The sequence below is a fragment of the Leptonychotes weddellii genome, chromosome 13 (assembly GCF_054177405.1).
Source record: "Leptonychotes weddellii isolate Sample4059 chromosome 13, ASM5417740v2, whole genome shotgun sequence".
In the NCBI taxonomy this organism is placed as follows: domain Eukaryota; kingdom Metazoa; phylum Chordata; class Mammalia; order Carnivora; family Phocidae; genus Leptonychotes; species Leptonychotes weddellii.
Genome location: NC_138381.1, coordinates 16,221,021 through 16,288,729, shown reverse-complemented (window position 1 = coordinate 16,288,729; position 67,709 = coordinate 16,221,021). Strand labels below are relative to the sequence as shown.

The following is a 67,709-nucleotide window of genomic DNA, read 5'->3' as shown; positions in this document are numbered from 1 at the left end:
GGGGGTGCTTTCTGGGACAGGCAAGAAGGGGGTGTGAAGGGGGTTGAATGGTGTCCCCTGGAAAGACATGTCCGTGTCCTAACCCCTGAAGCCTGCGATGTGACCTATGTTGGGAAAAGAGTCTTTGCAGATATAATTAAGGATCTCAAGGTGAGATCATCCTGGATTATCTGGGGTGGGCCCCAAATCCAGTGACAAGTGATTCTTATGAAAGACAGAAGACCTGGGAGAAGGCCACGTGAAGACGAGGCAGACACTGAAGTGATGCTGGTACAAACCAAGGAACACGTTTGGAGCCACCAGAAGCTGGAAAGGTTCTCCCCAGAGCCTCTGGTGGGAGCGCAGCCCTGCCAACACCTTGATTTTGGATTTCTGGCCTTCAGAACTGTGAGAGAATACATTTCTGGATTTTTTTTTTTAAGTCACGCAGTTGGTGACTTTGTACTTTGTTACAGCAACCCCAGGAAATGGAGACAGCATTTCCTGTCAGAAGGGTTGTGTCCTCAGAGCTCCTCTCGTGAAGCCAGAGTAGTTACTTAGGCTTCTGAGGTCGTCAGTTCTGTCAACGTGAAATCTCCTTCCTTCTAGGAAACGTGAGAGCTAGATGGGCCATCTGGTGAGTGAGCGCCAACCCCAGCCCAGGCCCCAACCTGCTGTCCTCAGGCTCTTGACCATCCTAAAGCTGCCAGGAGTGGCTTTGGGGACTATTATCCCATGCACTTTTTGCTTAATGGCACCCAGTTCCTTTCTCTTAGTGAGACTTGGCAAGCGTACCCAGACACGTGCTAGCCTGAGTCAAAAACCCAGATTTACAAATTAGCCATCGTGGGCATGTGTTAGAGGAAGGTTCTTTACTCCATGGAAGCTTTCCTTTAGATTCCAATCCCTCCCCAGTATCTGAGAAAGGTCGCTAGATTCACAAAACTGCCCTTCCCGTGCAAATGTTTAGGATCAGGCCTCTTAGGAAAAGCATGGTCCACGGTGTGGACTGCCCGTTTGTTCATGCTGAATATTCAGGTTCTGGGGTGAAAGGCGGAGGGCCTGTGACCGAGGGCAGGCACCACAGGTCAGTCCCACTGCTGGACGGGGCCATCCTTCCCTGTGCCTGTGCTTCTCACCTGTAAACCAGAAGGACCAACTACCCCAAGCGAGGGCAGGTGAGAAGAAATGGCACAGCTTACCCCTCCCACTGGGCGCTGCCGACACAGAGGCTCATTTGATCGTCGCCCCGCGGACGGTCTTCCAGTGATTCCCAACCTTTTTCGTGTAGGACGCAGGCCACATCCTGCTTTGCTGGTGCGGTTCTGGGCGGCCAAACGTGACCAGCCCAGAGGTCAGGCCACCGCAGGCCACACCTGGCCACGCCAAGGGCTAGGGGACCAATAACCAGAACACCGAGACACCTGCCCGAGCACAAGAGTCACGAGGCTCTGCCTTATAAAGCTTATTTTCTGCATGTATTTAATATTTAATAAACCCAATTTTTTTTTAAAAAAGTGATAGAGTTCCAATCCTCAGAAGCAAATCTTAAGATATGTGGAAATATTTAAAGATGCCTCCCAAGCAAATAAAAAGAGAGTGAAGGTTTTTTAAAAATAGAAGCTTATGCCAAGGGTTTTGATAAAATGAGATCACCGTAATAAAAAATTCTCTGGGACTCTGCTCCTACCTGTGAATCACGCCGACAATGAACCACTTTGCCTTGGACGCTGGAAAGATCCTTGTGGACGTGTAGTTTGGGGAACATATAAAAGCCCCACTTTCCTTCACTTTCAGGACGAAGACCCCTCTCCTCCCCCGCTCCAACCCTCTCAACCCTCTCAACCTTCAGGTGCGCACACATGCACTCGCGCGCACGCAGACGCACCCACGCGCCCCCAACGCGCGCGCTCCCACACCCCGCCCCCACAATGAACCAAGAAAGGAAGGGGAAGAGATCAGTAATCAGAGAGCCCACTAATGGATTGGCTTAAGTATAGAACAACATCCCATCACTGTTCTAGAAAATAATCAATCAAGCACTTAATTTTAAACATAAAAGTAAGCTGCCAGGAGACTGTTAATAGATAACCAAATAAATTAACAGTTGTAGGTGGGATTTGAAACCAGGTCAGATTTCCCTCTCCCCCACGCTCCGAGCCCATGCATATAAAGGGTTTCCGCAGCTTGGCACTTGATCTCACACTGTTTCAAAGCGAAATCTCCTTTTAGCCGATATCCCCTCTCAGCGGGCTCGTCACTTCAGGGAATTGTCCTTTGTGCATCTTCCATATATTTTATAACACCGCTACTTTAAAATATTGATGGGCAACTTGGCCTTGGCCCAGACCCGCAGTGGGTTAGTGTGGACGTGAAAACCTTCAGGAGCATAGAAGCAGGAAGAAACACATCCCCTGCTGACCTTTCTTAAAGGGACAATTGTGTAAGTGCGGTGGTTACCTGAGCTGGAGGCCTGCCCGGCTTTGATGGCGGTTCTGCCCTCTGGGAGCCCGTCTCAGAGCCACGCAGGGACAGGAGGGTGTGCAGGACACACACAGGCAATGCTCAGGTACCTGCAGACCCATAAAGGGTAAGTGAAATCCACACATAAGCCCCCAAGTTGTTTTAACCCCAGACTCAACTTTCTCTCAACATTCAAACTCTTTGCAAAGTTATTGACGAATAAGGATTGACAGCTTTATAGTCGGTCTCTTCTCCCTCTACCCGTGACCTTCTCAGGGCAAGTGACCAAAAGTAAATGCAACAAGGAACATCAAAGGCAAGACTAGCGAATTGATCCCTGATTCCTGGAGGCCCTGTGAGTGCTCTGAACTTCAGGGATGACATCCATTCCACCATCATGCACTCTTCATAATGCCCCCCCGAACAACAACACAGTAAAATTCCACCTCCTAGAATAGTCACCACTGAGAGCAATATGGCAATAGTCTGCTAATCAAATGAATAAGAAAGTGATAGCTGTCATTTATGGGCCCTTTCACACACACACACACACACACACACACCCTGAGCACCACACTGTATTAAATACATTATGCATGTGATTTCATTGAATCCTTTTTATTTAAATCTGCAAAAATATCCTTTGATTCAGAATATCCATTTCTAGGAATTCTTCCCATGGAAGTAATTGAGAATACATCCAAAGATTTTGTTTATAAGGATGTTTATCAAATTTAAGCAAAAAATGAAAATAAGAAAAAGTTCCAATAATGGAGAGGTGGTAGAAGAATTACAATATATCCGTTCAATATAATATTGTGTAGCCATTTAACACTATGCTGTGAAAGAATGTGTATTGACCCATAAAATATGTCTAGGAGATAGTATTCGGTAAGCAGAAGAAGAGTAGGAACAATAGGAATATTTTTAAGAAATTACAGTATGTAATACATATATGCATAAAGTATGTGATGAAATGCATCAAAGTGTCATCAGATTACGGGTGATTTTTTCTTCATTTTATTTCTCTTACTTTCTAATCTTTTATAATTTCTAATAAAAGTATTTTTTAAAATTATGATCTAGGTACTATGTCCAAATATTCATAGCTCTGCATTAGCTTAAGAAGAGCCCATTCTACACACAAAGCCCTCTCTGGTCTATAATGTGGTTTTGCCACGTTGTCTCAGCTGACCCTCCCAGCAACACTTTCAGGTAGACAGAGATGTTTGGAAATTGCAGAGATTCTCAAACACACACACACACAAATGAAAGAGAATGGTAAGAAGATGCCAGAGGCCCCCCTCGCCCCCACAGGCAGGTAGCGCGCAAGTCTGCGTGGAGCAGGGCTGCCGCTGGCCGTGGCCATCAGGCCGTCCGCTCCAAGCCCTCCACGTCCACTAGGGGAGCGCGGCTCCATCGGCTGCATCTCGGGCTCTCCAAGCAATCTGCCTCGTTCCTCCTTTGGCTTCGCTGACCCCTCCCTGCCAGGGCTCAGGTTCTCCAAGATTCTGCTCAGTTCGGAGCAAGAAGAGCGGGACAACATTCCCGAATACCTGGGAAGCAGAATCTGTGACCAGGATGAGAGTCAGCAGGGAGCTGCCTCTGACCCCCCCGAGGAAAGCCAATTATTGGCATCTCTTCCCAAGCCTGCCATCGGTGACATCACATAGGGAGCTTGCAGTCGGCCATGGTGGGAGCATTTACACCATGGAAAGTGGCAGACACTAGAAATCAGGGCTTCTTTCTCCCCCAGAGAGCCGAGAGTTAAAGTTACCAGCCCCCCACTGGAGAGCGTCAGAACTAGAAATCCATATATTACAGTGAAGGTCCCCCTCCGCACACCCCCGCTTTCAAAGGGATTACACCTGCGTAGACTAACGCGGGATGTGACCGCTCTTTCAACATGATGACACGTTGTTCAGAAAACTCCTCATATTTACAAAACCTTGCCAGTCTGCCTCCTCTCCATCTTCCTTGCGGCCACTTAAGTTTGCTTCCTTTTGCTGTGTTCTCTTCAGAGTCAAAGGCCATCTAGCGCCCTTTTCTTTTTTTTTTAAAGATTTTATTTATTTATTTATTTGACAGAGACACAGTGAGAGAGGGAACACAAGCAGGGGGAGTGGGAAAGAGAGAAGCAGGCTTCCTGCCGAGCAGGGAGCCCGATGTGGGGCTCGATCCCAGGACCCTGGGATCATGACCTGAGCCGAAGGCAGATGCTTAACGACTGAGCCACCCAGGTGCACGCCCCCTTGTTTTATTTCTAAATTTGACGATGGGAATGAGCAGAGTGGCCTGCTCCCCAGTAGGTGCCGGCCATCAAACGTGTGAGCTGCTCCCCGAGAGATGCCCAGCTCCCAGCAACGTAAGGCCAGCCTAACCCCTTCGGCCCAACCGAAGCCCAACCACGGCTCAGCGGCAGACTTGGCCTTCGGGGGCTATGGGAAGGATCAGGCATGAAACCCTGTAGATAGCCCTGGTTCCTGAGGATCAAGGGATTGCAGCAAAGGATCACACAGGGCTGGCAACAAAAGAAAGCCTCTCAGAAGCCCAGGAGGGTAAAGTGGCTGCCACGAGAGAGGCCTCGGCTCTCTTCTGGTCCAGTTCTGAGGCATAGAAGAGGTTGGAATTCACTGCTTGACTCGGTTTTATCTTTTCTGTCGCAGATTTGACATAAGAAAGACACATAAGAAAGAAAGAAAATGCTTGTCTGCAGAGCCCAGCCCTGAGTAAAGACCACTTGGCTTCAGGAAAAATAGGAACCGTGGAACCAGACGCACTCAGATGGGATGAGTCTGCAGTGAGGGGGCAGCTCGGGACTCTGGCTGTCACGGACGTCATGAGGTCCTTCCCGAGGAATGGACGTGAAACAGGAGCACGCACTCACAGAGCCCCTGTTGCTCTTGAGAGAGCGATTCAGGGTTCCTGAGCAAGTCCCGGCTGCCGCATGTGGCCCTCACTCGTGACAGCTCCGTGGGCCGCGGGACAGGAGCGGCAGAACAAAGCCCCCTCTGCGGACCACATCCAGCCCCCTGGCTGCAACCGATGGGGAGAGGCGCACACTCACTTTTCAGGGTTTCTGTTACGACAGCAGGCTCGTGGAATTTTGTTGGAGACCATTGGAATCTTACCAAAAAGATTAAAATTCCTACTCACCATGGGGCAGCCCCCACTCGGAAGAGACAGTGAGGAGAGAGTTGTCTCTACGCGTCGTGCATCCAAGGGGCAAGTATGCAGTCCACATGTATCACTCCCATCACCCCAGAGAAGTTCCCTTTCAGGCACTAGTGTTTTGGTAAATACTCACCAGCCAGCTCTCTGAAAAGATAACCTATGCATTTGTGAGTGTTTATTTATTGTAAACTTTAGCAGGATAAAAGATATAACACACTTTATACAAATTATAAAGTACATGCGACTCTTTACTGTAAATTCCATATAGTCAGCAGATCCTCAAAGAAAGCCTTTTGTTGATTTTTACCAAGTTCCTGCATCTGTAGGCAGCCTCCGGTTGCAATGGGTCAAAAAGTAAAGTTCTGACATGAATATGGATTTTTTTTTTTAAATGAGTAATACAAATGTCAAACAACTTCTTTTTTTTTTTTTTAAAGATTTTTTATTTATTTATTTGAGAGAGAGAGAATGAGAGAGAGAGCACATGAGAGGGGGGAGGGTCAGAGGGAGAAGCAGGTTCCTTGCTGAGCAGGGAGCCCGATGCGGGACTCGATCCAGGGACTCCAGGATCATGACCTGAGCCGAAGGCAGTCGCTTAACCAACTGAGCCACCCAGGCGCCCCACAAACAACTTCTTTGAATGTTGAAAACTTCACTTGGATCAATTGGATAATAGTTTTCAAATAATGGAAGAGTTGTTGCGCTATTCAAATAATGTTCAAGTTACTGCGCTATTCACCATGTAATGGCTACAGATGACAACTTTTCATCTGCATTACTAATATTTTTCCATCATTTTCTTAAGCCTAGATAATCAACAAGTCCTAATTTATAGTATTTGCTGATTTCCACAGTGTAAATAGCCCCCATCACAACCCATTGCAAGCTACCCCGATGTTACTGCACCAACTTGGAAAGAGAGGAACGGTAACTCAGCCTATATAGTATTTCCACCAGATAGCACAATGAACGTAAATGACTGCTACAACAACCATAATAAAATGGAGTAAAAGGATTGAAAAGTGATGAATTTTGAATATTTGTTACTTTTGGTTTTAATATAATTTAAGATAGAGAATTTTTAACAATTGCTCTTTAACAAACTGACATTTTAACTATCAGCCTGCATACCCCGGCTTGTATCCTGTAGATAGATAGGTATATAGATAGCTTGTATTCTGTAGATAATATATATATACACACATATATAGATAGATATTTTTCCACCCTAAGGAAAAGGTAAAAATACGGACTACTTCATGAATTCTCAGGGTAAAATCTATTGTTTCTTAACATGTCAGGCAAGTAAAGCTTTGACCCACAGGGGAGACTGCAAGCAGAAAAGGTGACCTGCGTGTTCCCACACCAGGAGCGGCGGGCTGAGTGTGTGCCCGGAACGTCGGAGTGACAGCTCTCAAGCAACCAGAAACAGGACCCGATCCCTGCCCAAGGGGCTTAGAACAAAGGCTCTAACCAGGCTTTTTTCCAAAAAAAAAAATTTTTTTTTAAGATTTTATTTATTTGAGAGACAGAGAGCATGAGAAGGGGTAGGGCCAGAGGAAGAAGCAGACTCCTTGCTGAGCAGGGAGCCCGATGCGGGACTTGATCCCGGGACTCTAGGATCATGACCTGAGCCGAAGGCAGTCACTTAACCAACTGAGCCACCCAGGCGCCCTTTCCAAAAAATGTTTTTAATTCCAACATCCATCTTAATGGCTTACTGTTGACTAATTTAGCGGGTAGTTTGTTCTACTAAAAATGGAAGCTAATGATTTCAGCTAACAACTAAGCCACAGTACTATCGAAGTATATCATAAGAAACTGATTATCACCGGCTGCGTTTGTTTTCCACATCCTTCTCCCTGTAGAAAGGCTTGCTAGGATTCCCACAGCAAGAGCAAAAGGCTTTCTTCCTCCCCTGGGACCCGAGGTTATGAATGTGTTCTCTAGGGGGCATCTACGCCCTCAGAGCTCTCTGAAGACTCAACTAGCGCGCAGGGAGCAATGCACCATGCACTCCTGCTGGTCATAGTAGGGCCACGCGGCAAGTATTAACGACATCACCTTATTTCTCTTGAGCACCCACCGGTCCTCACAACTCCGCTAGCTCGGCACACTTTATCCTTTCCAAAGTAAGTGGGTTTTGAAAATAGCACCACAGTTTAGGCAAAGATCAGATAGTAGTCATACCACACAATGGTCCAGCTGGAAGACATCTAGCAAAAAAAAAAAAACCCAAAAAACAAAAATCAAAAGTTTTCAGGCACCACCATTTGAATTTACCAGGAATTCTGGCACTCGGCACAATTACAGCATGATTAAATATTTTAATTGGCAACGATTCAAGCATAATGCAGGTTTCTTGATTCTGATTCAATCCATTTGATGTATGGACTCTGAAACCTTATGACACTCATTTCTATAAAGTAAAATGTGGCCCCAAAAGCCACACGTGGACTGGGAAGCTACTGAAGGCACTTGTTACAAAGGAATCTCAACTATTAGGCAATTAGAACAAAACTCCTGAGAATATTTACAAAGCCTTTCTGGGGCATGACCTTGATGACATGTTTTTAATTTTATAATTTTTAGAAACAACAAAAGGAATGGTTAGCTCTTACCTTCCTCTGAGGAGTCCCCATATTGCTATTGAGACCGAGAAACTGGATGATTTTAATTCAGGGCACTAGTTTCAGCGACAGCTAAGAATTTTCTTTTCCGGCTTGTGACATCTCAACCAGTTTCCCATTTCCATTCAGTGTTGGGAAGCATGTTCCTGTGCCATCTTCAGGATTCTGGCAGAAGGAGTTTCTCAGGCTAGGTTAAGAGCTTAGAGACAAGGTACTAAAGATGGGTTCCGAGGCCCCCCACTTAATGCACCTGCATCCCCACATGAGCACACACAGACATGAGTTCTTGCTCTGGCGGCCAGCTTTAACTGCTGCCCTCTGGCTCTAGCTATACAAGCTGGCCCCTTCCCCCCATGCCCTCCCACCCCCAGGATGGAGGACTGAACACAGCAGAGTTCTAGGACTGTCGACCCATGTGGTTCCCTATTCCGGGACCTAAAATGACTTTAGGATTGTGGATCTAATGTCCCTTCTGACAGGCTTAATTTGGGCAACTTGGAGCGGAAAAATCCCCTTTCTCTTCCTATCTAGAGCCATCCCTGTCTCAATAATTTCAGTCATACAGAAATATTTAACGGAATCCTAGAGAAATGTAACGTTCTGTTCATGGGATTACTGAGCAAGGATGTGTCCTCTGAGGTACTATCGGGAAGGCATGAGGGCTCCCTATGTGGTCAGTACCAACGAGTCACTGAGAGACATTTATAGGGCCTTTAACAAGGAGTTTCACTGCTCCTCAAGTGGACTAAATCTTCTTCGAGTGCAAACACTTCTTTGAATTTAAAAAAGGTAAGTAGTTCCAGAATGCAGATTCTTTGGGAGCATTCCTTCCTTCTGTGCTGTCCATCCAGGGAGCTGGGCCTTCCAAGGACCCTGGGAGGCCGAACTGCCTCCTCGTCACAGCAAGTCTCCTGTCCGGGTTGATCCATCCGTTAAAGCCAGGTCTGTTCCTAAGCAGGCACTACCAGCAGCCCCCGGGCTAAGTCATTACCAGGGCAACCACATGGATTTCAAAGTTGACAAAGAGCATCACCATACTCAAAGACTATCAGCTCCGAGAACAGTCGTGGATTTTGTCCTACCACGTGCCCCCCTCGAGTGTGACCCTTATCCATCTTTGGTTAACAACAGTCCCAGGTAACCCTTCTCAGGACAACACATGCCATGAGCCGGGATCCCAGTAACACCCCCTTGGCCTCTCACTACAAGGGCTGGTCTGGTCCTGCTCACAATCAAGGATATTCTTCCAGACAGCCCAGTCACTGTTGATTCCAAGGTTTCCTTAGCAAATGAGGGGTTTCAGATATCCTAGCAAGACTCCTGAATTGGGGGCACGTGGGTGGCTGTCGTTAAGCATCTACCTTCGGCTCAGGTCATGATCCCGGGGTCCTGAGATCGAGCCCCACATCGGGCTCCCTGCTCAGTGGGAAGCCTGTTCTCCCTCTCCTGCTCCCCTCCCCTCTCCCTCTATCTGACAAATAAATAAAATCTTAAAAAAAAAAAAAAAAGCCTCATGAATCAGAGTTTTCTGTAACATGTGCATAATACAGTCGAAGTGAAGCAGGCCCTCAGCAGATGTGCCGTAGGGAGAAAGGCTGCAGGCCTATCCTGCCTTCCCGGGCCATCCCACTAACCCAGGGCATTCACTTCACTGTGGGACGGTCACCCCGTCTACCTTGAAGCTAATCCCCCCAAAGCTGATGGAAATAGCCAATTATCCATGCCTTGTACCCTTCTCTGGAAACACAATCTACTAACAGGAAAACTAATTTGGAAAAAAAAAATGCACAAATTACTCAAATTTCAGAGCTGTTATCAGTGTGGGAAAATTATTAACTAAAATGAACAGCACATTTCTTTTATTGTATTCCGAAGTAAATTCTTTCCTATAATAATTTTGATTATTAACTAACTTGCATTAGTTTTGATTTCACAGAGAGCATGAATCAAGTGGTTAAAACCTTAATGATGTGATAATATTTATTAATATAGTAAATCCCGAATATAGAAGATCTATGACTCCTCTAATACTTCCAGTTTATAAACTGGCTTCAAAAACATCAAAGACATGCTCTTTTGAAGAACAAAGTTTTAGAACTTGGAGGAAAGAGAAGGTAATCATTACAAATTCATTACGGATCCATCAGAGATTTTTTTTAATCCATTTAAATCCACGTATAGGAGATCGGATTCTGATCTTACATTATTTCTACATTTTTAGAACAACTTTTCACTCACATATTCAAGGTTACAATGGCATTAAAAATATCCACAGGAAAGGAATGGCATAAGATATAATAACATGATTAATAGCTGTTATGTTAGAGTTGTTATTTCTCTTTTCTCTATTTTTCAAATTTCCAATAGGAGGGTTATATAATTTTTATAATAAAAATTGTAAGTTAAGAAAGAATTCAAGATTACAAAACATAGTTGACTTTATAAAATAATGCTTCAAACAAATAGGCAGAAAGAAGACATTCAACCAAAATAAAGAAGATGCTCCACGGAAAGGTTCACCAGGTCCTGGGACGAGCTTTACAGATGAAGCCCATCGTTAGCACTTCCAGCCTCACTGGCCTTGGAGACAGGAAGCAGCGGGAGCCCCCTTTCTTGTGGCACCACAGATCCTCACCAAGGCATGAACGACAAATGCTGGATTTCTACATGTTTATTAGCCTTGTGTGCCTGGGGAATCGCAAAGCACTTTTGGAATCTGTACTTGATTTGGTTTTAGGGTGAAGAAAGTGAGGTTCACGCAGAAGTACCAAAGTGACCAACTAATGAAGACATCACAGGCCAAAGCAGCCGCTGTGGGCAAGCACACCGCCTCACTGGCATTCCGTGCCCCGTGGGCTTAGGGAAAGGTCAGGTAAGGGTTCCTTTTCAAATTATATTTCCTTTACTCAACTACGTTCCCTTAAAAAACAAGGACAACTAACTGCATGCACAAGACTGTAAACAGAGCTCATTCACACTGACAGCCCACAGAGGGGACTCTCGATATCCTTGCAGGGTTTTGGGGCAATAAAACCAAAATCTATATTTAAAATATGTGTGCATCTATTAAGATAAATTTTTAAAACTCATTTTTTAAATAGCCCAGTGGACCTTCCAAACTGGTAACTTTACCCACAAAGGGGGACTATAAATGCTTACTGTATTGGTATATAAAAATAGAAAACCCCAATGAGGATTTCAGAGTCTGTTCCTCAAGAAATCACACACTTTTTGCCCAAAGGCTGTACGGATACCAATGAAACTTTCTTCCTTGACCTCTAAATACATCTCCTCCACAACAGGGGCATCTGGGGGTTGGGCATTTGCCTAATCCCATGGGGTCCTCTGGCGGGGATCACAGCTGCTGGCTGATGAAGAAGGATTTGGTCTCCCTGCAGACAGGATTTACACAGAGCGGACAACTCAGAGTCAACTGCTTGGAGCACAGCTCGTTTGACTGGATGTGTGACAGCACCAGATCGGCCAGGGCCTGGAAGACGGGCGACAAGAAGCAGAGATTCCTCAGAAGCAAAACGTCTGCTCTCTCCCCGCGCATCTCCCCCTCCCATCTGCTCCGATAATCACTATGGCTGAGGGTTGCTTTTTTCGTCTGAATTATGACTGCTTTGAACTGGGTTCTCTGATACCTTCATTTCCTAAGGATCCTCGGCTTAGAGAAAAGTTAAAATAGAGATTTTAGAGGACATCCTCTTACCCCACCTGCTAAACCCTGCCTCTGGAAGGCAGGTCTTAAATTAGACACAGTTATAGGTGGGTAGAAATAAGAAAATTGGGGCTATCTAAAGGAAGAAGGAGCAAGAGTATAAGGAATTCGATTTTATTTTTGTAATTAATTGGAACTCAAAATGTTCTAATATGTGAGAAAACCAATATTCTGTAAGAGTTTCTCAGAGGATTTCTCTCCGATATGTTCTACTAAAATGGTTGTAACACTATAGATACCTTGGAGAACAATGGATTTCCATTAAGAGACTCTGCTCTTCTGATGTTTTCAACTCCACACTGAATCAAATGAGAAAAAGAAGGAAAAACACATACACGTTTTATTTTTCGTTTTTTTTTAAAGAAACCGCTACAAAAAAAATAAATAAATAACCGGACTTAGATACATACACAACTTAAAGTCTGACTTCCAAAGTGTTTCCAGATGGCTCAGAAATGCAAACAGTCCCGGGCCCAGACACAGATGTAGATTTTCACCTCTGTTATCATAAAACTGCTCTCAATTTCTATTCCTTTCCCCACCCTATTACCTTCCCCATAGGTGTTTAGTTTCCAAACCGTTTTTGAGGCTGTATTTGACAGACTTCTCAACTCAAATCTGCTTATTATTCTTTTTTTTTTTTAAGTTTTTATTTATTTATTTGACAGAGAGAGACACAGAGAGAGAAGGAACACAAGCAGCAGGGGTGGGAGAGGGAGAAGCAGGCTTCCCGCCAAGCAGGGAGCCCGATGCGGGGCTCGATCCCAGGACCCTGGGATCATGACCTGAGCCGAAGGCAGATGCTTAACGACTGAGCCACCCAGGCACCCCCTATTCTTTTTTTATTCTACCTTTCTAATGCACACTTTTACAGACTCTACCTAAGCAGAATGTTGCTTTAATTAAATAAATCTTTATGCCTGTTTTGATTCCAACTGCCAAAAGAGGTAGATTAATTTAATGTATATTGAACCTAGATTGGATCCAATGCAGAGTGGGGTTTTTAAATATATCCTTACATAGAAAAACCCAAAATAAAACCTGAGGACTGTTTTACTATCCTTGCTTCCCTCCCCCAAAATACCCAGTTGATTATCCCCCAAATAATTAAGAAACATCTAATTATTGTTCACTCAGGTAGTCAAGATCTTCTCTTTCCCTTTCCAAAATGCCAATGGCTTTCGGTTGCTTTATCTTTTAAGTTAACTTTAATCAGCATGGGAAAAACGGTGAGATTCAGCAAACACACAGTTCTCAACCTGAAAAGGAACTGTATTCAGAGTGTTTGGGTGACTTAGTTGGTTAAGCGCCCGACTCTTGATTTTGGCTCAGGTCACGATCTCAGGGTCGTGAGATCGAGCCCCGTATCAGGCTCCACGCTCAGCAGAGAGTTTGCTTGAGATTCTCTCTCTCCCTCTCCCACTGCCCCTCCCCCCTCACATGAACGCAAGCATGCTCGCAAGTGCTCTCTCTTAAATAAATAAATAAATCTTAAAAAAAAAAAGGGAAAAAAGAGACTATACTCTAAGACTCCATGTAGAAGTCAGTGACAGCAAGACAACCAATGTCAGCAGTGTTCTTGAAGACTACGGATGGGACAGTCCAAGGACATACCTCTGTAGGGCAATCCAGTAAAGCATCTACCAACATATAAATTCCATTTGTAGGAATTTTTCCTAAGAAATTAATTGGAGGGCGCCTGGGTGGCTCAGATGGTTAAGCGTCTGCCTTCGGCTCAGGTCATGATCTCAGGGTCCTGGGATCGAGTCCCACATCGGGCTCCCTGCTCAGCGGGAAGCCTGCTTCTCCCTCTGCCTGCCACTCCCCCTGCTTGTACTCTCCCTCTCTCTCCCTCTCTCTCTCCCTCTCTCTCTGGCAAATAAAAAAATAAAATCTTTAAAAAAAAAAAAGAAATTAATTAATTGGAAAATGGAAAAGAAAATTATGTTTATTACAGAGCAGTTTAGGAAAGTAAAATGTTGGAAACATCTTAAATATATACTGATCAAGGATTCATTTAAAATAATTATAAAGGGGCGCCTGGGTGGCTCAGTCATTAAGCGTCTGCCTTCCGCTCAGGTCATGACCCCAGGGTCCTGGGATGGAGCCCCGCATCGGGCTCCCTGCTGGGCGGGAAGCCTGCTTCTCCCTCTCCCACTCACCCTGCTTGTGTTCCCTCTCTCGCTGTGTCTCTCTCTGTCAAAAAAATAAAATCTTAAATAAATAAATAAAATAATTATATAGATGATTACATTTATTGATTTAGGTACATAATATATTTCTAAGGGGGGAAAAAAGGTTACTGTTTTGTATAAATATATATGTAAAATACCATGCAAAAATGGTATGTTATTCATAAACATGTAGGAGCATACAATTTTTCTTAAAGTACACATACATTTAGAGAAAAAAGGGGACTAATTTTTATCAAAATATTAACTTATCTCTTGGGGTAAGATTCTTTTTTTTAAAGAGACAGAGAGGAAAATGGCAGAGGGGGAGAGGGAGAATCCTAAGCAGGCTCCACGCTCAGCGCAGAGCCAGACTCGAGGCTCGATCTCACAACCCTGAGATCAGGACCTGAGCCAAAATCAAGAGTCAGACACCCAACCGACTGGGCCACCCAGGCACCCCTCTCAGGGGTACGATTCTTTTTTTTTTTTTTTTTTTTAAAGATTTTATTTATTTATTTGACAGAGAGAGAGACACAGCGAGAGAGGGAACACAAGCAGGGGGAGCAGGAGAAGGAGAAGCAGGCTCCCTGCAGAGCAGGGAGCCCGATGTGGGACTCGATCCCAGGACCCTGGGATCATGACCTGAGCCGAAGGCAGTCGCTCAACCGACTGAGCCACCCAGGCGCCCGTGGGGTTACGATTCTGAATGAGCTCTACTCTCTCTGTGATACTTCTCTGAACTGTCTGAGCTCTTTATTATTTGTATTATCAAAAAGCAATAATTTCATCTTAGGAAAAAATTCAAACTACTTTTTAAAGAAAGTCATTTTAAACACAGTATATTCTTCCATCAAAACAATGAAATCAACTGTAGCTGGATGGTTTTCTTAATTCTCTCTATGGGCTAATTTATTAGTCACTAATAATCCAGCTGATTACTGAGGAATAACCTCGGTTTGGTGATATTAATGAATGTGAATTATTGTTCAATACAAGCAAAAGCTTATTTTCTAAACACACTGGAATGAACTATATTTGCACGTAAAAGTCTTTTTAGTAAGCTCACAGTTAGCCAACGTCAGGGTGGGATATGGAAGGCACCATTACATGAAATCCACAGACAACCCTGCCACCTCACTTTAGCCAATTACAGCTTCGCCATAAATTCTGTATCAGAACTATTGACAAGTAATTTACGCACCCTCTAACTTCCTCAACATTTGATTGATGACCAGCATGCATAAACAAAAACCTGTGGGGCTGGGTGCTGGCTAAAGCTGTCCCCAACCCACTCTCACCCTGCCCTGCACCTGCCACCCAGTCCCAGAGAGGGTGAAGTATCCTTTGAGGCCAGGCCTCCATCAATCACGCCTGGGGAGGACCAGGATCAGCAGTTCTGGCAGAAGATGAGAGGAGGAAGGGTTTTGTGGGTCCCAGAGCTTCCACAGTTCCCACAGAAACAATGTTATAAATTGGATTCAGGTTTCAGGTCGGCCCTCTGAAGGCGTGAGATGGGTGAACAGTAAGTTTTTCTCCACTGTGAATGATAATTCACATCCATCTTACATCACAAGACACTATGGGTGGTATTTGTTCTTTCAATAATCAGACTGATCACAACACCGGCAAACAGCTAATTAAGTGAGTGTGTGAAAGAGGTCAAGGGAATTATAACGCACACTGCTTCGGTGTTCGTTCCACGGTCTTCTAAATGACAATGCTCTTCTATGCCTCAAAATCCACCAAGAACCAGTGTAAAAGCCCCACCAGGCCAAGGAAAGGAATGACAGCACAATACAATTCTTTTCCTCCCAATTGGTGAGAAGAACAATTTTTCTTAAGAAAACGTACTTTTACCACTTCCAGGTCGCACAGTAACTCCAACGAGACAAAACGACACTGCTCGTAGCCGCGCCTATGAACCTGGTCTCACAGAGGCACAGAAGTGCTTTCCCACGGCTGCTGTGGGTTACCCTGATGTGTTCAGACTAACTCAGGTTAGGTATTATTCAGAATCAGGAGGCCAGGGAACCTGCCCACAGACGCAGCGAACAATGTCACAAACATCCCAGCAAAGTTAAGGCACCGAGTTCTATTCGTTTCAGATAAACAATACAGTGATTCAACAGTTCTGCATGTTAGTGCTCATCAAGACAGGTTGTACTCTGAACTCCTCCACCTACTTCACTCGTCCCCTCCCACCACCCCTCTGCTAACCACTGAACAGTATTTTTGAAGGATACAATTATATCGTTGCAGAGAAAGTTTCCTTTGAAAACAGATCACAATTTGTGAATGGGATTAATAGTCACACTTACCTCATTAGCTAGGACTTGAGAGTACTCGATGTCCAGTTCATACAGCGTTTCAATGTGATCGCTGGTAAACGCTATTGGAACCAAAAGAATGTTCTTCCTCCCCCTCTCACAAAGCCCTTTGATAGTCTCATCTGTTTGAGGGCCCAGCCAGGGCATCGGACCAACCTGTGAGAAAGGAGGATGGAAGGCACACCACGGCCCACTGCCCCGGACACACACACACACCACCACTCCCAGGAAGAGTGAGGGCCACGCTTTACATCTGCGTTAGTGGGTTTTGATATTTCTATACTAGGCTTGAATCCTTCTTGAAGTTGGCATAATATAAATAAATCACAATTTCTGTCATTACAACTAAAAATAATACATTAAATCAATGAAATTCAGCTAGTCACTTGATTTCCCCTCCATTTCACCTGCTTGCAGAGTTCCTTCGGCTCATGGTGAGCCACCAGGTTATAGGACATTCTGTGTACATGAAAGAGCCAAACCTAACCATTTTATAAGTAAGTCTAAAATAGACGTCCTCAGAATTGCTGACTGCCCGCAAGCATGTGGAAACCACCTACCTTAGACTGCCAAGCCAGTCGGTAGGGATTGGAGTAACCCAGCTTATCCATGACTCTCTGCACAGTGGCACCCACCTCCTGAGGATACGGGTCCCCTCTGTTGACCACCTGCAGCAGAGACACATGGGTGTTCAGTCGCCAACACTGCGAAGGGTTCTAAGAGCCTCAGGCTGTGCAGTGAGGTGGTGTGAGCTGGGGACCGGAGTCTCCCCTTCTGTCTTCTGCACTAATGATGCTATAATCTGAGCTCAACTGCCAAACTTCCTTGGATCCATTTCCTCGTGGGCCAAAGGACACCGCACTCACGCATCTCTAAGTACCTAGGAATATGTCAAATTCTACATCCATGTTATTCACGGGAGACTGACAACGTCCAATGAGGGAGGATGGGTCTCTCTGTTCCCCCATCTGAAATAGGGAAGGAGGAATTGAGAGTGTTGTATGGATGGCGTACGGACCTACTGAATCCATGGGGCCCGCTCAACACAAGGGCAAGTGCTAGTGGAGTAAGAGAGGGGAGAGGCAGCACGTGGGTGCAGACTCCAGACTCCTCGAGAATACCACCTGTGCCTTCTAATCCCTTTCCTCTCCCCACGTCCCCCACAGCAATGGACTGCGAGGCGAGCACTGTGTGCACCTCGAACGTCTGGTGACCGGTCCTGACACAACAGCGTGATAATACTCTTAAGAATGTTCAACGGGAATTTTATTTTTACTGCTTTAACGTTTAGCTGTGTACAGTCTCCCTAACCCCTTACACAGCATGATTGCTCCCCATACCATTTATTATCTCCTAACATACTGTACTATTTTCTTCTGTACTATGGTTATTATTTGTCCCCCACCCCCCCTCTCTGGGGGCAAAGACTTCTGTCTATTTCATTCATTCCCGTATCCTACGACAGTGGAGGAACAGTGCTTAGAATATAGTGGATAGAACAATGCTCAATAAATATTGTTGAAATAAAATACTGATAAACCATTTTATGATATTACTAAAAGACCATTAGAAACCTAAATATAGAATGAATGAGGGAAACAGAAAGTTGCCATTAGAACAACACAGAAATAACTGCTACAGGCAAGATCTCCTGAAGGATGCTAAAATTGGTGGGCAAAAGTCGAGGAACAAGACAACATTTTCATGGTCTCAAAGTATCTCACCTAAGATATTTTAAAATCACAAGGAGAAAAACGGTAACTTTACAATGTACAATCCAGCAGATACCACCTTAGACAAATGGCCAGGGATCACATCACCAGTGGTAGGACGTTTGTCATCATGTACCATGCACTGAGAAGGACAGATCACTCTGGAGTGTTCTTCCCAGTATTGCAGAGCCGCAATCGAATCATGGGAAAATACCTGACGGATCCAAGTGCAAGAGCGTGCTACCAAACAACCGACATTCCACTAAATCATTCTTCAAAAATATCAAGGTCATGAAAGACAGGGAAAGCATGGGGGCTGTCACAGACTGGGGCATAACTGAGAAGACGGGACAACGAAACATGACATGGGATGTTGGACCAGATCCCTGAACAAAAAAGGACAACTGTGGACGAAGTGGTGAAATCCGATCGAGCCTGGCCTTTGGCTCCTAGCATGGCACCACTGCTAGCTTCCTGGTTTGGGTCACTGTGCTGTGGTTATGGAGAGGTCAGCATGAGGAGAAGCTACGGGAAGGATGTATATGTATGTGTATGTATGTACATATGTATGCATATGAACCCTCTGTACTATTTTTGCAACTTTGTCTAAAGTCTACAATTACTTCCGAATAATTACTTCCAAATAGTAAGTCTTTAAAAAGTCACTAAGGAGGAAAAAGCCATTAGCAGCAAGTGCAGGGGAAAAGAAAAGCCTGCTAGAACAGTCTTCTCCCTTGACTAGCCCTCGTCTTCCCTACCCCTTCCTCATCCTCATGACCTCATGGCCCTCCTCAGTCCCACACAGGACGCTGGGCGACAAAGAAAGCTGGCAGCAGGATGCTCGGTCCCTGAGGGAAAGAAAGGGCAGTGCGGCGGATGGTGAAGGGAAGGGCAAGCGGCACCCGGAACTGTTCACATGGAAAAGGTGTTTCCTCCTCTCCTGCTTCAAAAGCTTCCCTTTCAGACATGGCCTCATCACACCTAGCACGGTTATGAAATGGATGAGGGCAGAGCAGCGGGATAGACATGTGAAGAGGATTTGCATGATACCAGAAGAGAGAATATGAACTTGTTAAAATAAAATAGGCAGGCTTCCAGGGAGAGAAATTCCTCTCCCAAGTCACCTACAGCTGAACCGGCACCTGCTGGGTGGAGATGGAGGAGTGGAAAAGCTTTAAGGGCTCGACCCCAGTGACCACCAGGTGGCAGTAAAGACCGATTAGAAAAGTGGCCCCAGACACTCAGGTTAACTCCATTAACTCTGGAGTTAAACCCTTAATGACACCTCCAAAGACAATTCTCCACCTCTCTGGCTTCGAAAGCACTGTTTGGGGGCACAATGATAGTTCTGAGCTGATGAAACTGACGGCTCATTCCATGCACATCTCTGTACCAGCACACTAGCTTGATCATTCTCGTTTGCAAATGTGCAAAGAACTAGGGTACGGAGGTGGTATTTTAGCGAACACCAAGTGTAATGTGAAAAACTCAGGAGCAACCAGATCACAACCTGATACACTCCATATTCACTTGCTAAAATGTGGGCTCTAGTCCTAGCAGGTTAAAAACTGTCATCAATTCAAACAGCCACTATCCAGTCTTGACAAAAGAACAGGATGGGAGATGGCTCAGTGTGACTGGAGGCCCTCAGCGCTGGACACTGACCGAAAGATCAGGTGAGCTCCTTCAACAGGGCAGGCAAAAGCAGCCTTCCTTTACCTGCCCCATGTACTGAAAACTCCTATTCATGAATACACCTTCCAGTTATCATTTCAAAGGGGTTTATTAAGACAATATTTATTCACAATATTGTAATTTGAATTAATTATTATTAGGTTTCAAGAAATGAGTCTAGTTAAATGAGCACCTCGGTAAGTCTGAGATGTTAGAACTCATCCTTGCACCAGGCTCAGGATGTTCTAGAAGATGGGTCCCATTTGCACATTCAGAAATCCTCTACTACTAGGTCATCCAACGAAACGCTCTTACTTACAGACATCGGCAGTGAGTGAGCAGAAAACAGAATGACCACCTCACTTCTCTTCTCAAGTGGAAAATGGTCCAGTTCTTTCACTATGTGGTCTGCAAAGCACTGCGGGAACAGCAAGAAAAGAGGATGAGAAGGAGGGCTGGGAAGAAAAGAAACAGAAGGAAAAGAAAATATGTTTAAAATGAGAGCTCGGACAAAAATCTCCTGGCAACCCTCAAAAACTGGAACTCTCTTTTTAAAAAATTGCAAACAGTACAGTCTCCTCTCGCTTTGGTTCATCATGAAAATGGCTCATAACGGTTTCAGGGGCCTAGGGAATTTGATGGGAAACTTCTAAAGCTCGCTAATGGCTCACTGAAAATGAGCGCTCTGGATCTGCTTCCCCTCGGGAGGAACAGGGCACACTTCCAGATGGAGAGAAGACACAGATGGGAAGGAGAAGTTGTTTTAAGACCTCTCATTTGCTCGGTTAGCAGGAAAACAGCTTACAGGCTCTTTCTAAATCTTCCTCAGTTTGGCTTTCAGGCCTATCACATTAAAATACATTAGACACAAATAGTAGAGGAATAAGAAAATACTATTCTATTTTTACGACCTTCTCCTTCTGAGCCCAGTATCCTCCCTGAGTCAGTCTTCACAACAACCTTCATAACAACAGATGAGAGGTTATACAACTCTCGTTAAATTAACAGAGGGGGAAGAGGCCGCCGACGTGGGGGCCATTCAGTCACATCTGCGGGACCTGGGCTGCCAGGCAGGCCCCGCCTCCGCCTCCAAAGCTCTGTCCACCAGACCAGTTAACTCCCTCCATCTAGTTGGCTCTTTCCGATCTACATCGATAGGTGCTGAAATACCCGATGTGAAGAGGCTTTCTTTCATCTTCCACTTTAATCATTCTTCGTCACTTAACTCAGAAAGCAAATGCTACAAAGGACATTAATGGGTCAATTGACAGAATTGGAATATGAATGTAGATTAGATGAATTTAAGTATTGATGTTAAATTTACTGAAGTTGAATACTGTATCATGGTTATGGAGGAGAAGATCCCTGCTATTTAGGTGTCAGGGTGGTTTTATAGATATAAGTTACTCTCAAAAGGTTCAGAAGAAAAATGTACACACAGACACACACACGAGTGTGCAAATGATAGAGTGGAATAAATGCTAATAATATGTGAATCTAGGCAAAGAGTTGAGTTCCTCTACTATTCTCAGTCTTGTAACTTTTCTGCATGTTTAAACTTATTTCCAAATAGAAAGGTTTTTGAAAAATCATAAAGGATGATCTACCAGAACCACGTACATTTGCTATTTGGTATTTTGGTATATCGGTGGTTGATACTACAAGAGGAGCAAATAATTCCCTAATCAACACAGAGATATTACTAATCTTTCCAAACCCTCAAAATTTGGTGAATAAATGCACTAAGGTACAAGATGGTGCCTAGAGACTTTCCTTTTCAAAATTTAGAATTTATACAGAGTAAATGTGGTTATATCTAAATCTTCGTTAGATATGAACAAAACCAATATTTTCTGGCGGTCTTCGCAGTGCTTGGAAAGAAGGATGCTCAGGAAGGGCCGTGTTTGGACCCACAGCAGCCTGGGTAAGGAGACCCACTGTGAAGCTTACAAGGAGCCTGAGCCTAGGTTTACTCCAATTACCGGCAGCTCGTGACACAGCAATATTAGGGATGACAGTAAGGAAATGACAGTTTCCAGTAATTACTACCTGTAACAAGTAGAAATGTAGAGTGAGACGTTCTCTTCAGTGTTAGTTTTTAACTGTATTTTTAGTTTCCAATTAGGGTTTGACTTGTTTTTTTTTTTAATTTCTGCTAGATATCCAATCTCCTCATGTCAGCTCCACGATATGAAGAATAAAACCGGTCTATAAATTTTTGTTTCTAAAAAACTTTAGTATTTTTCCTTTTCTCCTCTCACAAAAGAGCGAGCAGAAACACAATTTGTTCCGGCTTGCAACAGACGCTAAGCCGCCGTCCACACTGAGGAGCCGCGGGCAAGGAAAAGACTACTTAGATCACCTCCAATTCGTCTGCGGTATCCTCGATGTGCAATCTCTCTGCGGAATGAAAGAGCCAGGCGGCTCTGAGCCTTCAATCACACCATCGAGAAGGGCAGATAAATGCCTCTAAAATTCCCTTTCATTTTGTGAACGGAGACTTCCTCAGTTAAGAGACCTTTCCATCTTTCTGCTTCCCCCCTTTTCAAAGGGCTGAATTTTAATGCAAATCTAATTACTCAGTGGATCAGGGCAGGCAGATGCTGTGCAGATCCCTCCGTTCTCTGCTACCACATGTCAGTGCTGACCTGAAACCCCTCGCTCCCAGTCACAGGCCGCCCAGAGCAAACCAGTAGGGGCACACTGGGTCTTTCGCGACGCTAACTGGACCCAGCAGTACAGCGAAAGGGTGGGGGGCTCTCAGAGTGGAACTACACCTATCCCTAAGGAAAGGCACCTCCTTTTCATTTTTACTTAAAACTGTTTTTCCACCTAAGTGTTAACCCTTGACATCACCTCTGTGCCTAAGGAACAGGGCCTGCTGCGGGGAAGAGCGGGCCTGCTTTTACCGATGTCTAGCCCCACCTAGTGGTGTTAGATTTTAAGTGACTCCAGGCTTTTTAAAAAGATGTTAAATGGGTATTTTGGCAGAGAATGTCCACGGAGTGAAACATAAACTGGATGAAACCTAAATCACTCCATACGTCCCCTACCTAAACTAACTCAAAGGCAGAAACCTCCTCTGACAGAACAAAACTATATCTGTACATTTTAGGGCAATTACCAATGCTCCTCTCATGTACAAATGGCAAAAAAGTCTACGGTAACACCAATTCAAAGCTATTGGCTTTTGATTTGTAGTTTTAACTGATTCTCCAAAAACCAAGCAACTGTTCATGGAAATATTATAAATACAATTGCATGGGAGAAATCTGAAATTTCTTCTAATATGACTTTCTCAACTGAAATGTTAAATCTAGTTTCATGTCAGAACAAGTAGATTCAGTACCTTGAAAAATTTTAAAACCTATTGTCGTTTTATTTATTTATTTTTTAAAGATTTTATTTATTTTTTGTCAGAGAGAGACAGACAGAACACAAGCAGGGGGAGAGGCAGGCAGAGGGACAAGCAAGCTCCCCGCTGAGCAAGGAGCCCGATGTGGGACTCGATCCCAGAACCCTGGGATCATGACCTGAGCCGAAGGCAGCCGTTCAACCGACTGAGCCACCCAGGCGTCCCAGCCTTTTGTCATTTTAAAGAATTTAGAAAATACAGGATCTGTCTGTCACTCAATATATAAATGTAAATTAATGGAAACACTCTGTATAATCTTTCATGTCCTGGTTATTGGGAAACACGAAACTCAAAACATAATTCTGCTCTAGTTTGTAACTAACAGTGTTAATCCGAAGAAAGGAAAGACTCTAACCTCTAATTATGAGATTTATTTTCTCTTGTCATAACAAGTCGAGTCTCTAATACCTTTTTTTTTAAATCCCAGCACACAATTTAAGCAAGAGAATGGGAAGGCTCAGAAGGACGCCACAAACTAGGCAGGGACAAGAACCTGACCCACCCCAGCAGCTGGGCTGACGGGGGGCTGTGGGCAGTGGCTGGCTTACCTGAATGAGGAGGGGGTGTGTGGGCCACCTGTCAATGGTGCTCCACTTCATCCCAGGCTTCTTTCCCACTTCGTTATAGTATCTGTAAATGGCATTTAAGCTGCTGCCTGAAAAATACAGGGGACCACTTAGTAGACGTGTGTTGATGATAGTGAAAATGAAAAACAGACTAGTAAAGGCAGTAAGTTCGAAATAGGTAACCGCTTCTATACTGAATTGGTCTAATTACAATCATTTCAACGCTCTAAAATGCAGACAGATTTAACTAACCTGCAAATGAAGATCACTAAAAAGCAATCAATTGCAATGGCCTTTCAAAGACAAGTGAGGCCATTTCTAGTGAGAAAGACAATGGTAGAGGATTTATGAAATATAAGCCGCCACTATTTGCAGGAACCAAGTCTAACAACTGAAAGCATGTTAATTTTTTCCCCCATTATGAAGGTAATCAACCCAAGCAGGAAATGTAGGGGGTGGGGAAGAAAGGAAAAAAGAAACTGGCCATGATCCAGCTAATACAGCGATGGTGTTACTCTAGCCGAGTTCTTTCCTATTATTTTCCTGTACAGCTGTTTTGTTTCACAAAGTTGTAATTTTAGCACATATGCAATTCTGTATCCTGAGCACTTGGCATATTTTTATTTATTATTATGAGATGCATATTTTCTACCTTACACTAAAAGCTTTATAGCTATCTTTTTAAATGACTTGTTGATAAGAAGACTAGCTTATTTAGATTTGCATGAGCGTTCTCTATTATTATCTGCTTCTACAAGATTGTCATCATTCCCCAGAATAAGTTAAATGGATAGCAAATCCTTACGAGTAATCTAACAGTACTTGCATTTTTTTTTTTTTAAAGATTTTATTTATTTATTTGAGAGAAAGAGAGAGAGACAGAGAAACAGCATGAGAGGGGAGAGGGTCAGAGGGAGAAGCAGGCTCCCCGCTGAGCCGGGAGCCCGATGTGGGACTCGATCCCAGGACTCCAGGATCATGACCCGAGCCGAAGGCAGTTGCTTAACAAACTGAGCCACCCAGGCGCCCAGTACTTGTATTTTTAACCAAGAGGTCAAAATCACGAAAATTCAACGACTGAAGGAAGACAGATGGTGCCAACCCAATGGAACTTCTTCCTGGCCGAGGGAAGCTGGCGTGTGCAACTAATCCTAACACGGAGCCTCTTTCTCAATCTTAACATAGGGCAAATGTTCCAAAACATTTCCCTGCTTCCCAACAGCAACGCACTGGTTTCTGTAACAATGAGGACTGTTAATCTGATAGGTCTCCAGATTAAAATACGAGCCGGGATACAGCCCATAGTTAAATCAAATGTACATTTAGCCTAAAACTTAATTTTCAAAAAGATAAAGGAGTTCCATTCCGGAAAACAATGAGTCAGATAAATCCAAATTGAGTCCACTGCAGGTTCAAAAACAATCTCTCCAGAAATCAGAGTCAGCAGCATATTCATACCGCAAGCCACACTGTACAGGCGAATATCATCTTTAGGATTTTTGAAGCCACAAAAGGACTTCTGGAAGCCACATTAGTTCTTCTGGGTCACTCAGAAACATTTGATCAACTATCCAAAGTAGTAATGAAGGGGAAAATAGAACTAAAACAATTGCATGTGATTGATACACAGGATATACCGCTCTGCTCCAACAACGTGTGTCTAAATGATACAACAGGTTAACAACACTCTCGTGGCCTCAAAGAATGGAAGTGCTTTCCAAAGGCTTTTGAATCTCTGAGTGAAGATCACCTGCCCTTTCACGTGAGATGGACCAGGGAACAGCCCCACAGACACTGACACCTGAGACCCACTGGTAGAGTCAGCTGTGAAATGAAACCCAGTCAATCCTCTGTCATACAAATAACCATCGTCTTAACTTGTCTCATTTTGAGAGCAGACATTTGCAGTTGGGGTATATATATATTTTTTAACATTTTATTTATTTATTTGAAAGAGAGAGAGCGAGAGAGAGCGCACAAGCAGGGGGAAGAGCAGAGGGAGAGGGACAGGCAGACTCTGCACTGAGCATGGAGCCTGACTCGGGGCTTGATCCCACGACCTTGAGATCATGACCTGAGCTGAAATCAAGAGTCGGACGCTCAACGGACTGAGCCACCCAGGCACACCTACGTTTGAGGTATATTTTTTAAAGCAAGGCAAAGGTATGCTTAGAAATTTATAAAATCTTATTCCTTCTCCAATAACACATTAGCAGACATTTTGAGTTGTAGAAGTACATTTCCAAAAGAAGTCAAAACTCAAACTCTTGAGGGTGTCTGAGAACTCAGGCATTTTCACAGGGGCTCTGAACAAACATTTGAGGCACACAACAGGCTTTGAACATGTCCTCTGACAGCCTTTTGTTTCTCTTTATAATTATAGAAACAATATGCACTAACATCCACAAGCAATTTGGGAGTCAAAATGTGCTGAGCCCAATCCTTGAAATAGAATGCAAACAAATATATGTGTGAGTAGAAGCTTTACCTATTACCAATGCTACAGAGAAGGGCAAAATTGATTATTCTCCTGCTCCAGTTAAATATATAGGAAACAACACGCAGTAATATTTTCCCAAATCTAGAACACTGAGAGAAGTTTACAAAGAGAACCTCAAGCTGGGCTTTGGTTTACCCAGTAAACCAACCCATAAATAAAGTGTAGCACAAAACATACCAGTATTTCTCGTACTACCTGGGCACCTCTGCTTTCAAAATGGAAACTGCAATCACCTTTGCTATGTTACTGAGAATATGAGGGTTGCCATAAAAATAGGGTTTAGTATGCAAACATAAAAAGTGGCTTAACGTTCACCACTGAGCCGTTACACAACTGCATTAAAGCACTGAGCACGAGGGGCGACCGCCTTCCACCCACCGTTTGTAATTCTCAGCCGATTGGCCTATAACTCAAGGGACAGATGAACCGTGAGATTTCAAATGGACAGGCCTGCACTCTCGTGTTTAAAGAAGCGGACAGGCTGGATTTGCCATTCAAATGGAAAATGATTTATCCTTTGCTTCCGCACTCAGGTGCCCCGGCGATGGCGGCCAGGGCCCGGCGTCCCCGCCCTCCCACTGTCAAGGGGAAGCCTTACCTGTCGTGGAGCAGCTGTATTGTGGGTACTGCGTGAAGGCAATAGCCCTCTCTACCCCGTCTCTCTCCATCTCTTCAATTGCTTCTTCTGTTAAAGGATGGACGTACCGGAATCCAATATAGTATTTGTGAGGGGCTGTTAGGAAGCATGTGTGGAAAGGAGAAAGTATTAATCTTTATATAGATTCCTCGGAGTCACCAAACATCATGCAAAGCCCAGAACAAAGAACAGTTAACCTAATTTCCTGTGAGGCTGATAATGTTTGGGCTAAGTTTAGAATATTCCTCGGATCTTATCCAGTCTTCGCTAGTGCCCGGACTTTTCACCATTTTCTGGGTCAACCTCCTCCCACCCCCAACACACACACCTTCACCGAGCACAGTGGTTTTTACAACTCAAATGTCTTCTCTTTATTCTCTGCTCTTGACTGAGATAAGAGAGACTCAAAGGAAGGAAGGAAAGAACTAGCACTTACTCTTGAAATGTAACCTCCTCTGATGTACCAGATACCGTGGTGGACACTTTGCTCGTATTTTTTCTTTCATTTAAACCTCATTTTTCAGATAAAGAAACTGAAACTCTCCAAGGTTAATGAACCTGCCCAAAGTCACACCTAGCAGATGGTGGAGCTGAAATTGAATGTGGGTCTCACCCCTCCCGAGCCGGGGCCCCCTCCCGGCCCCACAGCCTGCTTCCACCACCCGGGTTCCCTCCTGCTCCCTCAGACCCCAGGTCACCTGGGTAAGCTCTGGGATACTCAACAACCGTTCAGGGATAACAAACGATTGAAATGGTTCTCCTCATTTAATAGATAAAGAAACCCAACAACAAAGCTTAAATTGGAGGCACCGATTCGGATTTGAAGTAACAGCCCAAGTCAGTGTATACCCTTGCCTTCCTTCCCCGTGTATTCCTCACAAACCCCTTCTCCTATCCCTCCTTTGTCCGTCTCCGTCTTCTTGTCCTGGATCTTAAAAGCACCCACCGCCACACAATTTCTTAGGCATTTAGAAAATCATAAAACTGAAAGTCTCCTGTCGTTTCACAGGACAAAGCTAACTCCCACTCAGGGATGACGCTGAGAATATGCAACATAAATGTTAAGTCATAACAGAACCAAGATGATGCTACTGTCCCAGTGTGAGCAGGGGCTGCCACTAAGTACGGGACATGAAACAGCCACAAGAAATGTTTAGGCTGAAGTGAAGGAAAAGGTAACATGTTCACTGTTGGTGTGTCTGTATAAACTGCACCTCGGTGATGGGACACGGGGAACGGGCAAGCAGGGGCACATGTTCCCAAGGACAGGAGCGGACATGGGAAGGAGAGAGAGGCGTGCATGTGCATGGGAAGGACAGGCTGCTCTGGTAAGTCTCTGGCTGGGGACCGCAAAAAGAGGAAGGAAGGGGCATACGGAGAATCATTTTCGGCAGTCTGTCCCTTCCAGGCCACCAATTTTATGTTCTTTTGTGTAAAATGACGAACTGCAGTTAAAATACACCAGAATGCCCGACACAGTAAGCAAAGTCCAAATGACTGACTGACCGAAGATTACAACGTGGTTCATCCCAAAACTGCCAACTGTCATGCTCCCAAGTCCCTGCCTGAGGAGCTCTGGGGGACCTAAGCTGAGGCTGAAGTGGGATTTGCCTTCTAATCTATTCTTCTGAGACAATCCTATTACTAGATTGCTACGGTAAGATCCTCCAATGCTACAGGCCAACCAGCTTCTGGCATTCTCTTTCCACCTTTGGAAAAGTTGCAGCCTAAATGCCTGGGGCCTGGGAGTTCCTCAAATCTTGCAGACAAGAGAGGTGAAGTGGCTGCCCCTGCAGATAAAGGCCGGGTGGTGACCTCGGTTTGAAGTGAGGGAGGGTAAAATACTCTGGGAGGAACAGATAAGACTTGGTAAACTGTTGGATTAAAGATGGCCTGCACAAACATACTGCAGGAGAATGGCCATGTGCTCTCCCTGACTAGGCCTAGCCTGAGGAAGCAAATGTTTCCCCGAAGGCCACTGGCCGGCCTGGCCTAGTCTACCCTTGGAGCCACATGGCCCAGCCAAGAGTCTTTGGTGACATGTCACCAGGAAAAGAAAAAAAAAAGGACTGAGTTGAATTTTTGAGCAGTGAAACTTCATTAATTTCCAGCCCACAGTTCAAATGTCTGGCTTGTACATGACTCTTTGAGAGAAAGGTGTGAAATAGATAGCATAATGCTTTTTGAGTTGTAGCTCGTTATGAGCCCTAGGCCAATGATGAATAATAATAAAGGCTCACATTTATTGAATTTTTACCATGTACCATGCACCAGTCTGATGCCTTTCGTGATTATCTTATGTAATATTCACAATGATCCTAGGAGTGGGGTTCTGTGATCACCGCCATTTTCTTTTCCTTCTTTTTTTTTTTTTAAAGATTTTATTTATTTATTTGACAGAGAGAGACATAGTGAGAGCAGGAACACAAGCAGGGGGAGTGGGAGAGGGAGAAGCAGGCTTCCCGCGGAGCAGGGAGCCCGATGTGGGACTCGATCCCAGGACCCTGGGATCATGACCTGAGCCGAAGGCAGATGCTCAACGACCGAGCCACCCAGGCGCCCGATCACCACCATTTTCAAGATGAGGCTGAGTGGGGTAGTCATCTGCCTGAAGTCCTACAACCAGGACTGGGGAAGCCAGCTCCATCTGAAGAGAGCCCACGCTCCTCCCCATCAGGCATCCTGTAAAGAACAACTGACTTATTCTACGGAGCAGCACGCACTTACAGCTTCCTGAGAAGCAGTCACAGTCTACATAACCAAACTATCATTTTTTAAATGTATTTGAGATTTAAACTTTCATAAAGTGATTACACTTCTCATCTATTTTCCTTCTCTATTCCCTCAATTCCTGTAATGTGGTGTAATCCTATGAAAAAAATTCCAAGTTATATTCCCTCGTTAAACTGACCGTATGACTTAATAGTCAATTTTACACAAAGCCAGTGCAAGCTGAAATTTCTATAACAGCTACTAAGCAACAACTACTTCCCTAAAAATGAGAGTTTGAAACATTTCTATCTGTTCGTAATCATCACACTGTTTTGCCTAAAGAGAATTTTTCCCAATAGAAATAAACAAATAGACATAGTTTAAAAGTATACTTTTGGTTTTGTGTGAACGTATGAGAAGGGAAGAGGAAGGAGAAAGAGAGGAATGGAGGGAGGGACAGAGAAAGCAGGAAGGAAAAGCCACACGAAGGGGGTGAGGGGCCTGGGTCTTCACAGCTGGCTCGGGTCCGTTCTGCGACGCATTAAGTAGCAGGACAAGGAACCTCTTTCTAGTTAATCTGGGTGAGCTCCTGGCAGAGCCACACTTGATAATCTTGGTCTTTAGCACAAAGCTCCCCCAAAGCAGTTTCCAAACCTTGAGACTATTTCATTTTTCCTCCATCAGCATTCTGTGTGATCACTGGCCTTCCTACCCATTTTGTATAGCATCTCTCCAGTAAATCTTAAAAGATTTTCTCTCTGCCCCTTAAGCAGATTAGGCTGTAATCGCAGGGTGTCCCTGGACTGGAAGCTTCTCGTAAGTAGAAACCATGTTTTTTGACTTTGAAAAGCAGTTTCGAACAGTGCAGGGCACTCAGGGTGCCGCTGATGAATGACCGAGTGGACAGTCTTGGGCCTTATCAAGCATCTCTACCATACCCCCAGAGCAGGTCTGCCAAAACCGTTAGGTGATCATTTACCATGTAGGAGAGAGCAGCGATTTAACCTGCCTGCTCCGAGGGTCCCAAGTGTGGGCCAGAGGGCAGTGATAGGTCAAAGGGTCATCAGTACCAAAGCCCTCCCAGGACCAGGATCTGGACGAGCCTCCCAGATCCAGAGAAACTAAAAGTAGCCCCTAAGGGGCGCCTGGGTGGCTCAGTCGGTTAAGCATCTGCCTTCGGCTCAGGTCACGGTCCCAGGGTCCTGGGATCGAGTCCCACATCAGGTTCCCTGCTCAATGGGGAGCCTGCTTCTCCCTCTCCCTCTGCCTGCCGCTCTGCCTGCTTGTGATCTCTCTCTCTGTGTGTCAAATAAATAAAATCTTAAAAAAAAAAAAAAATTAGCCCCTAAGACAATTTACTCCCTGCCTCAATGAAAATGACCAGGTAACTCAGCTCCATGAAGGTAAGGGTGTGACTTAGTCACTACTTTATCCCTCATCACTATACTGTACCTGAGTGTGGTCAGAGCTTACAAATACCTGGTGGTTGGCTGGATGGAAGAGTGGATGCAAGTGGGAAATAATGCGTGAAAGAGCAGCTACGTGAGCAACCAAATGGGCAAGTAAATGGAGTGAGAAAGGAGGAAAGATGATTTCCCGTCACATTAGTAGTGATTTAGTGACTGGACAGGCAAGCCACTGAGCTGATGATACTTCATGGATACCCTAAACTTATCCCCAAATTGTAATGAAGAATAATAGACTTTACTTTCTCATATGCCTCCATAAGATGGAATGCTTAATAACTGATTTTTTTAAAAAATCACTTACAATTCTGACTATGAAAATATGAAGTGGATATTACTATTCTTTGGTCCCTACCAAAGCAGGGAATAATCCTACAATCTAGATGATGTAACTTCCTTTGTACTAGATGGCCACAGATTAAAATAATCAGATGTTTGATAGTAAGTGATTTAAATCGGGACTCTTTCCAAGCCAACCTGGGAGGCTGAGGCCATGGCTGGTCCGTCTGATCCGGACAACCCAGCAGCCTCACCAGAGAGAGAGGGAAGGTGGGAAGGATGCCCTCCATCTGTACTCCTTGCTCAAGACTAACAGCTCTGCTGGGATACTGGATGGATCCTACCACATCAACAGACAAAAATGGCATCTTGCCACTTCTTTTTTTCCACTGAAGACAGCACAGCAACTGCAGATCTGATTCACACTAGACCTTTTAAACTGATAAACTGTTAATGACTAGAGGGCTTGTTCTCTATCAGGCAGGTGTGAGTAGGGCACAGCCAAGTTTCCCTCACCTAATGTTTTCAAGATACATTGCAGTACGAGTGGCTGAATTGTATAAGAAATGCCCTTGAGCCACCAGCGAAGGCAGGAAGCACACCCAATGTTCAGAAGCATGACTGAACAATTTTCCAAGTGAGCTGAGCTGAGCTAGAGCCTCTGTCCCTGTATGTGACGGGAAACAGTGGCTTCCAAGAGCAGCTTGAGGTGACACTCAATGGTGTTTTCTCAGAGCAGAGTGAAATGCTTTTGGTCCCGCCTGGAGGGGTGGCTGTCCTTGAGGCTCCCCACTGTGTCACACTCCTGTCCTCATTCTGGAGCCCCAAAATGCACTGTTAATTAATGTATTTCATGCACCTTACATGCACATTTCTTGGTTTAACATTTCTCATATTGGTCCACATCTGCAACAGATGCCGTCTTAAAATTAACCGGCAGAGTTTCGTGTGTGTGTGTGTGTGTGTGTGTGAACAATGGTGTGTCCTGCAATCTTGAATGTGTCTTGAATGCAGCTAAATATGGCACTTACAATTCATTCATGCAGTTAGTGCTTCATTCTGCACATTATCCTTCTGCATTCGAGGTTCTCAGAGGATGGTTACCAGCCACACCAATCCTCTAGCGCCTCACACTAGCCGGTGTTGCTGAGAGCCGAGGACGGTTGCTGAAAGTTGCTTACAGTCTCACGGCTGCCACAAGAGCTAGCCAATTCTGCTCTGCTCATCTAATTAGCCGTCTGCACAGAAGGAAAGGCACTAACAGCAGCCCTGATCCATTTCCCAAAGATTTCTTCCCGGGGGCAATGAGATATGCATCTTTTATTCATGGTATGTGGCCTCTTCCTTATAATCTAGCTCAATTTAACACACACCTCAAACTTCCTTTTGAACCAATGTTCCAAATCTTTAGCTCTTTCCTCTGTAACATAAGGAATAACAGGCTACACAACCAAGGACAAAGGATAATGCCTTAAGAACGGAGTTAAGGGACCATGCATCATACAGAAACCCCCACAGATCAAGGACTGCAGATACAGAGAACCGCATCTGCCAACCACTAGTGTTTGGGACTTCATATCTAACTTGCAAGAACAAGCCTAGAGAGATACTAATTAAGAAGCGCTGTACCTGTGTGTGGGGACAACTCATCCAGCAGCTTCACCATGCCTTCTCCTTGCTTGGAGGTCCACATCTTGATGGGAGACCCACCTCCAATCCTGCGGTACTGCTCCTGAATTTTGGGGGTTCGGCGTTTGGCGATGATTGGTGCCAGCTTACTAAATCATTTAACAGGTAGGTAAGTGGATTTTATTCCACCTTAGCAACCTCAGAAACTACTCGATAGAAAAGATAAGCAAAATTGTAAGAAGAGCCTAAGAAGATCAAGCCTTTAAAAACAGAAGCTTTGGGGGCGCCTGGGTGGCTCAGTCGTTAGGCGTCTGCCTTCGGCTCAGGTCATGATCCCGGAGTCCCGGGATCGAGTCCCACATCGGGCTCCCTGCTCGGCGGGAAGCCTGCTTCTCCCTCTCCCACCCCTGCTGCTTGTGTTCCTGCTCTCGCTCTCTCTCTCTCTCTGTCAAATAAATAATAAAATATTAAAAAAAAAAACAGAAGCTTTGAGTGAGAAACAGCCAGCTCTTTTGGCCTCAAGTAGAGAGAGAAAACTAAACACTCTCTGAGGAGTAGCCACATCTGCCCCACGTGTTATTCTAGCAACATAGCCTGAAGATTCAGGACACCAAACGCGCAGGCACAGACCCTAGGTGCATGCTGGCCACTATCCTAACACTTCCTGATCCTACACCTAGTAGGAAGTGGGATATAGAAGACATTAGGAAGCATATATTCCTCTTACTTTAAGAAAATGCATATTAATCACAGATACATTTGCATATGTGAGCAAAGATGTACGCAAACCACATGAATGTTCACTGTAATACGTAAACAACGTAAATGTCCACCATGAGCCACAGGTTAAATAAATTAAGGTATGACCAGACAATGCAACTATCTATACAGTCGTGGGGAAAAAACAAAAAACAAAAAACCAGATCTATATAATCTGTTACGGAACAATCTCCAAGATACATTGTTAAATTTCAAAAAAAGAAAATAGCAAAGTGTTAAATAATGTACATAAGTACATTCACATTTGTGTTGAAAAGAACAGGGAGGATATATATGTGCATATATACCTATATATCTATAAATAAAGTTATGTATATGCTTGCATATGCACGAACTATTTCTAAATGTAACCAGAAAGACATCTGTACAATTACAGATTTCTCTGTTTCTGGTTACATCTGTAACCTCCCAGCTGGGTAACTGGAAGGCTGGAGTCCCAAGGAAAGGGACACTTGCTTTTTACTGTGAACATTTTTCTGCTATTTGCATTTTTTATCATATGCATGTATAAATTTTTCATTACAAAAGCCTATTTTAAAAGAGAAGAGAAGGAAGGAGGGAGGGAAGGATGAAAGGGAAGAGGCAGTCACCGTCCATATTCACAGTATGAATGAATACTAATCACTGCTTCCCTGAGTGCCAAGTACAAATGTATCTGTAATATCTTTAAAGGGACATCAGTTGTGTCAAGACAACTGCGATTTCCAGAGCTCTGGGGAGGAAAGGGCTCAAGGAGGATCCCCTCCCCAACTTGCTTTCTCTCTCTCCTGCAATTCTTGCAATATCAAATCCTTCTTTTTTTTTTTTTTAAAGATTTTATTTATTCATTTGAGACACAGAGATACAGAGAGAGAGAGAGAAAGCATGAGCAGGTAGAGAGGCAGAGGGAGAGGGAGAAGCAGGCTCCCCGCCGAGCCAGGAGCCCGATGCGGGGCTCGATCCCAGGACCCTGGGATCATGACCTGAGCCAAAGGCAGATGCTTAACCATCTGAGCCACCCAGGCGCCCCTCAAATCCTTCTTATACCTAAGAAAATAATAATGCTGCTCTAGCCACTACCAGATAAGCATTAAAACCATTTATTTTGTGAAACTAAAGAACCGAGGTACGTGTAAGGCAAGAGGCACTGCACAAGGTAGGAAGAAGCACAGGTACTTAGACGTGTCTTACTTTTGAATAGGAAGCGTCATGAGGTCTCGGTCCAAGAAGAGCCTCAGAAGGAAGTCGTGAACATCTCCCAGGGTTTCAGGGCCTCCCATGTTTAGCATTAATATTCCAGTTTTTGGCTTCCTACAGAAAACAAAATGCAATGGTTGATTTGTAACTTTCTATTTTTCTCCTCTAGGGTACAATCTTGGTTCAGCTAGCAAACTCACATCCAATCTGTTCAAAGCAAAGGTACAGACCTACAGAGCTGTGCACTAGCATCCCATGGCTACCTATGTGGGAACACACCAGGCCTCTGGTTCCGCAGGGTCCCAGCTCTGACTCTGACCTCGGTCTCCTAGCTTCATCCATGACACTGGTCTTCTCTGGGCTCGAAACGTTTCTCCACTAAACGGTCAGTCCTGAACAAAGATCCCATTCCTTAGGGACTGAGAGCCAAGGTATAAATCTACAATTGTCCTGAGGCTGGAAAAACTGTTCATGTGAATGCCTTATGAATACACAAATGACTTGGTCTCTCCAAACTTCAGTTTCTTCATCTATAAGATAGAGAGTCCACCAACTACCTCAAAAGGTTGTTTTGAGAATTAAATAAGATAGCGTACTTAGTTATTTAGCATGATCTGGTACACAGAAATTCTATTATACACAGAGAAGCCATGGGCTTCCCAGAAGTTTAAACCTCCACAGTATAATACCAGCCCATCTCTAATTCTTTACCTGCTCCCTTCTCTTTAATTATTACGTTAAATTACTACTGACAAATTATTTCTTGCTACTCTGCTGCTTTTCCAGAGCCTGCCTTTACTCCATCTTCAGTGTCTCCCGCTACGATAAAGTACACGTCTCATGTGGCACTCACCTCTCCATCCTCCATCTAGAGCCACTGCTTAGGGGATTCCTGCAAGAAATTGCTCTAACTTATTCAAATAGGTCCAGCACTGAATGAGCCAGAAGAAGCAAAAAAAGAAAATCAAGCAGTTTGGGGGAAGTTAAATAAACCAAAGGACTATGCAAACTCTAAACCTCTAAAATCTAGAGCAGCTCTGGAGCCTGCACAGATTAACGTGAGCCAGGTCAAGATGAGTTCTCCATTCCTACACCCCTTCAGGGCGCAAGATGGAGCCAGAGTGGGACCAAGTGCCCCTCGCATGCTTCAGGTGGCCGCCAGCAGCCCAAGACTGGAGACTTGGAACTCTGAGGTCATAGCCAGAGATGAGAGCCTGGAGAACTGGAGGCCCGTGTGTTCCTGTGAACAGTAGCCCTGTGACGGCAGTGAAAGAGCCTGCAGGTGCGGACACTAAAGGACAAGGAGTATTTCTTCCATTCCTGCACTTTTTTTTTTTTGCATTTGGAAAAATTTAGATATAATTTACATATCATAAAATCTGCCACGTCAAACTACAATTCAGTGGTTTCTAATACATGCACCAAGTTATGCAACCATTACAACTATCTAATTCCTAAACATTTTCATTACCCTGAAAGGATATTCCCCCCGACTAGAGCCATTCCCCATTCTCCCTCCTGCTCACTCTTGGCAACCACTGACCTGCTTTCTGGGTCTATGGATCTGCCTATTCGTAGAAATAGAATCACATAATATGTGGCCCTTTGTGTCTGGTTTCTTTCCCTTAGCATACAATTTTCAAGGTTCATCCATGTGATAGCATGAATCAGTATTCTTTCCTTCTTTTTTTTTTTTTTTTAAAGATTTTATTTATTTATTTGAGAGAGAGAATGAGCTAGAGAGAGAGAGCATGAGAGGGGGGAGGGTCAGAGGGCGAAGCAGGCTCCCCGCTGAGCAGGGAGCCCGATGCGGGACTTGATCCCGGGACTCCAGGATCATGACCTGAGCTGAAGGCAGTTGCTTAACCAACTGAGCCACCCAGGCGCCCAGTATTCTTTCCTTCTTATGGCTGAATGTAGTCTCCATTCACTCTTTGATAAAGCAGCTGAGAAGGACCAGACTGAGGTTTATGTAAAACACCATTATTACAAATGCAGAGGGGTCCCACTTTCTAACCCTCCTACATCAAGACCACCTCAAACTGCTGCAGTGACTGAGCCGATCCTGCCGAGATGGCTCTTGTTTGGAAGACTGTTCCTAATGTGTTCTAAAGCCAATGAGATCACGAGGACAGTTTAATTGCAATTTTTAAACAAACACTAACATTTGGTGATAATGTGAGGCAGCAGAGGGTGTCAAATGTATACACATGGAAACTGTTTTTTGAGCAAACACACTACAGGGGAATGAGGCAGAAATCAGTTCTCAGCCTAAATTTTCAAAATAAGAGGGCGGGGAATTAGCTCAAATGGTAGAGCGCTCGCTTAGCAAAATAAGAACCAATTCCTGGGGTAAGGGGTATGTTGCATTCCAGTGAAGTCAGGGATCTTCCCGTTTAGAGCCCATCATAAGGAGGAACTAGGTTCACTTTTCACATCATCTTAGGCCAACGTTTCTCTTCCTTGGCACTACAGGCATTTTGGGCTGGATGATCCTTGGCTGTGGAGGGCCGTGTTGTACGATGCAGGGTTTCAGTAGCATCCTGGCCTCTACTTGCTAGATGGGTCTATGGATCTGCCCCAACAGCACACACCCCACCTGAGTTGTGACAACCAAAAACGTCCCCAGACATCGCCAACTATGTCTGGGGAGTGGGAGCAGAGGGTTCCCCCCTCCCTCTACTGAGGACCACTGAGTTAGAGGAAGAGGGTTTACCCTCCTTTTTACAAAACCAAGCAATTATTTTGGAAGACGGTCATTGTCCTACAACTTTTCCACCTCCTCTGACCAGAAATCCTATCGATGAATTAACAAGCTGGTATTTAGTTTTCTTTTCTTGATACCTGAAAATTCCAGATTCATTATATTGTGAAACTGTAATACTCCCTTAATCTTTCTACTTAGACCACCAGTGTTCTGGGATCCCGTCTCTCACCCTCAAAATCTGTGACTCACAATAAATTAAGCGCATTTTTCCATGGATTGCTGCCAGTTAACAGATTACTGGTTAAGAAACCCCAAGCTAAGAGACTTACCTAAGCCACAGAGGGTATCAATGTGCAAACGAGATTTAGAACTGTTTTTCATCTGTAACACCTGAGCTCAGAACAAGAGTGGCTTTAAATTGGATGTTACTCTGCCCTGCAAACCCATGTTTTGTAAACCATGATGATGTTACACATGAAAGAGATGCACACGATCTGAAAATACCTAAATACACATGCACTTAATTCAAAACTGTGTTGTGCATGATGAATGGCGCATTAGCTGCCCTAGTCTGACACCCTCTGCGAGAATGTGAAGTGCAAAGCTTTAGCAAGGGTCACTCTGTCTCTCCTCCCCTCCAGACACAGCCCATCTGACACCAAGCTCTGAATGTCAAGTTCCCTTTGTTTGAATGTAAAAGTATAAATAGCATAAATTTAAAACTTCTCCCTTGAAAAGGTTTCAACACTTTGCCTAAGGCTCTATCCCCCCAAAACCTCAGTTTACTGTGTTCAATCAACGTACCCAGGATCACACAATGAAAAATAACAAACACAAAATAAGACTATTCACTTTCATAGCTGTATTGCTTTCATGGAACATCTTGTCTAGAAGAAAGGTCAAGGAGTTAATAGTTCACAGCGACTTTCCTTCTTTAACCCTGCTAGTATTGAAGTGTGCTATTTCTGTGTACTCATCTAAATAATTGCCTTATAGAGTCTTGTGCTGCGTCTGTACCAAGGAAGACTTAAGAAGGGCTGTGGCTTCTGCTATGGAAGAGGACACCCAACAACAACGCCGTGCCCGCCATGCCCGCTGACGCCCACCAGCAAACAGCAGGGGTGAAGTACGGAACAGATACTTTATTCCTTTAATAAATCGCAAATCATATTATGTCAGTTCTAATTTTGTTCACTGTGTTAACAGTGAAAAACAATGGGCAGAGTTTACCACATAAATTCTTGACAGATTAGTTATTCTTTATCCTCTACACGACCTACATTTTATAGGTGTAATTATGTTAGGTTCGTAAATACATTTCGAGCAATACATATAATTTGTGTTACATGACATATTCCAGGACTAAATTCCTACATGATTTGCAGACCGTACTGAGCTATGTGTCCTTTAACAAAAGCCTGGTGGGATTTTCTTTGTCAATCATACCCCAATAAAGCTGGAAAAAATTTTTTTAATAAAAAATTTTAGGGGCACCTGGGTGGCTCAGTCGTTAAGCGTCTGCCTTCGGCTCAGGTCATGATCCCAGGTCCTGGGATCGAGCCCCGCAGCGGGCTCCCTGCTCCGCGGGAGGCCTGCTTCTCCCTCTCCCACTCCCCATGCTTGTGTTCCTCTCTCGCTGTCTCTCTCTCTCTGTCAAATAAATAAATAAAAGCTTAAAAAAAATTTTTTTTTAATCTGTAAAAAATTTCAAAAAAAATTTAAAACCTTAGGGGGTGTGTGTGTGTGTGTGAAAGAGAGAAAGAGAGAGAGACCTGCAGTTTTCCAGTTACTGAAAGAAAGCCAAGAAAATAACACCCCACTCCTTACATACTGGCATTCCCCCGCAGCTTTCCTCCTAAGGCTGCTTGTAGCCACTCACTGGTGTTGGCATCCACAAAAAGAAATTCTTATTAGTACCTAAAATTAGAGTCATACCTCTTCCCCGGCTGAACTTGTAGTTTTGGGCTTCTGCCACGTTGGGCTGTTTCTGTGGCAGCGGCCGCTGTGGCTCCAATCGACTGGCCCCTCCATGGCTGGCAGGTCCTCGAGCCGCCCTGCACCACTGTGGCAAGATTAAAGTAACAGCATGAAATCTAGCGGGGAAGTAATTACTTTGGAAGAGGTCCTCAGAGCATCAGTCCCAGATTTAAAATTTAAAGAGATGCTGTAGCGGAGGCGATTTTCCCAGCATTTCTCTGCACATGGGTAAAGGCACTTACAATCCCTCTGACGGGGGGCGGGGGGGCACCCCCTAGGAGAGCGTATCAGGACCTGCATGGAGCCTTTTTAGAAACACACCTCCTCACTCTGCCTCGGCAGATTCTGACACGATCCTTCATGAAAACCACTGCCCGTTTCTGGAAGTTACTGGCAGCAGCGTGCTACTCATACAAAGGGCGAGAAGCTTGCCCGACAGGCTAAGAGCCATTGATTTAGGGAGTGGCAGTCGAGCCAGTTTCCCATTGTCAATTGCACAGACCTCATCTGCCTCTAAGCCTTCTCCCTTAAAGCACCAGTGCTAGGGACACCTGGGTGGCTCAGTCGTTAAGCGTCTGCCTTCGGCTCAGGTCGTGGTCCCAGGGTCCTGGGATCCAGCCCCGCATCGGGCTCCCTGCTCGGCGGGGAGCCTGCTGCTCCCTCTGCCTGCTGTTCTCCCTGCTTGTGCTCTCTCACTCTCTCTCTGACAAATAAATAAAAAAATCTTAAAAAAAAAAAAAAAAAGCACCAGTGCTGAGAACCCCAGCACTGCCCTTGGACCCTGACAAGGCCAAGGGCTCCACTTTAGAGGGCCCTTTCTGGCCCTCCTCCTGCTGCAGCTCCCCCCACGGGGTATGCAGTCAGCACAGCCAAGGATTCATGGACCCCAGAGTCCACAGCTCACATTCCTGACCAGCCTCCCAGGACCTAGAACCCCAGAATTCCCTGTCCCCAGAGCCCCACACCCACTGCCAGGGTCTGCACAGGCCTCCTTCCTAGATCTCGCCTCCTGAGGCCTGACGGTGCCGTCAGCGCAAGCAATTCTTGACCTGAAGGGAAGCTATTTGCAGGGGCAAGAACAGAGCTTGAACATGCAGACTGGAGTGTCCACTCGGGTGCATGCACAAGACTCTTCACCATGCGGGGCAGAGCCGGTGGTGCAAAGAGAAGCAGGGAAGCCTACAGGCGAGAGGCAGCTCTCCCAAGGCCGCGACATTTCTGTAGGCACTCTGAAGAGTTCAACAGTGCACCCCTCCACGGCATGATGAAGGTCTAGTCGCCAGGAGTGGAGAAGAGAACATATTTCACAGCGTGTTAGCTTGCTATCCCACACATGATATGTGGGTCTCCATCTGCACTCTTGTCCTGGCCCCCACAAGAGTTAGGTGTGGGCCTGGAGAAGCCACCTGAACTGAGGAGTCCATGGGCCCTACTTAGTTGTAGCGTGAAGAATATCCATCCTTAAACGACATACAATTAAACTGAAGCTGTACAGTAGGTCCTCAAGATGGCAATGTGGGACTGTGGTTACTGCTGTGCCCCACACTGTACACGTGACCTCTCCCTTCCCTGCTCTCAAACCAGCTGGTCTGAAACCAGCTTGAGATCAGTCTCCTTCTACCCTCCTCCTACTTAGGAGTCAGAGGAGTCTGGGTGAGGAACTCAGGCTGTGGACCAGCAGACCTGACTGCATCCAGCTCTGCCACTTACTAGTAATGTACTGGGGCCAGGCTATACTCTTTCTGAGCCTTAGTTTCCCCAGTAAAATGATGACACCTTGCCACTAGGATCCTTGTGATGATTACAGCAGATAAGACTAGTGATGCACTCTGCACAGCGCCTGCCATATATGATTAGTGCTGGCATTCGTTTCATTTGTAAGTGTCTAGAGCACAGGGACTACATCTGCTCTGATTTTTTTTCACCTACCCTGTCTATAAGATATAGGAGAATGGTATCTCCAGGCCCCTTAGATTTCCAACTATCCATATTGTGCACAATCCCAACAGAGCCAATTACATGAGCTTGTGCTGAACAGTCCTTATTAACTCAAAGTGGAAGTGCAAAAGATTGACATAAAGAAGTTCAATTCTGCTCAAATGAAGTCTCAAACCAACTCACATCTCCTTATTTTAGACAAGTTCAATTCTGAACTGCATGAGATTTAACCAGGTTCTCAATCATGCCACCATGTCTGCAATTCCTTATATGAATGAGATTATACTGGGTTCCATGGGATATCAGAATAGAATTTGGGCATTACATGATTTGACTGCTGATAATAAGATTTCCCCCTGTGAATCTTAAAAAGTGGCAGAAGGGAATCAGGGTGAGACTGGAGTCGTCAACTAGTACATCAGTACTTCCTAGGACAATTTGGGAGCTGGTAGCTTTTCAAGCTGCTGATCTATTGCCATGCCCTCCACTTACACAATCCTCTGTGGTTGAACAAATTCTCAGGGCAATGCTGCTAATAATGGGTCCTCTGTGCTCAGGACCCACCTCTCAAAAACTTCTCTATGATACTCCTGTCCCCTAATGATCTGAAGGTTCCAAAGAAACAAAGAGTAGACTCTGACCAAACGATTTGTATACTTGTAGCTAAAGTTGTTTAATCATTCAAACAAAGGACCAATGGAGATTCCTCAATATACTCAGCTCACTGTGGCATAGAGCGTATGTGTTCGAGCCAGAGAGATCTGGTGGAAATCCCAGATAGCGCCAAACAGGCTGTGTAGCAGTACTTGGGCAACTCAAAGAACTCCTCCAAGCCTCACTTTACTCCTCTGTAAAATGGTGATAAGGCCAACCCTGCAGGGCCGCTGTGAAGATTAGGAAAAATTTTTTAAATCTATGTCCAGCCCCAGGAACAGTGCCAGGCACAATGCATATGGTTAAGCAAGAAGAATACTCAGTAGCAGGGACTTGCCCACTTATGAACTAAGACCAGGTATTCTAATCCTACTTTTACATGAACTGCGGAAGGCCTACAAACCATAAAGGCTATAAAACTAAGAAAATGCAGAATATAAAGAAAGCAAAACTTCCTAACTCCTGGACAAACCCAAAAGGTGAAGTATTCAAAAGTTTATCTGTGACTTAAGTTCATGGGTATCAACTGGTTCTCCAAAACCAAATTACTATATTTTGGATGCTTAGGGGTGGGGCAAAGGAGGGTATAAAGGCACACAAGTACTTAAATATATAATGGAGCCCTTTTCTATCACATAGGAGATGAGGCTTATTTCAAAAGGTACTTATAAAAATAGGTACATTTTAGGGGCGCCTGGATGGCTCAGTCAGTTGGGCGTCTGCCTTTGGCTCGGGTCATGATCCCAGGGTCTTGGGATGAAGCCCCACATCAGGCTCCCTACTCAGTGGGAAGCCTGCTTCTCCCTCTCCCCCTGCTTGTGTTCCCTCTCTCGCTGTCTCTCTCTCTGTGTCAAATAAATAAATAAAATCTTTAAAAAAGGTACATTTTAAAAATTAACAGAAATAATGTACTATATGGTGGCTATTAATAAACACTTGGGGAGGGGAGGCTTTCAAAAAAGAATTACCTTCTGGTATGGCACCAAAATGTTCTAGTGTCTTTAATTTAAACACTAATACTTTTTTTATTATTCCAGAAATTTTTTTCTAATTATGAAAGACATGGATGCTTAGTGTAGAAAATTTGGAAAGAAAAGGCAAAAACAAAAAACAGTAATTCATTAATCTACCAACTTTCTAATTTAAATATACATATAGTATACACAGTATGTGGCCCACCCCAGGGAGCTTCTTACTGATTCTTATTGATACATGGTGTAAAACTTTGCTTTTACTACCCAATTTTTTCTAACCCAGATAATGTTAATTCCTTCATTTCAAAAGGATGATTAAAGTATTATAACTACTTCATAAAATCAGAGTCCATAATTCAATTGACTTCAAATCCACTTTCATTATGGTTTCTGAATCCTTCCACTTAGTCACCTATAATCTGGACAACAAATCATTTAAAGTTTTTCAAATTGTTCTATGACCTCAAATGTAGAACGTGTCAGATTTTGCCACAGAAAGGGCCAAAGAAAGAAAACATTAATTCAATACATCTTTCAGCCCTGTTACCAGCATTGCGCTTCCTCTTCTTAAAAAATAATGCCCTTTGCTCCAGTACCCTGAGTGGCCTGACCCTCAGTATAAACTGGGTCCTTATTATTTTCCTCACAAAGACACCTGTAATAAGATAAGGAAATTCAAAGTGGATTCTCTCCATTCCCTCTCAGTAGGCACCAGACTGATGAACTGTGGAACTACTTAGAAAAAATAAGTCAGGTCTGTGTCCAGTCACCATTCAGCAGCAGTGGGCACACTGCGACCTCCATCACAAGGGAGGGAACCCCAGGACAGATGTCCTTAGTTAAGTCAGGTCCTTAACTCACGCTCCCTCCCGTAATGCTCACAACAACCCCGTGACTCTCATTATTGATTTTACAGATAAGAACTAAGGCCCTGGCAAATTCCGGCACTGCTCATGGCCACCCAGCTGACCGGTGGTGCTCCAGGACACCCCCCCCGGCAGTGCCCCAGGGCCCCCAGATGACCCACTTACCCCCCTCTCGCCCTCCCAGGGGACGACCCCTTTCCTGTCCCACCTCCACGGCGCCCCTCGCCCCGTCCCGCGGAGCCTCCTGCGCCGCTCCCGGAAGCCCCCAGGTCGGCGGAGCCCGGCGCTAGCTGCCCCCTGCCCGCTGCCCCGGGCGTCGCAGTGACCTCGGCGGCGGTGGCGGCGGCCGCGACCGCCTCACTTACGCCGATCGCGGAGCAGGGCGCTCGCAGCTCGCACGGCCGCAGCCATGTTTGTGCCGCCTGAAAGCATTCCCGGAGCAGCCTCGGCCCGGGACCCGGGCTCCTCCCGCGGTGGCGCGATCGGGTGTCGGTCCCCAAGGCGCCGAGCTGCTGGCACTGCCACCCTAGGCCGCCTTATCTCGCGTAGCTGTCCCCTGAGCTCTCGCGGCGCACCTGCTCATTCGCTGCCGGCCGGGCGGGAGTCTCGGGGGCGGGGCCAGGGAAGACACGCCCCTCGCGGGAGCCCGCCCCGCCGCCGGGCGGTCCCGGGGGGTAAAAGGGGCCGGGTGCGCGCTAGTGGCCGCGCCCCACCACCCGGCAGTTCCCCGCCCTGGAGCCCCGCTCGGCCCCTGATCACCCTGAACGAATGCCCTGGTCGCAATTGCCAACCTGGCCAAGTCAGGAACCGCAGCCACCACTCAGCAAAGGACTTTCCAGACATTTCCAGTACTATTCCTGAGATAGGAGGATGCTTTTGCCTCAGTTCTCCGGTTTGCTTGCCTTGTTACCGCACAACTGTGCCGACCCAGTTTTGTTACGCTTGGTTTTCAGAATAGGAAAAGGAATTGTTTTATATGAGACACTCATGAATGGCATATTATTCAAGTTCTCTGTAGCATCTCTATATAGCCGAGTTTGACAGGTGGGACCAGAAAGCAAACATTATACGGCTAACAGGAGAAAAGGGGAACATAGGAAAAGTGAAGGCCAGCCCAGCAAATGCGTTTCTGGGAGGGATGGCATGGCGAAGTTTCTGGGTATATCTGCGCACGGTTGCAAGATAGCTATCGGGCCCCAATCCGCACACGGGACAGGCACCTCCCTCATTTCTAGCCATTTCTGCATTCCCACACTTCCACATGCCCACCCTGCCCATTGTTCTGTGCATCTTGGAGTACAAGACCAACCTCGGAACAGAAAGGTCTCAGACGTTATTCATTCGTTGGACAAGTATTGACAACCTACTGAGTGCACTGGAAAAATAGCAGTGAACAGAGCAGACAAGTGGCTTATGTGGGGGTTAAGGGAGAGAAAAAATAATCAGAATATGTATTATTTTGAGTGATGATAAGCATTAGAAAGAAGAAGGAAGGGGCGCCTGGGTGGCTCAGTTGGTTGGGCGACTGCCTTCGGCTCAGGTCATGATCCTGGAGTCCCGGGATCGAGTCCCGCATCGGGCTCCCTGCTCGGCAGGGAGTCTGCTTCTCCCTCTGCCCCTCCCCCCTCTCATGTGCTCTCTCTCTCTCTCTCTGTCAAATAATAAATAAAATCTTTAAAAAAAAGAAAGAAGAAGGAAGCAACATGAGGGAGTTGGGGAAAAGGGAGGCTAATGCAATTTGAAATAGATGGGACGCCTGGGTGGCTCAGTCGGTTGAGTGTGCCTTTGGCTCAGGTCGTGATCCCAGAGTCCTGGGATCAAGCCCTGTGTTGGGCTCCCTGCTCAGCGGGAAACCTGCTTCTCCCTCTCTCACTCCCCCTGCTTGTGCTCTCTCTCCCTGACAAATAAATAAATAAAATCTTTTTTAAAAATGAAATAGATGGGTCAGAGAAGTTCTGACATCTGGACAAAGGCCTGAAGGAAGTAAGGGGGCAAGCTTCATGGAATATTCTGGGAAGATGGAGTCTAGATTGAGTTGAAAATCACCTACCTGGAGCATAAAATTTATGTTCCTAATTGAGTTAGTTTATTATTAAAGTTGGTCCTCCTTATGGTTATAAGCCAAATGTAAAATATCACATTAAATGGATTGTCTTTCATATTACCTACATGACTTTCAGATCCAAAAAGGAGATGTTCCCTGAGAAATGAACAGTAAAACTTGCTCCAAGTTCCAAACTGCTTTCCTATATATTTTGCTAACTCTCTACTCTCATAATTAAATTATATTCATTTATTTTGCCCTTTAGAGGTGATCTTTATAATGTACTTCTCTACCTAAAGCTTAAACCCATTTCTTTTAAGCAAGCTGCTACAAAAAAGCTCTACATTTTGAACTGCTGTGCTGGATAAAGTGTAGACAGGTCCAGAGAACTAGGAAAGACTGAGGGTTTTAGATGTTTGAAATGCATGGGCTCTTCTCAGTTACTCTGGAAGGCTCTGGATAAGTCACCCTTCCATCCCCAGGGCTGTGCCCCTTCTGCAAGGTAGAGATAACAGGGGTCTTCTGGCCCCTCCTAGGGAAATACCCATGATTAGTGACGATGCACAAAGGTGCCAAAATCTCACATAATCAACAGCTGGGACAGGTATCTGACCAGAGAGGAGAAAGGAACTAGCAACACGTGCTTTATTAAATATATCAACATAATAACATTTAAAAAAATGAATTAGCACCGTTTCATACATTTTATTTTTAATATTTTATTTATTTGAGAGAGAGAGAGACAGAGGTAGCAAGAAGAGAGCACGAGCAGGGAGGAGAGGGAGAAGCAAGCTCCTGCTGAGCAAGGAGCCCAACATGGGGATCAATTCCAGGACCCTGGGATCATGACCTGAGCCAAAGGCAGACGCTTAACCGATTGAGCCACCCAGGTGCCCTGTTTCATACATTTTATTTACATCTTTTATTTTCATTTTTACTAAATTGAAAAAGATTCATTCAAAATCCCTCATGTATAACCCCCCCGATGCACATATTGACTCATAGATCAAAAAATAAAAATATAAATAAATAAATAAATAAATAAATAAATAAATAAATAAATAAAGACTCAAAGGTCATAGATGGAAACAGAACTTCATTATTTTTCCAGAACAGAGAGTATCATAAAAATTATTATTTCTAATCTATGGCTCATTTCTTACAAACATCAAATATAATAGCTTTTCAACAAGTAAATTTTTATGTTTTTATGAAAGCAAATAAAATGTGTTTTATACAGGTCCTTTTCAAAACTGATTAGAAACTACAGCTCTTAACCCATAAATTGTGAATTCTAAAGATTTATTTATTTATTTGAGAGAGACAAGAAGGAGGAGCAGAGGGAGAGGGAGAGAGCAGACTCTGAGCTGAGCATGGAGCCTGATGGCAGGGCTCGATCTCACGCCCCTGACATCACGACCCTGAGATCATGACCTGAGCCAAAACCAAGAGGTGGATGCCTAACTGACTGTGACATCCAGGTGCCCCAGAAATTGTGAATTCTAAATGTAGGTTTACTAAGAAAACCAGAAAAATCTTTAAAAGGCTAAAGAAATTTATAAAAGTATATGAGATTTATATGTGTGTGTGTGCATATGTACACATAAATGCATTTTTTTTCTGGCTTACATATTTGTAACAAATGTATCTACCACTTCCCTTAGCAAACAGAAGGCCAAAGGCACAGTTTCTGGGACAACTGATAAGCTGCACCCCCCCACCCCGGAGAGGGTTTGTCTAAGCCCGGGTGACTTAATTAGTGAAGAAAGCACTCTCCTGTCACAGACAACACTCTGAGTTCAGCCTTTGGTCCTAAATAAAATGAACTTGTTGGTTTCAGCTCAATGCTTCAAGGGAAGGGCAGGGGGATCACCTAATTCATTATTTGTCATGATTGGCACCTCTGAGCTACACACACTAAATTTAGATTACTCAATTCTGTCTCCTTAATCAGAAAAACAACAGGGCAAGAAGGGGCGGTGTGCAGTACAAGAGAAACAGTGGCTGGACGAGGCAGACAAATGGTGAGCTCAAAACGATCACTCAGAGACATCGGATCGATGGTCCCCACAATTGTTTTACAGCAAAGAGGCCACCCAACACAGGCCAATGTGGTGTGCATTTTGACTTCCTCTTTTCACCACGCAGAGCCTTAAGCCCATGAGTGATGATGGGTTTATTAGTCCATCTGTACACATTTCCTGAGAGTCCGTGATAAGCAAAGCATTGTATCAGGCAACAGGAGGATAAAAACATAAAGGGTAAACTGTACTCTCAAGGAGCTCATTCATTTATGAAACAAATATGCATGGACAGCTTGCCTGCGTCAGGTACGTGCTAGGCACTGGGTTTGCAGCAAAGAATTGGACTGTCTCTACTTCCACGGAACTTACATTTTTGAAGGCAAGGAATACAATAAATGACAGATATACCATTTAATGTTTGTATGACTGGGACCATGAAGAAAAATAGAAGAGGCAAGGGAGTAGAGAGGGGCAGAAGTTGCTATTCAGGGGTGCACGTTGGACATGGTATCTCTGCAGAGGTGGCATGGAGCAGGGACCTGTGGGGAGTCAGGGAGGCTCTCTGTGGAAGGGCTCTGCAAGCAGAAGGATGAGCAAGGCAGGAACACCTTTGAGGCTTGTTAGTTTCCTAGGGTTGCTGGAACAAAAATACCACACACAAGGTGGCTTAAAACCACAGAAATGTGTAGCTCAGAAGGCTTAAATTCCCGCGTTAAGGTGCCAGCAGGACCATGCTCCCTCTGAAATCTGTAGGGGACAATCCTTCCCTGTTTCTTCCCAGCTTCTGGGAGTGACCAGCAATCCTTGATGTTCCTTGGTTTGCAGCTGCATCACTGGATCTCTGCCTCCATCTTTGTCCATGTGTCTGTCCTTTCGTAACAGCTTTCCCCTCTTCGAAGGACACTGGTCATATTGGACTAAGGGCCTACCCCTATTGACCACATCTTAACTTAATTACATCTGCAGAGACCCTATTTCCAAATAAGGCCACATTTGCAAGTAGTAGAGGTGAAGATTTCAGCATATCTTTTTTTTTTTTTTTTAAGATTTTATTTATTTATTTGAGAGAGAGAATGAGAGACAGAGAGCACGAGAGGGAAGCGGGTCAGAGGGAGAATCAGACCCCCTGCCGAGCAGGGAGCCCGATGTGGGACTCGATCCCAGGACTCCAGGATCATGACCTGAGCCGAAGGCAGTCGCTCAACCAACTGAGCCACCCAGGCGCCCCAGATTTCAGCATATCTTTTTAAGGGACACAATCCATAACAAGGCCTTTGAGGAACAGCAAGGAGACGCACGTGTCTTGAGCAGAGTGTGTGGGGTGAGTGGCAAGAAATTTGGGCCAAATGATGCAGGACTTTGTAGGTGATGAAAGACTGTGTCCTACTGGGTGATCTCCCTCTAACAGAGTGATCCATGTTTACATTTCAAAGTTTCACTTTGCAGTAGGTAAAAGAAACTGCAGCTCCTGAGCCCATATTAAGACACTGCCTGACCAAAGGCGTTCATTTTCTCCTCTGAGTGGTGGTTTTTTTAAAGCTCATATTGGGCAAAGAGTGGTTTTTTCCCAAAGAGTTCTCTGCTCCCTGGGTCGTGGAAGGATCCTAAGAGCCTTTCTGGTTTGCCTCTGAAAGGATCCAGGGATCCCACCAGTCTTAGATGGGGATGGTGTTCATTTCTCGGCTTGGGAGGCCTGTTCCTTGCAGGGGTGTAAGAATCAGGGGAGTTGACTCTTTCCAGGAAGCTTTCATTCCCTACGCAGAACCTTGGGCAGATGGCAGGCTTCCTTGGCGTTCCTTGGCCAATTTTCTAGGTCTCTTATCACAGAAGAGCCAGCCCTTTGAGGCCCCGCTTCATGCAAGCAGGGGTCTGGCCCTTTCTCTGCCTGTCTGGGCATGGGCGTTCTAGGAGCTAGGTACAGGATGCATTCACTTTGTGGAAATTCATGGAATTTAATATAACTTTTTAAAAAGTGCTTTCCGTAGGGCGCCTGGGTGGCTCAGTTGGTTAAGCGTCTGCCTTTGGCTCAGGTCATGATCCCAGAATCCTGGGATCAAGCAGTGTTGGGCTCCCTGCTCAGCGGGGAGGCTGCTTCTCCCTCTTCCACCCCCCTCCCCCCCACCGCTTGTGCTCTCTCTCGCTACCTCTCTGTCTGAAATAAATAAGTAAAATCTTTAAAAAAAATTAAAAAGCACCTTCCCTGTGTCTTTATCTGGGCTCAGTTCCCACTGTAACCCTCAACCCTGACCTAACAGCCCTGGTTTTGAGACCCTCGGACCTCCCTGCCCTCCAATTCTGATGCCTAGAGATGTGCCTTTCACACTCAGCTAAGATTTGGGGGTGGAGGGAATTATTCTATTTATTCAATAAATCGATCTGTTTACAGTGGGGGAGCAAGAGGTGAGCAGAAGTCTCCCTGATACAAGTCAGTGATGATTTCAGACTGAGAGGAGGAAGGAATGCTTTGTTATCCAAGTGGTCTCAGAACTTTCGAGGAGCACTGGAATGTACTCCATGGGAGGGGCGACCACGGAGGCAGAAAAGCACAGCATGCCCAAGAGCGAGGCATTCTCTTCACCACCTCGCCAGAGATGGGAAGGATTAAGAGTTAAGCTGAGGGGCAAGCTGGGAAGTTCTCAGGACTTGGACCTTCGTGCGTAGGCTCACGGATTGGTGATAGTCATGACAGTGTCTGGGGCTGTGCTCTGTGGAAAACAGTTGAGCAAGCACGTGCAGGCTACAGGGGCCAGACAGGCGCGGCAGGGAGAGCAGACAGGAGACAGTGCTGGTGGTGTTTTGTCTGCTTTCAAGCACAGACCTAGAAGGATGGGGGTGGGGGAAGAAAAGGGAATCATGGCAACAGACTTTTGGAAGCTGGAAGGCAGATACATACATGGTTAATGATTTAGCAGACCCCAGAGAACCGAATCCTACGCTGGCCATCATCCTAAGACAAGAACCATGGAGATTTACATGACAGAATCCCTAGGCGGTTCAGGATCGGCAGAAACCAGGTATCTCTGGAAGCGGGGATGACGAGCGAGATGCCAGAACGAGATGGACTGAAAGAGGGATAAAGAAGTCCGACTGCCCAGGTCCCCCCACGGCAGCAGCCGGCTGGAGGTCATGTTGCTGGGAAGCCACAGCTGGCTCTGACCTGAAGAGGTCAGGTGCAGTGCGGAGCAGGTGCACGTCTCCTACCCTCGCACCCAAGCATTTGCACCCCTCCTGGGAATTCTCAGCAGGTAACTAACCACCTGACAACTGAGAAAAGCCTCTAACAGGAGAAACAGAGACCCAGCCAAACAGAAGAAGAGAAGATGGAAGAAACAGGGAAGATGCAGGATGAAAATCTGGATGACAGACCATGAAGGAACTTTCTGAGGCCAGAGTAAGAATTAAAAAAAAATTTTTTCCCCTTTACTCTGCTAAGAGATGAAAAACCCAATAGAAAGACTGGGGAAAATTAACTCCCAGAAAATAGCAAGCAAAATAAAAGATAAAAGAACATTTAAAAGGCCTAATATCCGAAGGGGCGGCTGGGTGGCACAGTCAGTTAAGCATCCGTCTCTTCGTTTCTGCTCAGGTCATGATTTCAGGGTCATGAGATCAAGCCCCGTGTCAGGCTCTGCGCTCAGCATGGAGTCTGCTTGGGATTCTCCCTCCCTCTGCCTCTGCCCTTCCCACTTGTGTTCTCTCACTGTCTCTCAAGTAAATAAAATAAATAAAGGCCTAATACCTGAATAGTAGCAGTTTTAGAAAGAAAGCAAAAGAGAGTAGAGACTTTCAATGAAGCAATTTTAGAAACTTTTTCACAACTCAAGGGCATGATTTCCTGGATGTGAAGGGCCTGTCAGCCACCCAGTGGGATGGATGCAAAGTCCCAAGAAATAGCATCATGAAATTTCGGAAGAGTGGGGACAGGTTTCCAAAATAGACAGGTCATACGTCAAGGACCAGGTATGAGAATTCTCAGCAGCCAACACTGGAAGCCAGGACTTCAAAATCCTGAGGGGAAAACGCTTGCTAGCCCACATTTTTATATGGAGACTATGATTTGAGCAGGAAGACAGATTAACAGCATGTTTAGATATGCAAGTTTCTCAGTGAATTTTCTTTCTCCACACCCTTGCCCAGTAAACTACTGAAGGATGTGCACCACCAAAACGAGGAAGTGAGGCAAGGAGGGAAACATGGGATATAGGAAATAAATGTCCGATACAGAAGTAGGGTGTTCAAAACAGAAAAGCAAAGGGGAGAGTGAAAGATGACCCCAGGATAACCGTGCCAAGAACACAGGGTGGTTCATTCAGACTAAAGCGGACAGAGGCTCCAGGAGAAGCTTCTATGGGAAGTTATAAGTAACTATGGCTACCTGATGTTCCTCACTAATCATCACATTACCATCACATGGTAATGATCCATGAGGTAGAAAGAAAATTTTCAGCATAAGAAACCCAATCATTTAATTCACCAGCAATTACCAAATACTATTACGGTATTTGGATATTATGACATCCTTTTTTTTCCCTAAAAGGGCTGGGGGCTTAAGGGAGAATCTTAAGCAGGTTCCATGCCAAGCCCAATGCAGGACTCGATCTCACAACCCTGAGATCATGACGTGAGCCAAAATCAAGAGCCAGACGCTTAACCGACTGAGCCACCCAGGCACCCTATTTGGGCAAGTTTTTAACCTTTCTCAGCCATTATCTCGGGGCTAACAGGGCTAACAAATTATCCCAGGTTATTGTGAGGATTAAAGCACAGGACAGGGCATGGCCTGACACAAGGCACTCCTACATGAGTGGGAGCTGTCATAACTTGGAGAACTTTTCAGTATGCCTTGAAAGATAGACAGAAACACATGGAGCGCTTTTGTAGCCATTGGCCGATAACGAGCAGGCTTCGCCTTGCCCAAAGTTTCCCGTTTCAACTCCAGGGACTAATGGGAAATAACTAAATGAGGACCTACAGTGATAGTAAGAGAGGCTTAAGGTTGAGTTTAGGAGTAGCAGGGAGCTACTTAGTAATGGTCAACCTAGCTCTGCAAAAGCCTCGCCTGGGGAGCTTCTAAAAAACATCATGGGCCCATCCCTGAAATTTGGATTCAGTTTGTCTGGGATAAGGCCCAGACACCGGTATTTTTCAGGTCCCCAAGTGATTCCAGTATGTAGGAAGGTTGCTTCTAATAGAGTTGAACTGTTCTATACACTAACAAAGAAATTATTAGGAAATGCTAGAGACAAGCAGGTGCAGGGTGGGGGGGTGGCTGAGCAACAAGGGAAAAGCAGGGTGGCTAGAAGTGGCTGCAGGACACTCAGGAAGAGGGAAAGTTAATACCCAAGTCATTCGATTTGCTGAAGTATCAGCCTCCCATGTGGCTCCAAAACCTCAAGCAGGTCTGCTACACAAGTAGCAAAGGTAAAGAGGGTTTTGGTGTAAGAATCGACTTAAGAGCCACATCAGGAAAGAGCCTTGAGAGGAGAGTCCCATAGGAGCAGGAACTCAGAACTGGGGTGTCTGTGCTGGACACATGGCGGGGGCACGGGATGGGGCTGAGACACCAGATTGCAGCAAAAATGACACAGTCAAGGGGAAAAAAATCCACATGAATGGGGTTTGCTGCTCACCATGCTCAGATTCTTGGCATCATGTCACCATGACCTTGACGCTCTTATCCCGACCTAATTCCACAGCTCTCCCTCCATATTTAAAATTCCCGATTCATTTGCACAATTAAAATTTAGATTAATTGGGTCTAACCTCTTCCTTAAATTCTGATCAAATAAACTGCCTAGATGAATCCAATTAGAGCTCATTCACATCCTTACAAGTACTTTTTATTTTAAAGATACAGGCCAAATATACTATAAATGCCCCATTTCCATCTGTCATTTCACATAATTGAAAAATAGGATATAGGGGCGCCTGGGTGGCTCAGTCGTTAAGCATCTGCCTTCGGCTCAGGTCATGATCCCAGGGTCCTGGGATCGAGCCCCGCATCGGGCTCCCTGCTTGGCGGGAAGCCTGCTTCTCCCTCTGCCACTCCCCCTGCTTGTGTTCCCTCTCTCGCTGTGTCTCTCTCTTCAAATAAATAAATAAAATCTTTAAAAAAAAAAGAAAAATAGGATATAATCTAATGTGTCCAAAAATAACACAAAAAAGATTATAAAACACGACTAGAACCTACACCTAATTTTTAAAAACTGTTCCTTTTCATTACGTGTTTTTAGTAATACCTACTGAATTTAGTAATATCTAACTTCATATATATACATCATGAAAAATAAAAAGACTAAAAAAATGCAAAACACACAAACCAATGTAAGACTGAGGTGTTCAGCTTTAGAAAAATTAAAGCCAGCAAATAGTTTTTATGTGTGTCCATTTATTGATTGCTGGGAATACAGCCTATTGAGAATACATGACATGCATTTGGGGAGAGAAATTAACCAAATCTGAAATGAGGCCATTCAATAAGGCTTCTAGGAGTTAATAAGGTAGCAGATTAGATCTAAAGTCACAGTGTGGAAAGAGTCAAATGGCAACTTACGGTTGTCATTAAAATTCCAGCTGCAAATTCTTTTGGAACTTATTTATTCTTAATTACTTAGAAACTACCAGGAAAGACAGAAGATCACTCTGCCTCTTTAGCTTAAACTAATGCAAGGAACAAAAAAAAAAAAAAGAATTTGCTGTTATTTCAAATCATTTAACGCAAAATTCCCATTTCTTACAGATTTCTCCACATCAATTCGTACACTTTAGAATTATAAGTAGCTCTACAGAATTAGAAAAGATTAATGACAAATGCAAAACTGTCTTCGTTTGATTCCAGTATCTATCAATGAATTACACTGTTCTAATACTAGCAGATTTTTACACCACATTGTCAATTTTCCCCCAAGATGTTTGTTATAACTCGCCTATACAATAAAATGATATAAAGTAAAGAATTCCAGTTACACTTAACAGGACGGAAAGATTAAGTTACTGGAATGTCTTAGATCATAATTAAAATCTGTTTAATTATATATGCGGTATATATGATGCAAAAATTATAACCTATAGTTGGATAGACTTACAACTGTAGTGTTACATGCCACATATTTCCCCCAAAACTTTGTGATGGATATTGTTTCTTAAAATGGTAACACTGATATCACTGGATATTCACATGATTTGGATTGCTTTTTGTGGGAGAAAAAAGTAATGGCTATACACCAATGGAATAAAAAAAGGGAAGATTTTGGCTTTTTGTTTTTGTTTTGTTAAGAGGCAGTCTGTTCCCTTCATAAACTATATTCTTTCCTTAATGCTTCTGGAGGAATCAGTTACGGCTTGCAACGCTGGACAAATCGTGGGTATAAGCATACATCTCGGATGTGATATCTATTCAGAATCCAGGTCAAGAATCGTTCCAAGCCCAAGCCATATCCTCCATGAGGACATGTGCCATATTTTCTCTGTTAAAAAAAAAAGAGAGAGAAGAATAGATGTTTAAAATTTTGTCTAAAATATTTAAAATTTTCTACTGTGAAATGAGTTAGCTTATTGTGGTTAAGAATTCAACCCTTAATCTGGAAGCTTTCATGGACCACGTGTGTAGAAATGATTTGGTATGAAAAATAAACCAGGGATTAGGTGTCACCCTAATTTCAAACTTCTCAACTAAGTCAATGTCGCTGTTTATCAGAGGAAAATGTGAGACAGCACTAGATATTGGTAGGATCTAACAACAAATTTTTAAAAACTCAGTAGCATTGAGCAAGGCCAGAGCTGAGCAGTTTTTCAAATCAAGTCAACATATTATTAGACAAAGACAAAACTAGCAATAGTTATATGTCACATTATAACCATGAAACTGAATACAGCTCATTCCCACATCAAAGTACCACACTGAATTCTCTCCTCTTAAAAATTCCAACTTATGCAGAACTATTATAATGAAAACATTTTAAAAGAGTGTTAAAAAAAACCCCACAAAACTGTTTTTACCTGATCTGTGTACCAGTAATAAGGAGTGGGGTCAATTCCTTCCCTTTTATAACCTGCCAGTATTTCCTCACTATCCCAGATACGCATTGAGCCTCCCACAATCTCACCAACATTGGGCATCAACACGTCAACCTATAAAAACAAGTAAATAAAATGCAGTTACTACCAGGCTATAGTTTCAAGGAAAATCACAATTAAACTCATAGCTAAAGGAGCACTATGGTCATGTAATACTCAAATATTCAAATCCTATAATTTAATAAGGTATGTTAAGCCCAATCAGAGGACAAAGGCCACTTCTTTAAATACTGCCATGCTAGATGTATAATGAAATATTTGCCATGACTCTATCTTATTACAGTGGCAGTCCCCACCCCCTTAGAAAGCAAAATTACTAATACTATTTGAATCACAAACTGACAGATTCTGTAAGGCGGGAATCCTCAGGACATCGCTGCATATAGAAGGACTTGATCTCTACGGGAAATCGACATAGCAAGATGGGCTCGTTAATGGTGTCCGTCATCAGTCTCTCAGGAGCTTCTGGGATATCCTGAGGTTAAACAAGACTTCATTAACATTTACAACTCAAAAGGCATTAAGACAGAAGCAGCCCTCACCCACTAGCAGCCCTTCCTCTTATTAATGTAGCATAGCAGAGAACACACACCCATCCACAACCCATACACATGGGTGGAAGCAACAATTTCTTCCAAAAACAATAAAGATATTTTTAAAACTCACACTCAGTTATTAAACCAACTGCAAAAAGATCCGCTTCCTTCTACAGTATATCTCAAGCGCCATGCTGCTTGAGGAATGAACCCCCCCCCCCAAAAAAAACCCAAAACAAAAAACAAACCACTCAAAGCCATTATTCACTGGGACTAGATACTGGTAGTTATTTTTATCAGCAGCCAGTTTTATCTAGCTCTGAAGCAAACGTAGTCCACTTAGTCCCATAAGGCATAAGATAATCAGTGAATGCTCCAGAACATCATCGGTCTATGCACAGAACGTGTTATTAATAACACCAATCTTTAAACTTTCTTGTTATCTGTACTTCTTTCCTGTTATAGTAAATCTATAAGGCTTCAACAGGAAGTAAGACAGAGTCATAAGACAAATAACCAGTGTGAAATTTCTAAGTGTAACCACACCTGGAATACTTAGCCAAGAAATGTTAGATGATGATGAACCAAGTTAATCTGCCTCTCTCTCAAAACATCCTTTAGTAAACCACACATAAACTCAAGTTAAAACTGAAAACTCTTGTCCCAGTACAAACTGACTGAGGCAACTCGACAAGACTCATTGATTTGTTTAATGTAAGAACCAAAATGGAGCTTAGCAATCAGCCGGCACAGCTGTCATCAAGCCCCAGTCCCTGGAGGCCTGTGGAAGATGAGTGGGATAGTTCTGGTCTCTCAGCTTTTATCTGCTTTACATACTAGAGTAAGATTTAACTGGGGGGAAACAGTCTCACTGCACATTCCAAAAAGTCGCAAGACCGTTTACTCTGGTGTCCTCATGTGCATGGGATGCCATCAGTGTACAATAAATGTTGACGAGCATCAAGGGCTTCCTGAGCCGTGGACCCTGCCAAGAATTTAGCTTTGAGTCCTCACAAGTTTGCAAAGCAGATGTGACCTCCAAGGAACAGAGGGTGGGGTCACTGGCCTTCCATCATACAGCAGTAAAGACACAGGTGGGAGCTAAGCCACCTAGGGGGGCTTCTTACTCCAAAGATTGGGCTCTTTCCACTCCATCATACTACTTTGCTAAGTTTTAGGTAATAACACTTCTTAAATTTGTAATACAAAATTTTGTTATTATACACCACCACCTGAATTCATGAAATGGTGAATGATTTATATAGGTCTAATGTACTGTTTGTTCTCTCTGTAAATTCCTTCTAAAAATAAAACAAAATTCAAGTTAGCAGTAGTTGCTCCTATTTTATCTATAAAATGGATTTGCAAACACTAAGTGAGAAATGGTTAAATGCACAGGGAAGAGGGCTTAACAGTACCAACAATCTACACGTCCGATACATCTGCTCTGTGTATCTGGGACACCAGACCACCTTCCCCAGCCAGGCCTTCTCTCTTGGTTTTGCATTTTAACCAACAGCTATTTTCTCCTTTGACTCTTCTCCACGTGAAGGAGTTTTAATACATTCCTTTAGGGGAGGCATCCTTTTTGAAAGAGCCAGATACTTTCCCCAGGCAAATAAAATGAATATATACATATCAACATTTTGCTTGAAACTGTGAAGTGTACAGCTTTTTGAAGCATCCTGCCAGCCTAGAGAGTTACCACTAGAGTAAGTCACGAGCATGGACTGACCACGGAAGAAGAGGAAAGAGGTACAAGACGAGCTGTGCAGGCTGCCACGACGCTAATCATTACCGAACACTACAGAAAGATACTGTTCTAAGGCTGACTCTACATCTATTGACTCAGTGGATCCTCAGACAACCCCGAGGAGGAGCTTCTGTTGTTACCATTTATTTGACAAAGAGCAGCTGCCTCCTGCATTACTGGTTCATTAACCAGAGTAGCAATCGACTTTCGCGCCATGCCATGCTGGCAACAGCAAGCAACACATACCTCTCCAAATTCATAGAAAGTCCCATCTTCTTTCTTTACATTGTGTTCTTTCAGCCACACAATAGCATCTGAATAGTTCATCCGCTTAAAAGGCCGTTTGGGAGGCTTGAAGTTCTACAACAGAAAGAAAAAATAGTGTATACAAAGAAACCATAACACTAAAATTTCCATTTTAAGAAAAACTATTTGTCATTAGTGTAAAATGTTATTCTTGACTAGAAAACTGAAGACATTCCTAAAAATGGAAAATATACATGACCTCCTCCTATGTAAAATATTATAAAATTATTGGCAATGACTAGTATCAAATTTTACTCTTAAAAATATTAAGTACAGAAATGAGTAAAGGTGGTCAAAAGGTACAAACTTCCAGTTATAAAATAGCCCGTCCTGAGGATATAATGTGCAGCACCATATATATATATATATATAGTTAGGTAACAATACTCTATTTATAAATTTGAAAGTTGCTAGCAGAGTAGATCTTAGAAGGTTGCATCATAAGAAAGAACAAATTTTATCAATGTCTGGTAATGGACTTATGATAATCATTTCATAATATATACAACTATCAAATCATTATGCTGTACACCTGAAACGAATATAATGCTATATATCAATTTAATCTAAAAATATATAAATATGTTATATATATTATATATCTAATATAAATGGTATATATAAATATGTTATATATATTATATATATATGTCACTTATTTCAAAGCTCACTAAGCCATTAAATTTACAAAAACTAAGGGTGAAGACATCATTACCCTCCAAAAAAAAAAAAAATCATGACTTTGCATTTCCATAACCAGCACACCTACCGGGTTGAGGTCACGCACTATGCTCGCTGCAGGTGATTTCAAGACTCTATCTACCACGTCACAAACCAAGTCCTCCAATCGGTTCAGGAGCTCCTCAAAGGTCAGGAAAGGACACTCTGCTTCCACGTGAGTGTATCTGAAGAACAAGACATTATCTGGGAGCCGCTCTTCTTTTCCATCAGGTTTCTCTCAAGCAAGGAACTGCCCAGAAATGCAAAATTCCAGCACCGCTAACCAACTCCCAACCCAGCACATTAGTTTTAGAGCCCCTACCTTTCCCCCTTGAATAGTGATGTCTTGTTTATTCCTTAACATAAAAAGGATCAAGGCAAAGTGAAAGAAGAGACCATAGCTAGCTATGGCCTAGGAGGCAAAACTTCATACATGGCTTCCATTAATTTGTTGAACTGCCCTCCACACACCCTCTTAACATATCAAATTTTTTTACATAATCATCATTTGCCTACATAAAGACTGCTTCTCTAAACATATTTTCTTAAAAATAATTTTTTTAATAAAAATGAAATGGTAATTCCGTACTCAGCCAGGTGCCTTCGTGTTCTAGATTGTTCTGCCCGGTATGACTGTGCAATACAAAACACATCTCCCAGAGCTGGAATGCAGGTCTCCAGGTACAATTGAGAGGACTGAGTCAAAAATGCCTCTTCCCCAAAATAGTCAAGCTTGAAGAGTGTAGCACCTCCTTCCACTTGTGTTTGCACTAACGTTGGAGGAGTAACCTGTTCAAATGCAAAGGAGGAGTAAATAAAGGCATATTGTGAGTGCCACTATTCAAGTTTAAAAATGGCAGAAGGTGTTTGTTTGCAAAAGATGACGAACACACTCTTACTTCATAGTACCCCCTATCAAAGAAGTGATCTCGAAAGCACCGGGTGACCACCGAGCGTGCTTTCAGGATCTTGGACATGTTTTCTCCCCGAATCATCATGTGTCGGTTGTTGAGCTGGACGTCCACGTCAGACTCCTCGTTAATCAAGTTATCAGCTCCTCCAGCAGGGGCCAGCCCGATCAGTTCCCAGAAGTCACAGCTCAACTCATGGCCACCGGGAGCCTCCATTTTAGAAAGGCGGGGTGGGGAGAAAGGAGAGAGAAGGAGACAAAAAACTAACATTATTGGCGATTTTCATTTATGTCAAAATTGTTGGTAAGCTATTTTTAGGCCTCATCATTATTAGCCTACCCTTCTAGACACAAAGACCTAATAATCTGATTTTATTTTGATATTTAATATTCCTTTCAGAGTAAATACACACACGATTTTTAAACAATAGAAAAGCACAAACTAGAAAATAAATGATTATCTTGCAACTTGGAGTAACTACTAACCACTGTTATCATTTGGTGTATCTTCCTAACCTTTCCCTGATAATTTAAAATAACATTTTATCGACATTGAAAATCTTCTCAAATGCAAAGGTTTTACTAAAAGCTGTTTCTCTTTGGAACAGATATATGATAGAAATTCAAATTCTCCCTAATAATTCCATTCCGATTCATTTTAGAAGCCACACATCACGAAATATACAATATCTTGGTGCCAAACCCTGGATAGCAAGTAACATGTCATGACAAATATGTTTTGCAAATCACATTATATCAGTGAAGTTGAATCAGATATTTATGCTTAATGTAGGTTCTTTAACATGAACTCTGGGAGACCCTCTGATCTAGTCTATTAAGGCAGACTCTAGGGGCTCCCTCTGGTGGTTAATAGGTCACATTTGTTCGTTTTCTTTCCAAGACAACAAATACAACCACAGTAATTATTTGAAAAGTAATTACCAACAAGTAACTCTTATGTGCCTGTTGGTTGGAGAAGAAACAACTCTCTGAATATCAGAATTATATTTAACTTTTCCTAAAAGAGACTTCCAAATTCTATTCAGAAAGTTTCAGATTTAGATTACTGTTCTCTCGGGCACCTGGGTGGCTCAGTTGGTTAAGCGACTGCCTTCAGCTCAGGTCATGATCCTGGAGTCCCGGGATTGAGTCCCGCATCGGGCTCCCTGCTCAGCAGGGAGTCTGCTTCTCCCTCTGACCCTCCCCCCTCTCATGCTCTGTCTCTCTCATTCTCTCTCTCTCAAATAAATAAATAAAATCTTTAAAAAAAAAAACAAAAAACTGTTCTCTCCTGAATTTTTTTGGGCAGACTGTTTTTATTACTACCTGGCTGAAAAATTATTCATGCATCCACAGCAAAGTGACTATACTATGGCCCATCAAGATTATTTAGGAATTCTATAAGGTTGGAAATCCCTGAGTTTGTTGTATCGTATGAGTCGTACAGCATACTTACTTCACTGGAAAAGGAAAAGGCATCCTAAATTTAGCAAGTACATCACATCTGTGCATTTGCCAAATACCAAAAGTACAAATAAAACACTGGAGAACGGGGCACCTGGGTGGCTCAGTCGTTAAGTGTCTGCCTTCGGCTCAGGTCATGATCCCAGGGTCCTGGGATCGAGCCCCACATCGGGCTCCCTGCTCTGCGGGAAGCCTGCTTCTCCCTCTCCCACTCCCCCTGCTTGTGTTCCCTCTCCCGCTATGTCTCTCTCTGTCAAATAAATAAATAAAATCTTTAAAACAAACAAACAAACAAAAAAACACTGGAGAACAAACACTTACCCTCCCAGTACAAAATTCAATCTACTCACCTGTTTGCCCTTTGGAGTCAGATTTAGCATTCCATACACCGCAACACTACTCTCAGTGGCCAAGACGACTCCATTGTAACACTGACACTATAAAAAAATGAAAGTTCAAATTTATTTACTCATATTTACATTAAAATGTTTGTTCTGATGTACAGAAAGCTAAGCGGATTACTTACATATAAGTTACCTGGTCTAAAACTAGTAAAATGAGATGGTCATCAATTTTTTAGTATTCATAAAGAATAGCTATTTTTGTGGGAGGATTCATCTACAGAGAAATGTGTATGTAAATAGATATTTTATATATATACATATGCATAAATGACAGTAGCCCACATCTCCTAAAAATATCTTTTTTTTTTAAAGATTTTATTTATTTATTCATGAGAGAGAAAGGGGCAGAGGGAGAAGCAGGCTCCCCAAGGAGCAGGAAGCCCAATGCGGGACTCGATCCCAGGACCCCAGGATCATGACCTGAGCCGAAGGCAGATGTTTAACCATCTGAGCCACCAGGCACCCTCTTAAAAATATCTGAACAGCACATTTTATTCTTTTTTAAAATTCACACTGTTAAAATAATAAACCGTCCACCTGGACTATGATCATCAACACTTGCTAAAACCATTAGGATAAAAGTGACATGTAACTTTATAATGGAGGGATCAGGCTAGCAACACTTCAACCCACTATCATAAAATCATAAAAAAAGACAAGAGGACATTATGTGTCTTTGATGTGAGGCAATGAGAAGCGCACAGCCTTGCCCATGAAGTAGTTGTGCAAAAAAAAAAAAAAAAAAAGTCAAACAAAATGAAAAAAACCCCAAAACCTGAATTTGATAAGCTTGTAAGAAATACAGAGGAGAGAAATATGTTAAATGACCCCTCGGGATGCAACCAGCCAAACCTGGAATGGAGGAGTTCCACTGGACAACCAACCAGGTTTTTTTAAACAAACGGGGTAGAAAAGACAATAGAAAAGGGCGAACAGTTACAGACTGAGAGATTTCAGAGCCACATCAGCTCAATGCAATACATAGATCTTGTCTGGGTTCTCATTCAAACCAAACAACTGTAAAAACACATTATGAGTCAATTGGGAGAATCTGACTGGATATTTAGGAGTTGCCTTTGTTTGGGGAGGGTGTGTTTAACATTAGCGTGATTATATTCAAAATATATTTTCTTGGAGATGTGTATGCAAGTATATTTATATGAAATGATATGATGTCTAGGGGGCAAAAGGGGCGAGCAGTAAACCAGAATGGCCATATTATTAGCTATTACTTGTTAGAGACTTAATGTTTTTGTCCCTCCAAAATTCCTATGTTGAAATCCTCCACCCCAATTTGCCAGTACGAGGAAGTGGGCCCTTGGACAGGTGAATGGGCTCAGATGAGGGTATGCTCCCCCTCTCTGCTCTCTGCCACATGAGGATGCACTAGGAAGCTGGCAGTGTGCAGCCTGGAAGAGAGCCCTCACCAGAACATGACCATGCTGACACCCTGAGCTTGACTTCCAGCCTGTAGAACTGTGAGAGAGAAATTCCTGTTGTTTATAAGCCACCCAGTCTTTGGTATCTTATGACAACAGCTAAAACTGACCTTACCAAAGCTGAGTGACGAGCACATGAAGTTTCTTTATACAGCTGACCTTGAATAATTTGGGAATTAGGGGTGCTGATGCCCTGCATTGTCTAAATTCCACATATAACTTGATTCTCCCACAACTTAACTAATAACCAGCCTACTGTTGGCCGGAAGCCTTGCCAATAACATAAAGTCAATTAACATATATTTTATATGTTATGTGTATTATACTGTATTCTTAAAGTAAGCTAGAGAAAAGAAAATGTTATTAAGTCATAAAGAAGAGAAAATTCACTCAGTACTGTAAAAAAAATCCAGACACAAGCAGACCCATGCAGTACAAACCCATGTTGTTCAATGGTCAACTGTACTGTTATATTTTTTATGTGTTGGAAATTTTCTATAACAGTTTAAAGTAAATATAAAGATCCTAAAATTCCCAAAACTAACAATAAAGGAACTTACTGAAAAAAAAAAAATCAAGTTTTCAGCTATAAATAAGAAAAAACATTTACCAAATCATCTGACAAGACACACTGAAGATAGCCCGTACCATCCCGCAACACCAGAAACATTAAATTCTTTCCTAAAAATGAGAAAGAAAAATTTAGGCCGACTGTTCTCAAGGCAATTAAAAGTACTTTCTCATAATTTAATCTTATAATAGGTAACTCCATGGTTAAATTGTTAAGAGTTCAAACCTCCCGCGTGGCCCCCTTTCTCTCAAGTGGCCATCGGGAACATCACTACTCAGTATCTGTAAAGCATTTCACCTTCTTCACTGTACTTCCAAATCCTACGTGAGCCTCATGATCCACGTGATCAGGGGAAAGCAAGACCGTCAAAAACGTGAGACGAGGGATTACATCTCACTCACCACTGAATCCTCTGCAGTACCTAGCACAGTACTGTGCGCTCAGCGAGAGGTGCATAAATATCACTGCATAGAATCACTCTTTTGATTTATGCCCCATCTCTTTTTATGAAGGATGTGGTAACTACTTACAATAAAATACACATAATAATAAGACAAAGCAAAAAGTCAGGACTGAGAGAAGTAGAATGCAAACACACACTAATTATAAAAGCCAACACTACTGCCATAAATTAATTTAGGATTTGGCTCTGCCCTTCCTGTAATACATCCCTTGCTTTTCATTAAATAATTAAATTCAACTAGACAAATATTTACTGGATATGCCTGCTGATCCCTGTGGTTGGTTACAGTTAGATAGCATTTAAATAATTTTTAACCTATAATAGTCATTTAAGAACAAATTTAGGATATAATTCACTATCCTCTTTTATAAACTAGCATCCCAAACCAAAAATATCCCCCACCTAAGTAAATGTTTTTATGTTCTTCTTCATCTAGACCAGAGATGTTTAAAATTAAAGAGAGAGAAAAGAAAAGCTATACCATTTATTTACCTTGTCTACGCAGCCTGTGGACCCAGCCAAATACCTTTACTCTTTGGCCTCTGTATCCTTCTAGTGCATGAATCTTCACCTGTGAAATTGAAATCAGTAACATTTGACCAATCATGTAATTTATCACATATCAACTTCTCCACTAATACTAGATGGGTGGCGGTAAAGTGTTAAAATTTCACAAATGATGCAAAATGACAGTCATTCTACAACAAACGTTCACCATATTGGAGTGGTTAAAAAAAAAAAAATCCAAGTCTTCTTTCTCTTAGTGCAAAACTGACACTGAGAACCATCTGGAATTTTAGATACTGCTATATAAAATCAATGAATAAATGAATTCCTAAGAGCAACAAGAGGATTCTGCACGAAGACCTTCCTGCCCTCACAGTCCCTCCCGACACCACAAGGTAGAAGCTAACCAAGGCTAGCTATTGGTTTGGAGGAGGAAGCACAGAGGAGAGGAGTACAGGAAGGGGAGGGTGAAGGTAGCCAAGACAGCTTCACCACTAAGGACACAGGAAAAAGACAACAATCCATGAGCAGTAAGAACTATTCGAGGGGCGCCTGGGTGCCTCAGATGGTTAAGTGTCTGCCTTCGGCTCAGGTCATGATCCCGGGGTCCTGGGATCGAGTCCCACATCAGGCTCCCTGCTAGGCAGGGAGCCTGCTTCTCCCTCTGCCTCTCTCTCTCTCTTTCTGTCTCTCTGACTCTCATGAATAAATAAATAAAACATTAAAAAAAAAAGAACTATTTGAAATCTAAGCATGTCCGCTCACAGCCCAACATCTGTTCTAGAAAAAATACAGAGAATCCAATTCATAAAATCACAGAACACTTTATCTATTTAAAAAAATCATGAAAATCATGGATTTTGACCTCTTCATTTTATGGTGAGGAAATGGACACGTAGGGAGGGAGGACACTTAGCTAGCTTTCAGGTGGGATGGGAATCATTCAACACCTAATTATTAAACTTTATAATAAAATGAACCCCCAAAGAACCAGCCTCGTAACTCTAAAATGTTATTTTCTCTCTATCCCTTCTAAAAGGAAAGGAAGGGCAAACGGTGTCAAGAAGTAAACCAGCCGGCCCGGCCCTCGGACATAGAACTGACAGTCTGACGAGGCACAGCCATGATATTTGGGACAGTATGTGTCACACTCACACATTTTGGCTCTGGGAGACTTGGATCGTTTTCAATGGTAATCTTCTTTGCTTCTTCCAGGTTCTTTTCTCTCCGCAAATTGTCTTCTGCCTAATTTTAACAATAAAGCAGTTTGTTAACACGATTTCTAGTATTCTAACTTAAAAAATGTTCACAGCAGCAAAATCACTGCTCACCTCTTTCTTTTCCCGGGATTCACTCTTCATTTGTTCTCTATGCCACATTTTTTTAATGTTCTTCATCTGTGATTTAGAAATAACATCCCACCTCTAGAGAAAAAAACGGATATTTAATTTTTTCAAGAACCTCTATGTTCTGATGAAAATTTATTTACAAAATGTAATTCGGTAGAGTTTTTGGCTCATCCTACCTCATTTTCTTTTTGTGAATCTATGTAAATGGTGGGAAACGGTTCTTTTCCTACTGTCATCAAAGCCTTGGGTGGGAAGGGAGAAAAAGAAAATTTAACATTGTACCATATTTGAAATCAAAATCACATCCTAATTATGAGGTAACTTCAACCATCTAGAATGTCATCAAGAGCCAAGAAGAAAAGCATACAGATCCCAACAGCCAAAAGTGAATGTTGAAAGAATGACTGGTTGGATGTACTAAGAATACTTTGCTTAAAGTAGAAGCCCTCGGGTCCTTTCACAAACAGTTCTAGCAAGTGGGGCTACACAATACAGTTGATCCCTGAACTCGGGTTTAAACTGCGTGGATCCACTTCTATGTAGATTTTTTTCCATAGATACAGTACAGTGCCGTAAACACATTTTTCTCCTCCTTATGATTTTAACATTTGCTGTTTTCTAGTTTGCTTTTTTGTAAAAATACAGTATAGAATACATATAACATTCAGAATGTGTTGACTATGTTATTGGTTTATGTTATTGGCTTCTGGTCAACTGTAGGCTATTGGTAATTAAGCTTTAAGGAAGTCAAAAGCTGTATGCAGATTCTGACTTGGCAGGTGTCAGCGCCCCTAACCCTGTGCTGTTCAAGGGTCAACTGTATACCATTTCCTGTACAAGTAGACTAGAAGCAACATATTTTAAGTGGCTGTGGGAACCAGCAGGAAGTATACTGAGAACAACAGAGGAGAGAAAGTTGACAGTAGAAGTCAACTGCAGATCACACCTAAATGGTTAATCTTCACTAAGAAATCAGGGAAGTTGTTTCCGAAACTCTTTCAGAAAGAAAA

The 67,709-nt window shown here is 43.7% G+C and overlaps 2 protein-coding genes across 3 annotated transcripts in view; both read right to left on the bottom strand.

The window, feature by feature from the left end:
- Positions 1 to 10,378: 10,378 nt before the first annotated feature.
- FECH (ferrochelatase) lies at positions 10,379 to 44,751 on the bottom strand. The gene is made up of 11 exons (XM_081801128.1): positions 44,499 to 44,751; positions 39,660 to 39,786; positions 35,012 to 35,131; positions 33,062 to 33,210; positions 26,937 to 27,071; positions 23,821 to 23,927; positions 20,177 to 20,275; positions 17,032 to 17,139; positions 16,463 to 16,627; positions 12,210 to 12,269; positions 10,379 to 11,736 (listed from the first exon to the last, which is right to left on the bottom strand). Exons 1-11 carry the CDS (start codon positions 44,563 to 44,565, stop codon positions 11,602 to 11,604), a joined length of 1,272 nt encoding a protein of 423 aa, XP_081657254.1. The 5' UTR covers positions 44,566 to 44,751; the 3' UTR covers positions 10,379 to 11,601.
- A 9,818-nt stretch (positions 44,752 to 54,569) lies between these two features.
- Positions 54,570 to 67,709, bottom strand: part of NARS1 (asparaginyl-tRNA synthetase 1) — a 15,894-nt gene continuing 2,754 nt past the window's right edge. For both annotated transcript variants that reach the window (XM_081801125.1, XM_081801126.1), the window contains exons 3-15: positions 66,876 to 66,941; positions 66,682 to 66,774; positions 66,506 to 66,595; positions 65,336 to 65,414; positions 64,420 to 64,490; positions 62,317 to 62,403; positions 60,492 to 60,713; positions 60,182 to 60,381; positions 59,642 to 59,777; positions 58,813 to 58,926; positions 56,621 to 56,752; positions 56,200 to 56,331; positions 54,570 to 55,667 (exon numbers count right to left, since the gene is read on the bottom strand). In XM_081801125.1, the coding sequence (XP_081657251.1) occupies positions 55,536 to 55,667; positions 56,200 to 56,331; positions 56,621 to 56,752; positions 58,813 to 58,926; positions 59,642 to 59,777; positions 60,182 to 60,381; positions 60,492 to 60,713; positions 62,317 to 62,403; positions 64,420 to 64,490; positions 65,336 to 65,414; positions 66,506 to 66,595; positions 66,682 to 66,774; positions 66,876 to 66,941 (1,554 nt within the window). In that variant the 3' untranslated portion in view covers positions 54,570 to 55,535. The remainder of the gene's footprint in view (positions 55,668 to 56,199; positions 56,332 to 56,620; positions 56,753 to 58,812; positions 58,927 to 59,641; positions 59,778 to 60,181; positions 60,382 to 60,491; positions 60,714 to 62,316; positions 62,404 to 64,419; positions 64,491 to 65,335; positions 65,415 to 66,505; positions 66,596 to 66,681; positions 66,775 to 66,875; positions 66,942 to 67,709) is intronic.

Coding starts and splice junctions, on each gene's coding strand:
- FECH (XM_081801128.1), bottom strand. CDS start 44,565: ATGCTTTCAGGCGGCACAAACATGGCTGCGGCCGTGCGAGCTGCGAGC. Junction 35,132..39,659: donor CAAGTTCAGCCGGGGAAGAG/GTATGACTCTAA, acceptor TGTTTTCTGTAG/GAAGCCAAAAACTGGAATAT. Junction 27,072..33,061: donor TGAGTTGTCCCCACACACAG/GTACAGCGCTTC, acceptor GCTTCCTAACAG/CCCCTCACAAATACTATATT.